The sequence below is a fragment of the Lampris incognitus genome, chromosome 1 (assembly GCF_029633865.1).
Source record: "Lampris incognitus isolate fLamInc1 chromosome 1, fLamInc1.hap2, whole genome shotgun sequence".
NCBI lineage: Eukaryota > Metazoa > Chordata > Actinopteri > Lampriformes > Lampridae > Lampris > Lampris incognitus.
The window spans coordinates 92374590-92446678 of NC_079211.1; the positions used below are offsets into that span (position 1 = coordinate 92374590).

At 47.4% G+C, this 72089-nt stretch overlaps 1 protein-coding gene across 1 annotated transcript; it reads left to right on the top strand.

Moving 5' to 3' along the window:
- Nucleotides 1–6835: 6835 nt before the first annotated feature.
- On the top strand, nt 6836–11538 carry ppiaa (peptidylprolyl isomerase Aa (cyclophilin A)). Its single transcript, XM_056296544.1, has 4 exons — nt 6836–6993; nt 8949–9068; nt 10005–10177; nt 11146–11538. The coding sequence occupies exons 1-4, from the start codon at nt 6922–6924 to the stop codon at nt 11276–11278; spliced, it is 498 nt and encodes a 165-aa protein (XP_056152519.1). The 5' UTR covers nt 6836–6921; the 3' UTR covers nt 11279–11538.
- The last annotated feature ends 60551 nt before the right edge of the window (nt 11539–72089 follow it).

Genomic DNA, 72089 nt, shown 5'->3' on the forward strand with positions numbered 1-72089 from the left:
GGGCGCGATGTGCACAACACTTGGACACTCAGCGGAGAACAAGCCAAGAAGCTAGAAACGTACTACGATAAGTACACTGAGTACATCACCCCCAAAGCAAACCCGATTTATGCCAGATATAAATTTCATGAAAAGATGCAGGGAGAGAGTGAATCCTTCGAACAATTTGTAACTGAGCTAAAGCTCCTAGTCAAAGACTGTGGCTACCCAAATGCCGACGAGATGGTCAGGGACCGCATCGTGTTTGCCACCAACTCACCCAGAGTGAGAGAAAAGCTACTTAGCCAGGGAGCTGAGCTAACGCTAGAAAAGGCCATAGATGTAGCCCGCTCACACGAGCTAGCAAAGCAACAGCTAACGTTTATGGGCCAGGGCAGCACACATGAAACGGTGCACGCAATAGGCAGAAAGACTTACAAACCGAACGCACCCAAAGCAGCTAACGCTAACTTCAGACAAAGGGACGTTAGCACCGCCGCTAGGGCGTGTAGCTATTGTGGAGGGCTACACGGCGCTAAAGCCACTTGCCCAGCTAAGGGTAAACAATGCATTAAATGCAAGAAGCTCAATCATTTTGCTAAAGTATGCAAGTCTAGCTCCCAGGGACAGACAAAGTACTACCGCGGCACAGTACATGCCGTCGGAGAGAACCCAGAAGAGTACACCACTGACAGAGAGCAGGAAGAACTGTACTTCGACAACATTACAGTGGAGAGCACCGCTGTGGGAGAACAGACAGAGCTGTACATAGACTGCATCTCAATAGAGAACAACGGAAAAAGCAACGAGCAGGCTTACGTAGAGGTTGGAATTGGCACACCTCCACAGAAGGTAAAGTTTAAACTAGACACTGGGGCACAGGCCAATACTATTCCCACCAACCTGTTCCAGGCGCTGTTCAAAAATGTGACACTGAAACCAGCAATACACAGACTCACTGAATATGGAGGAGGCGCGCTGAGCGTGAAAGGCACATGCAAACTCAAATGTAAGTACAGAGACAATGCAATGATGCTGGACTTTTACGTCATTGACACAAACGCCCCACCAGTCATGGCAATGAAAACATGCCGTGACCTAAACTTGGTAAAAATAGTGATGGCTGTGAGCGAGGAAAACAATGTCACATCACAGAGCATAATGGATGAGTATGCAGATGTTTTCCAAGGAATAGGAGAGTTCCCAGGCGAGTGCACCTTCCGCGTCACACCAGATGCAACGCCGGTCGTCTGCCCGCCACGCAGAATCCCCATCGCCCTACGCAGCAAACTGAGGGACGAGCTTGACAGCATGGAGAAAGGCGGCATAATCTGTAAGGTAACAGAACCCACAGAATGGGTGAACGCACTCGTCATTGTTGAGAAGCCAAAGACAGGCAAACTTAGAGTGTGTTTAGACCCCAGAGCTCTTAACAAAGTGATACAACGACCTCACTACCCCCTCCCCACGCTGGAGGACGCCACCACAAAGCTCGCTGGAGCTGAGTACTTTAGCGTGTTAGACGCGCGGTCAGGCTATTGGGCCATCAAACTGAGCACTGAATCCTCAATGTTGACGACATTTAACACAGTGTTTGGCAGGTATCGTTTCCTCAGACTGCCATTCGGAATCGTGTCCGCTCAAGACGAGTTCCAGAGACGCGTGGATGAAACATATGAAGGATTGGACGGTGTGACGGCCATAGTGGACGACATACTAGTGTTCGGCAAGACTAAAGAGGAACATGACCAGCGTCTCAGAGCGATGCTGAAGCGCACAAGGGAGCGAGGGGTGCGGCTCAACCCCGACAAGTGTCACATATGCGTGTCCGAGGTAAGCTACTTCGGCCACACGCTCTCACACGAAGGCATCAAACCAGACCCACACAAGGTGAAGGCGGTCAAGGACATGCAACCCCCACAGAACAAAGCAGAGCTGGAGACAGTCCTCGGCATGATCAACTACCTCGCCAGATTTGCTCCACACCTCTCACAGATAAACTCACCCCTCAGACAGCTTCTGAAACAGGACAGTGAGTTTGTGTGGGATGCAGTCCACGACAAGGCGTTCCAAGAGATGAAGAATCTCATTACACAGCACCCAGGTCCAGTACTCTCATATTTCGACCCGCAGAAAGAGCTGCGACTCCAAGTGGATGCATCCAAAAGTGGCCTTGGGGCTGTCATGCTCCAAGATGGCAAACCAATTGCCTATGCGTCCAAGTCACTCAACAGCACTGAAGAAAACTACGCACAGATAGAGAAGGAGCTCTACGCTGTTGTCTTCGGCTGCAAGAGGTTCCACGAGTACATGTACGGACGAAAAGTGATTGTGGAGTCAGACCACAAGCCTCTGGAGGCAATACTAAAAAAGCCACTGGCAGCAGCACCACCCCGGCTGCAACGGATGATCCTGGCGCTCCAAAAATACGACATCCAAATCATCCACCGCCCCGGTAAGGACATACCGGTGGCCGACACACTGTCACGCAAGTCAATAGAACACCACGACAGTGACCTACAGGAAGGGATGGAGGCCCAAGTGCACACAGTCCTCAGCAACATCCCTGTGAGCGACACAAGACTCACAGAAATCAAGCAGGAAACAGCGCAAGATCCACAGCTCACCGCACTCAGACGAGCCACACTCACTGGCTGGCCAGACACAAAGAAAAAGTGCCCGCCCAGCATCCAGGAATACTGGAACCACAGAACAGAAATCTCAGAAATGGACGGTATCCTGTTCAAAGGTGAGAGAATCATTGTCCCCCAAAAGCTTCGCAAGGACATGATACAGCGCATCCATGCCAGCCACCTTGGCGTGGAAAAAAGCAAATGCCGAGCAAGAGACTTACTGTTCTGGCCTGGCATGGGGAAACAGATCGAGGATGCGGTAGCAGACTGCAGCATATGCCAAGAACGGCGCAGCGCAAATGCAAAGGAACCAATGATGTCACACGCCATACCCGAGCGGCCGTGGCAAGTGATAGGCACAGACCTATTCACATGGAACTCACAGGACTTCATAGTCACTGTGGACTACTACTCCAGATTCTTCGAGCTAGAAAGACTTTACAGCTGCACCTCATCTGCCGTCATCATGAAGCTGAAAGCAGCAATGGCTCGACACGGAATCCCCGAGACTATCATCAGCGACAACGGTCCGTGCTACAGCTCTGGTGAGTTCCGCAACTTCTCACAGACATGGGGTTTCTCACACACCACCACAAGCCCCCACTACCCACAGAGCAACGGCCTCTCCGAGAAGACTGTCCAGACAGCCAAACGCATCCTGGACAAAGCCAAAGCTGAGAACAAAGACCCCTACATGAGCTTACTGGAGTATCGCAACACACCGGTGGACAACCTGAAATCACCGGCACAGCTACTGATGAGTCGGAGGCTGCGGTCCATTCTCCCATCAACAGCAAAACACCTGCAGCCACAGATCGCCAGTCAGGAGGATGTTCACAAAAGGAGAGAGGTATGTCAACAGCGCCAGCAGGCATACTACAACCGAACAGCCAAACCTCTGCCCCACCTGCCCGCAGGCACACCAATCCGCTTCCGGCAGGAGGATGGATCCTGGAGACCTGCAACTGTGGAAAGACCAGCGAACACAGAGAGGAGCTACCACATCCAAACCAAAGAAGGTCAGATCTACCAACGCAACCGTCAACACCTGCGACAAAGCAGAGTGAACACTCACACTACACACACACACACTTCACAGCAGACTGTTACCAGCGCTAACAACAACACACAAGCCCATCAGCAAGAGCATGCTGAACCTCCAGACACGAACAATCAGCGACAACCAGACACACAGCCTGGTTACACCACGAGGTCAGGTCGCACGATCAAACCAAGACAAATCCTTGACTTATGAATGTTAAAAAAAGAGAATTTTACACCAACCTGTACTATACCTGCTATGTTTTGAAAAGAAATATTTACAGCGTTCACTTACCTTGTGTACCTACCTGCTGTTTGCAGTTACCAGTAATGAAATGAAAAAAAAAAGAGGAAATGTTATTACGGTGTCACATTTAGACAGTGAAGGAAATGTTTTACACTACTTTGTTGCAGTCCAGTTATATAAGAGTTCCACTTTCATATTCTTTCTTATTAAGATTGTATTCGCTTATAAACGTGCTCAACGTGGTCTGTATCTCTGCAGAGAAAGCAGCACTTTTCAGAAAAAGGGAGATGTAATATTTGCTAGTAATATTTGATTTGCTAATGTCCCTTACGGCTTTCCGTAGCGCCACAACAAAGTCACGTGATGTACGTAACAACGTCAGTCGGAATCCGGTCGGTGAATAAACACCCAGCACGAGAGAAGTCGTCCTTGCTTTATTAATGTTATAAGTTAACATAGCCAGAGGGCACAGATCATTACAGTGGACCGCTCCAATCACTGCCCTAGAGAGGCAGTCAGCTACCTGGTTAGACTTACCAGCGACGTGCTGGATGTCGGTAGTGAATTCCGAAATATAGGAGAGTTGTCGCTGCTGGCGAGCGGACCATGGCTCGGCCGTCTTGGACATGGCAAACGTGAGGGGCTTGTGGTCCACGTACGCAGTAAACTCGCGGCCCTCTAGCAGGAAACGGAAATGCCGGACGGCGAGCCAGAGACCGAGGAGTTCCCTGTCAAAAGTACTATACTTGCGCTCTCGGGGTGTAAGCTGGCGACTGAAAAAGGCCAAGCCCCCCCCACCCACTGTTCGTGAACCGCACCAACAGCATAGTCCGATGCATCCGTGGTTATGGAAATAGGCGCTGTAGGTGAAGGATGCGCTAGCAGGGTAGCCTGGGAGAGCGCAGCTTTAGTCTCGGTGAACGCACGGTCCCGCTCTGCTGTCCAGTCGACCGCCTGGTTGGGGGACATGCCTTTCAGCGCCTCGTACAGTGGCCGGATGATAAAGGCGGCTCGGGGAATGAAGCGGTGGTAGAATGTCACCATCCCGATGAACTCCCTGAGCGCACGAGCTGTTTGGGGGCGCGGAAAGGCCGCCACCGCTTCCACCTTTGAGGGCAGGGGGACTGCCCCGTCCCCAGTGATGCGGTGCCCGAGGAAATCAATGGCTGTCAGCCCGAACCGGCACTTCGCCGGGTTGACGATCAGCCCATGCTGGCTGAGGCGTGTGAAGAGGGCATGAAGATGGGACAGGTGTTCTTCCTCGGAGGCGCTGGCGATGAGTATGTCGTCCAAATAGACGAAGATGAAAGGAAGGCCACGGAGCACTGAATCCATCAGCCGCTGAAAGGACTGGGCCGCGTTTTTGAGTCCAAATGGCATTCGTAGGAATTCAAATAGGCCGAATGGGGTAGTCACCGCTGTCTTGGGGATGTCTGAGGGGTGCACGGGAACTTGATGATAACCACGGACCAGGTCGACTTTTGAGAAGACGCATTTGCCAGACAGGTTTGCAGAAAAGTCCTGGATATGCGGGACAGGATAGCGGTCGGGCGTGGTGGCGTCATTTAGTCGGCGGTAGTCCCCGCATGGGCGCCAACCTCCATCAGGCTTAGCGACGATGTGGAGTGGGGACGCCCACGGGCTGTCAGAGCGGCGGATGATCCCCATGCGTTCCAGGTGCTCGAACTCAGACTTGGCAATGGCGAGTTTGGCGGGGTCGAGACGCCTGGCTCTGGCGTAGACCGGGGGCCCCTTCGTAGCAATGTGATGCTCCACCCCATGCTTAGCGGTGGGTGCAGAGAAGGTAGGCTGGGTGAGGTCAGGGAACTCAGCGAGGAGGCGGTTGAACTTGTCTGCCTCTGAGAGAGAGTTGGCTAGACCTGCATAGGCCGCTTCCCTCCGCGTACATGCGAAGGAGGAGAAGGTTAAGGCATCGACCAGACGGCTGTTCTGAATGTCCACTAGCAAACCGTAAGCGCACAAAAAATCAGCTCCGAGGAGGGGAAGCGTACGTGGTGTGATCTTAGAAACACCCTTTACTTTATATATTTATGTATTTACTTTTTATTCAAGCTTTAAAAAATTATTCATATTTTTTTTTCTTTTATATCCCTACTCAGTTGGTGCGGATGAGCTATGGGAGGGAGAACGGGGGAAATGTTTGCTGTGTTTTATATAATTGATGTTCATTGTATAAACTGGTGTGATTTACAAACTATAGAAAAGTTGTTGTGAACGATGTTATTTATGTCTATTGTATCGTGCTCAGCTTCACCATGGTGTGTAGTACGTCGTCAGATGTGCACAGTTTAGTTAGACGTTGTACATTTGTCAGGAATGGTGCACTGTGGCCGGGCCAACTGTTGGGGGCGGTTTAGGGAGAGGCAGCCCCTTCCGGGGTGTGTGGTGTGCAGAGATTGGAGTGACTACACCATGTGCGGACAAACCAACTGAGAGTTCAACACAATAATTGCGCGCTGTAAGGCGTGGCCGCGGCCGACAGCAGCCGATGAGGCAGGCAACGTTGTAACTTATGTCAGCGTGTTCACACGCGCGTGCGCGTGCGCTCGCTTGTCCGCGCGGACCGCGCCCTGACTGCGGACCGATGCGGTTACCACGCTGTTGGACGCCCGAGCTGTCAATAAAGCAAGGGGCGGGCCGATGGAGGCGGGTGGCGTTTGTTTTGGAACTCAAAACCCGCCGTAAAGACGGTTGCCGTATTTCTCGTATTCGTGACAACAGACCGAAAGCAATTAACCCCGCCAGTCAGTAGATAAAGCTTTACTTTCAGGCGCACCATCAGACGACTCTGTCCTTTCAGACGGGCGCGGGGAAGGAGGGCGCGCCATACCAACCGCTGTTTCGCTGACTCAGACGTCAGTCCAAGAACCGCGTTTTTATTCGACCTGCCGGGAGTTCAGCCCGCCTACTACACGCTATATAATCCAGCCCAGAGGGCGCCATCTTTTTCGGTTCCTTGTGCTTCGGTCGGGAAGTGAGCGTATCGCCCAGCCCGCTGTCATGGCCGCTAACCCGCAAGTTTTCTTCGACATCTCCGCCGGCGGCAAGCCGCTCGGCCGCGTGGTGATGGAGGTAAGACCGGCGGCGCCTGGCACCGGGCGGCTCGTACTGGCCGCCTTGTCGCTTTCCCTTCTTTTATCAACCAGTTTGGTTTTTTTTTTATTCGTTTTTTTTTTTTTTGTGGCGAAAACGTGAGCTCGTGCAGTTTAGACCCGAGCTGTCAGGAGCTGCCCGTGTAGCAGAACACGTGTGAAGCGCTTCCGGCCAGCGGGTTTCAAATGGTTTTTGGTTTTTTTGTGGTCGCTTCATTTTCAGTTGGGACTCCCCCTCAGCTGTCAACCAGCGGTTTAAACTGGGAAGTCTGGCCAGTTACTGGCGTCAACGCTGCCCCGTAATGGCTTGTGCGAACTGGGACCGCTCATACGAAGTCATTATGGGTCAGATACGCATTTTTTGTTGAGCGCCATATTTGCCAACAGTCAATAGTAGGTTTTGTCTTGTGGAGTCACCGGACATGTAACCGCTCCGCCACACATATGTAACCGGTTCGCCATACAGGTTAAGGCTTTTGTGTAACATGATGACCAGGCTTCGGCGCAGCACATCCCTGCCGTTCTCACGGTGGAACCGAAGCTGAGCCCGGAGGAAACCGCATCACCCGGCGTGGGGCGCTTATTGTCCGTCATCACGACTCGTCGGTGGCTAAATCGGTCATTTGGGGCAGTTGTTGGTTTGGTGTCTCGGGCGGGTTACCGACACCGGCGAGTTGGGTCAATTGAATAACGGCGGCGGGCGTTGCTGCGCAGTGCGCCGCTCTTTGTTACATCGTCTTGCCCAAGCCCGCGAAACGAGCACCGGAAGAACCGGGCCTGGTTCGGGTTCATGCGCGGGAACCGTCAGCCAACGACAGTCCGATGTTTAATCACAAATGTTGAACGATGGTCCATATATTGGGTTATGTAGCGTGTTATAGTCCATACATTGGGTTATGTAGTGTGTGATAATGCATACATTGGGTGTGTAGTACTATGTGATTTCGCGGACGCAGCGAGTGTGTCGGCCGGTTTGATGCGCGCTCTGTCGCGGGAACGGCCTCCCCCCCCCCTCCCTCCGCTAAATGGAGGAGGGAATGGATAATTCTGGAAAGTTCCATGCGGGGGCTGCGGATATTTGGGCGGGGGGGCGCTCTGGCCTGCGGGCCTTCAGCACTGCCAGGCGAACGGAGTTCATGGTCTATTTTTTGCCTTTAGCGAGTTCCATGTTTAGCCCGTCTGAATGCTAAAGGCGTTAGCATGTTAGCTGGTTCAGCCATTTTATGTTGAGAAGCCGTGAAGCGTTCCGGCTTTGTCATGTGACTCATGGAGCACGCGTTTCTTTGCCGCGCACTAATGCAGTCCGCTCCGCCAAATATGGAAGGTGGTTAAACCGGATGGGGCTAGTTTTTTTGGGGGGGGCGGGGGGGTCCAGTTCGGACCGCATGCGCGGCAGCTACGCCGTGCGCAGCATGCAGATGTGGCTGCAGTGCTGTACTGGGCAGGTTATATCCTCATGACGTTAACACACGGCCTCCTGCGGCTCTCTTAGGTTTTTGTGTCCATTTGGATTTCACAAATCTTCTGACTGCCCATTAAACACCAGGCTTCTTGGTTGCTATCAAGCCTCCTTCCGGTCTGAGTCAGCAGGCGTTGCTTTAAACTAATGTTCAGGAACGGCTCTCCAGTTTTTGACCTGTAGGTAACAACTATATCATTAGGAACTGATTTGCTTCCAAAAGCCCCCATCATGCTGCCTTGTCTGGCCTGGTTTCTATAAGCATACAATGCCCAGCCTTGCACCACAAAGCAAATAGCATGATATTATAATTGGTAACTGCTGGGTCTGGGTGGCCAGAAGCCATAATCTATTGGAGACCAAGTTGATGCAAGTATTTGCACCACTGCGTACAGATCCCTCGACTGAGTGACTAAAACAAAACATCCGCCTAAACAGCACTGAAGTGACTTGGGTATGTTTGATTTGTTCCACAGCTCTATGCCGACATCGTCCCCAAGACGGCTGAGAACTTCCGAGCACTGTGCACTGGTGAGAAGGGGTACGGCTACAAGAGCTCCACTTTCCACCGTGTCATCCCAGGATTCATGTGCCAGGTAAGACAGCTGGCCAGAACATGGCCAGTGTGATCAAGGTTTTTCACGTTTATCATTACAAGTAGCTGCCAACAATCAACTTAGATGAGGAAAAAGATGAAAAATAAAGGACAAACTACCACATAATTACATGTTAACTAGCATAGAACTCAAATCAAGTGGTGTTGTAGATGGTCTTTTCATTCTCTCATCACCATTGGATTGAAGAGTTCCATCTGGATCCTTGTGCTCTTGTAGCTCAGTCGTCAAACTGTTTTTTGGCCCCTGGCTGTTGAGAAATTAGTCTGCACTGCTCCTGCTAGAAAATAAACTTGGCGTTCTGTTGCACGCAGTCACCTGACTGTCACTTCTACACAGCTCCAGTCTTATATCGGGTTTTTACTGGATCTAACAGGAACTTGTCAGTATGAAATTTAAACCAATTTCTTTTGATACTAGTATCCAGTTTTGGGCCCTGAGAAGGATTGGTCTTGGCATTAGATCAAACATTTTAACACTTAATGGCTCTAGAGATGCAGCTGAGACTGACTGTTCCAAATAAAGACCAGACGTGAATGGATTTGACAGCCAAGAGATGGAGCGTGTCCTGCCTGAAGCCCCCTGGTTTGAATGTCTGATTTTTTTTTTTTGGCGAGCCAACAGCCCAGTTGGAAACCTTGGCTATAATAAATGTTATGGATGTTAACTGGATGTTGTGTGAATTCTGTAATTTCCTTGTGAATTGGTTTGATTTTTCTGTTTTGTATTTGGTTATATTGGATATGACGTGGTACAGAACATTGTGTAATTTGTACTGGCTTGGTCCAAAGGTTGCTGCAAGCTCTGTATAATCAAATTCCTGCTATTGGGAAAACTTGTGTGTGTGTGTGGTGTAGAGCTTTCAGGAGGATGGTAGAGGTGTGGTTCTGTTGTCTGACTGTTCTGCTCTCGGTTCAGGGTGGAGATTTCACCAACCACAATGGAACCGGTGGCAAGTCCATCTACGGAGAAAAGTTTGCTGATGAGAACTTCAAGCTGAAGCATGATGGTGCCGGTACCCTGTCCATGGCCAACGCCGGACCCAACACCAACGGATCCCAGTTCTTCATCTGCACAGCTAGTACAACCTGGTAAGGACACTACAACAGTTTTGCTGCTGGATGTTAATAGTGGGTCTGAAGGCCAGCAGTGTATAGGACAAGCTGGGTTCGACTCTAAGAGCCACTAGATGTGCTAACACTTGATCAGATAACTGCACAGAAATCAGAATGTGTGTGTGTGTGTGTGTATTTATATATATATAAAATGGTAGATAACTTGAGTCTTTGTGTTTTAACTGTTGGCCTTTATTTTGAGTGGGAGCGCACGTGTCTACATTCAGCACTGGGAAGGACTTCGGGATAAAAAAAAATCCCTTGAATCTGAGTCTTAAATGAGGGGACCTTAAACACTTCTACCAGCTGCTTTGAGTTTTACACATGGGAGGTGTTTAGATCTTAAAGGACTATTCCAGTGTTTTTGCATATTTTCCACAAATGGCGTATACCTTACATTAGCCTCGACCATTTTCAAAGCATGCTGTAGTGTCCAATGCATTCTTATCTTCCAGGCAGCAGCCACTGGTTTCTGTTCATTTTAGCACAGTATGAAAACTTGCAAAGACTTATCCAAGTATGCTTTAGAAAATGAGATTAACCTATGGGAACATTCAAAACCGTAACTCTAAACTCTCCAAGCTGTGGCTCAACTTGAATGTAAAGGGTAAAATGGTGTGAAAGTGGGACAGAGGGGTGACATCCAGTTCCTGCTTTTATCAAAACGTAGAAATTGTTCAGGTGTTTGATCAGGTTTTCGTGTTAACTGAATATGCTGGCTATTCATGAAGTTGCTGATGTGAGTTTTATAATCTGATCCACATAATACGTGGCTTGGTGGACTGTTAAACCAGAGCAAGCTCTTAAACACCTGATTTAAGTTTTTGGTCTTTTTGAGGTAGCAGGTTATCATGCAAAAGCCTCCCTTCTGAGATGACCGGTTTATTTTACTTGTCGTGGAGGCTCTGAGCCATTTTCTAACATCTTCCTCTTCCTCTGTACAGGCTGGATGGGAAGCATGTTGTCTTTGGTAAAGTGGTGAATGGTATGGACATCATCAGAGCGGTGGAGGGTCACGGTTCCAAGAACGGTAAAACCTCGACCACAATTGCCATCGCCGACTGTGGGCAGCTCTGAGCAGTCATCGTCGCCCCCCCCCCAACTCGCCCTGCAGCCCCCCATCCCCCTACCCACCATCATTCTACATTCCTGTTGATGGAGATGTGTTGTACCCAAACTAACCACCCTTTTCTCCTCTTCAGACCATGTTGCATTTGTGACTTTGCCTGAGAAATTTCTTTTGCGTCTTTTTATTTTCCAAAAGTCCCAACGGTTTTTTTTTTTTTGTTAAGTCAACAAATGAAAAAATAAAGGGGAACAATTGCCTTGAAGAGAAACCTGTGTTTTTATTTTTTTGTGAGGGGGTTGGATCCTTATGAATTTTGGCAAGTTGATAAAGCGTAGTGTCTTAGTCGCGGTTCTTTCAGACATATGTAGGTGCTTAATATCTGCTGGAGACGACGGTGTCATCCGGGCCAAAGTCCTTCCAGGATGGAAAAACCAAAGCTTCACATCTATTTTTCTGTGGGTTGCTTCATGTAGCCAGAGACTGGTTCTCAAATTAAATGACAGATGAGCGTGTGTGGCTTTTTGTTTTGTTCAATGTGACTCAGAAATGAGACTCATGGTTATATGAGCACAAGGTTGCTCGGTGTGTGTGAACGAGAATACTGTTGGACAAAAGCCGGGCCTTGGCCGTACAAACTAACTGGTGCAGACATTGCAGAACATCCATCACCATGATTAAAACGGCACTGCTGTGGGGTCGGGATGCTGTGGGGTCGGGACTGGATGACTTGTCAAACCTGCCGGCTCAAGTTTGGCAGGATTTAAGACGGCCTGGTGCAGAATAAATTGCAGCACATTTGCTGCATTTTATTCTGCATTCTAGTGTCTGACCTACAGGCAGCAGTCCCTCCTGTCTCCGGTGATCCGTTCGTTAAAACAAACGTCAAGGAGACACAACTCGGCTGCTGTTTTTGTGTCGATTTAGAAAGTGTAACCCGAAACCTCGTCTGTCTCAACTTGGACCGCCATCTTCTGAGCTTGCAGCCATACTAGAAAAGGGCGGTGTTCTGGCCCATTTCTTCCTCCCGTCCACGTGGTGGCGCTGTTGCGCCTTACCTGGTGAGTGGACTAAAACTCCGGTACAAAAGTAATCCCTGCAGAACAAGACCGCTTGCTCCCTCCAGTTCGAAGGTTAGTATTGCTAAAGCGGAGTTGTTTTGGATATTATAGATATGCCAGATTATCCTCCTCCACCTTAATGCCAAAATACAAAACACTATCAAACACATAGTGGCACAGGCACACATACAATACCAAGGTTAAAATAAAGGCAAGGGAAGTTTTTGCACAGCACATTTCAGCAACGAGGCAATTCAGAGTACTTTACATAAAACAAAAGGCATTAAGACAAAGTGGGAAAGCAACATTAGGCAATAAAGATAAAAGCACAGTGTAAAATGATAATCGGAAGCTTCAACCAGGAAGTGTCTTGATACATGCGCAATAATCCAGACAGAAAATCAAAGAAGGCTGAATCAGTTGATCTGGATAGTACACATGGCCTTTAAAACTCCCGCTAATGGCCACGCCCGTATGTGCATATGAGACGGGTCCTTGGTTTCCATGGTAACGCAACTGTATTCTTCACAAGGGTGAGGATAAGATAAGATCTGCATAGAGACGGGAGGTTGACCAGCTGGCCCTCTGGTGCGGCCACAACAACCTGGAGCTGAACACACTCAAAACAGTGACGATGGTGGTGGACTTCAGGAGGAGCCTCCCAACACTGCCCCCCCCCCCCAATCACCGTATTCAGCAGCACAGTGTCTGTGGTGAAAACAGGGCTCTCAAGTTGTGAACTGAGTTCAGAGTGAGATTTTGGCGGTGGTGGGGGTTTGGTTGGGGTGGGGACGGGGGTCTGATCTGATAAATGACATAAATTCATACAAATAAAAATATTTATTTAATTCATTTTTTAGTGCAGGTAGAACTGGTGACCTGAGCAAGAACAGGAGAATGTCACTTAATATGCGCAGTAAGGCCCTATACATGTTCATTATGAATACAAACCACAGGGTTGATATCAGGTTACAATGTGTCTCACAGTAAAACACCAAGCTCAGCAAGCTCACTGCTTTGAATATTCCAAATGATTCAAGTGGCTTCTCCACTGTCTCATCTACTATGGTGTCTTCATCATTTTCTTCCACTGACACCCTAGCTGTCTCCTCTGCTGTCTCCTCCACTGCCTCCTCCACAGTGTCCTCCACTACTGCCTCCTCCACAGTGTCCTCCTCTGACCTGGCCACCTTTTTAGGGAGCTGATCCTTCACAGCGAAGCATGAAAGAATGCTCGTTTGCCTCTCCCCTGACATCTTTGAAGACAAATGCAATAATTAATAATTATTAATTAAGGTCTGGATAAAATATAATGAAATAGCTGTCAAACAAAGCATAACTTTTATCTCATCCCAAGTTGGTAAAGTCCTCCTAGAAGTTGGTCTCAAATGCTCTGTGAATTACTCTTAAGAAAAAACTAAAAACTTTTAGTGCAATTTATAAGTACTCTTAGTGGTGGCCTAAGAGAAAAGCTTTATGAATAATGGGTCCTGAACTAAGACTAAAAAACAAGAGTCAGTATAGCTGCTGAAATTTGCAGGGATTCAACTGGCTAGTTTAGGGTGACCATATTTGGCGTTCCAAGAAAAGAGGACACTTTGCCTCCAGCCTCGAGATACTTCAATGACACTCGGAGTTTACTCAAAGATACCTTATAATTTGAATATATTTAAAGTAGGCCTCCTCTGTATGGATAGAAAATTATTATTTATAGTATTTAAGTACATGCTTAATGGTCCTGTTGGTGTAGGTTTGGTTTTAACTTAACTGCTCTCTGTCTCTCTTTTCTCTTCCAGGCACATAAAGAGTCTCACTTGCAACATGTTCACTAATGAATATGCATGTGCTGACCTGCATATTAAATTATTATCATGGCTTTTTCTCTGATTTTTACATTCTATTTTGATAGAATACTTAAATCTGAGACCACACTTAATATTTAGAAATAACATAACTTCTGTCACATGAAATGTTATAATAACATAAATGTATAGAAACCTGTAGGTGATGTGCTGCTCTTTAACAGCTGCTGTGAGCTTTTCTACCCTCACCTGAGATTCTGGCTTTCAGTTTGTGTATTTCATGACACAGACCCACAGTGATGCTCACACTATCTCAAAAACTTTGTATTATTTTTCTTTCATTCAACTCCTGAACTAAGATCTCAGATCTTTCACTATGATGTCAGAGCTCACCTGAGAGGCTGCAGCTCACCTGTCTGTGTGTCTCTGTGCTGCTCAGGCTGCTGCTGACAGGATTTTCAGAATAAAATGATGCCTGATAGTCAAACAAATCAGTTGGACAAGCCGTGACTAGTTTAGCTTATAAATAATACTCATGTCTTACTACAATACAAGTAGCAGCACATTAATGTCACATATACTGTAATAACTCTGCTCTTGAACCACTAATGGAAAAGGAAGGGTTGACATTAAATAGTAAATTATTCTCACACTAATTTCAAAGATTATTATTTGGATTAATTACAGAACATTCTCAGTTAATCATGTGTAAACAGTTACTGACACTTTGGTTCTTCTTTAAAAGGGATCAGATGTCTTCATTTGCTTTTGAGAGGAATTTTCACCAACGTTAAAGTTGTTTAATTATCAACATGTCTGAGCAACAATCGCAAATTAGCTAACATCACCTAACGCCAGAAATTAATATAATATCAATATTGTGGTGACCCACATCTATATAACGAGAGACATTCACCTAAGAGGACGGTGTACCTTTAAGGGAAGAGGCGAGGGGTCAGATAATGCACTTCCGCTTCCGGTTCACAGTTCAGTGTCGTTGTCGAATGTATGACATGCTCAGTTGGAGCTAGTAAACTACCTCGACTACGTCTACTCTCACGTCTCCTGTCTCGTTGTTTTCTAACTCCACGATATCTTAGTTTAGTTTCAGGGGAAGTCGTTTTAAATTCTGTGACGTTTGAAATGTTTAAACTTTAAATACTGACCGCTGCAGATTCTCCACCTCACAGACTCCTCTGCACCTGTTGCTAGGCAACGTGTAGCAGTGTCTTGCCATTAACATCGCTGATAAAGCAGCTGGCTTGCTTGAGATGGGTAAAAATATAATATATAACAGTTCAGCAACACGCAAACCTACCACAGAAAACCGGACATTTTCATGACTTTATAACCCGCACCCCCAGGACGTGTCCGGGGAAAAGAGGCCGTTTGGTCACCCTAAGCTAGCTAGGCTAGTTCACACACTCTGGTTAAACCAACTGCCTGGACACAATATTCATAGAGAGTAAAAAGAGACAAGTAATCTCAAATGACGAGATAATTTACTGTACACATAGGATATGGTCTTCTCCCACGTCGTTGTCGTCCTACTTCGGATTTGTGACTAAGTTAGTAGATAGCTGTCCTCTTCCGTCAAGTTGTTGTAGCGGGAATATCTAAATCTCACTCGGATACAGCAATGCTATTATTTGATTGGCTGTTCGGCAGCTATATTCTTTAATTTGATTGGCTGGTGCGTGGCAGGCCCTTCCCAACGCTATGGGGAATCCACTTGATTCCTACCTGTTCCACTGTTATAAAAAATAGCGGCGCAACTTGGTGGGCGTTACCCTGGTTCTCTGCGTGAGAAATACAAGGTGTGGCGTGTGAGCGTGTGAACGAGTTGAAATGCGTGAGTCTCACGCCCAATGCGTGAGACTTGAGAGCCCTGTGAAAATCTACAGATTTCCGGGTTCCACAATCTCCCAGGACCTAAGGTGGGCATCCAACACAGACACAACCATCAAAAAGGCCCAGCAGAGGATGTACTTTCTCCGCCAGATCAAGAAATTCAACTTGTCTCAGGAACTGCTGATTCAGTTCTACACTGCAACAATCCAGTCTGTCCTCTGCACATCCATCACTCTGGTTTGTTTCAGCCACCAAACAGGACAGGGACAGACTACGACGGACAGTTAAGTCTGCAGAGAAAATCATTGGTGCCAACCTGCCCTCCATTCAGGACTTATACACTTCCAGACTCAGGAAACGGGGCAGGCAACATCACTGCAGACCCATCACACCCTTGGCACCACTTGTTCCAACTCCTCCCCTCTGGCAGGCACTACAGAGCACTGTACCCCAAAACAACCAGATATAAAAACACTTTCTTTCAGCGGGCTGTCAGTCAAATGAACACTTAACACTGTCAAACAAATCCAGCCATTTTGTATATACTGTACTGTACATTTTGTATATACTGTACTGTACATTGTACGTATACTGGTATTCTGTCATGTCCATCTACCTCAGGCATGTCTGTAAGTAACCTGTTAAAATTTATTTCAGCATCTCTGATATATTCTCTGCACCACTGCACCATATCACCTCTTATTTCGCCTGTATAAGTCAATCCTTGTGTATATATCTGAAGATTGTATACACTGTACTGTACATGTTGTATATACTGTACTGTACATTGTACGTAAACTTGTACGCTCTGTCATGTCCACATGTATGTAAGTAACCTGCTAACATCTATTTCAGCATCTCTGATATATTCTCTGCACCATTGCTCTTATTTCACCTCTTATTTCACCTGTGTAAGTCAGTCCTTGTGTACATATGTTAAGATTGTTGTGTTGTAGCGTTGTTATTCTATGTTAAGTACACTGAGACAGCCACGAAACCGGAGTCACATTACATGTTTGTGCAAACCCACATGGCCAATAAACATGATTCTGATTTCTGATTCTGATTCTGAAGATAAATGCTTGGAAAACTTTTTCAAAATCGTGCTCAGACGTAAGTCCTGTAATTGTGGGTATTACAGATTCGTAAACCAAAAGCATTACGTCTGTATTGAATCTAGGGACAGCATCGTTGAATTTGGTTTAGCGTGTACAAAATCATCATCTTATTCACTACAACTTCCAGTATGAATACACTGAACAGACTGGTTCTCCAGTACCCCCCTGCACTAACTTGTTTATTCCCAGTGACCCGACTAGCAGCAGTAGCCAACAGGTACGGTGGCTGTAATGACGTTGTTTGAGGTTGTTGGGCCACCGTACTGGGGGCGTGACAGATTAAAGATGGCCGACTAAACAACCAGGTGTCCTGCCGATTATTCAACTATATTGATATTTTTATGGCATGATTCTGGTCTCTGAATGGAGGTGTGGGTTCGGATCCCACTTCTGACACCATGCTTTAAAAATGTCAATGTTGTTGAATGATGGGCAGAACACCTGGTTGCTTAATCAGCCGTCTTTAATCTGCCACACCCCCAGTACGGTGGCCCAACAGCCTCAAACTACGTCATTACAGTGGTCCGGATGTGAATTTTACGCTTCAATATGAATCACACGCTCGTCGTGTCTGTTGTCGTACAGCTCAGATTCAGACCAGTGATCTGGAGGTCGGTAGTGCAGCGCCTTGCTCAACAACACAAGGAGCGAAACCCCCGCAGTGCCGCCCCCCCAACGCAGTTTCCTGTGAGCGGGGTGATGTCGCTAAACTACAAAAAACTATTTGAAATTTAAATCCCATTTGCCATTAGTTCAAAGCTCATGCAATCAGACGACAGCTTTCTGTGACGTCAACCGCTCTGACTCAAACATGGAGGAAAAGGGAACCCGTTGAGCTTTCAAGGTTAAAACACTTTAATTTGAAATTGACCTGAACCCCCCCCCCCCCAAAACATTGCATGGCGAAATGTCAGCCATCAGACAGGACTACCAGATGTGGTTTACAACACTTTTGTTAACAGCAAAGCTAACTGCGACTAGCAATTCAGGCTACGACGCTTTTCGAGCTAACGTTTAGCTGTTGGCACTAGCTGCTCCGCATCTAGTCCAGCTGTGAACGCAACTTGACGATTCACTTTAATACAGACAAGATAACATGAGTCAAAATCACACGCACAGAGTCTCCGATGAGTGAGTAGTACTTCAATCTGAAATCCGGACTTTCGGCGTAGCGATCAGTGGAGTAGGTCGCGACTGTTGGGGCTCCTGCAAAACCGTTTAAAATTCCTATCCCAGGCACACGTTTTGCATTTTTTCGGTGTTTGTTTTTTCCCCAAAACTCAACATTTTTGCCTTCTGGTCTACAAAAATGTCTTCGAAAAATAAAACCGGGCGCGCTTCAGCGGCACAACAGCAGCGGCCTGCTCCGCAGCGCCTCGTCCTCGCCCCCTAGTGGCTGCTTTCCGCACCTCGTTCTCGCCCCCTAGTGGCTGCTCTCCGCACCTCGATCTCGCCCCGTAGTGGCTGCTCTCCGCACCTCGTCCTCGCCCCGTAGTGGCTGCTCTCCGCACCTCGTCCTCGCCCCCTAGTGGCTGCTCTCCGAGACGCTCGGACGGTGCTGCGCGGAAAAGCTGATATTGCAGCCCCCGATTTCTAGGCTGAGCTGCTCGACTCCCTCCACAAGGAGATGACGGTTATTTTTAAAACTGAGCCCCGAGAATTTAACATCCATTAAGACGGAGCTACAGGCAGTGAAATCAGAGTTATCTGGTAGCGTCACGAAGATTCAGTCTGAAGTGCAAGCTCTGAAAAATAACCGTAGGTGAAATGGAAACCTCCCTGTCCACCTGCACCGATGGCAGTCACGCTTCAGACCAAACTGGAGCAGCTGTCAGCCGAACTGGTAAAAGTGGACAATAAATGCGAAGATCTTGAGGCGAGATCACGGCGCAATAATGGAAGGATATTGGGAATTCCAGAGGACTCGCCCATCCCCTCCACTGCAGCGGCTATCTCCACTCTGCTAAAAGCAACCCAGTCGCACGGACTTTAATCTATCAGATCGTGACACCATCACGATTATGACCTGATTTACGTGATGTGGTCACGATCTGATAGAAACCTAACCCTAACCTCATTAGTCGGCGAGTCGTGACCACATCACGTAAATCAGGTCATAATCGTGATGGTATCACGATCTGATAGATTAACGAAAGTCCGTGCGACTGGGTAGCTAAAAGATGCTCTTAAACTCGAAAAGGAGCCCCTCTCAGTGCTCCTCGCACTCCAGTCGAAGCCGAAACCAGGTGAGCACCCTCGTCCCATAATCGCTCGACTACCACACGGACTGTGTGTGTCGATATCTTGCAAGCGAGCCAGAGCCCAACAACGGATCAGTTGGGGACATGTCTGTCTCTATCTTCCCGATCACACTGCGAAGACTGCCCGCGCCCGGGCGGTCTTCAGCGATATCCGACGCCAGCTCCGTGACATTCCGGGGATACGTTTTGGTCTGCTATACCCGGCGCGCCTCCGGGTTACATATAACGGTGCCGAGAAGGAGTTTAAGTCACCAGAAGACGCCAGCACATTCATTGAGACACTGAGCAGGTAAAGTGAACTGAGAAAAAAAAAAATAATGCTGATAATGTAACGTTACCATTCAGGCAGACAATTTCTAACTCTTTACTCCATATATAGTTCGTGGATTTTTATTTTTATCTTTCTATATGGGCTAGAGTCTGGGTATTACTTTTACAGTCTGGTTTTCATTCTTTTTTCCCTGTTATGTGGTATTTCTTTTACTTCTTCATATAGACTGTGCTCTCTTCTTGCTGTCAAATAGACAGGCTGTGGTCTTCGTTTTTACCCATTGATATTGTAGCGAATTCGGGGGGGGGGGCAGCCTGGAAGACCGTCGCCACAGCCGGGACGCGAACCCGTGTTTCCCGCGCCGCAAGCAACAACGTTAACCAGTCGACTAAAGGGTCCGACCCGTTAGTCAAGGACCAACGTGTCTACTTATCCATGCACGTTACAATATATAGGCTGCGATTTTTATTTTTGCCTGTTAATGTGCAAGCTGCGCTTCTTGTTTTGCCTCTTCATATAACAGACTGTGGCCTATGTTTTTGCTTCTAGACAGACCGGCTGAGGCCCTTGTTTTATACAGTGTGTTGTTTTTATTTTCCCTCTTTATATACAATCTGTGGTTTTCACTCTTACTATCTTATATACCGTTTGTTGTTTGTACCTTACCTTATATGGAATGAGGTTACTTTCACCTCATTATATACAGTCTGCGGTAATTGTCACCCCATTATACACAGTCACTGAGTATTTCTTTCACTTTTTTATATACTGTTTGTACTTGTTACTTTTGCGTGAATTTGTTACTGGGTGCCTTGCTATTTATCATTGCTAGGTTTTGCAGGAGCCCAAACCTTAGTCACTTAAAGGTCAATAGCCGCAAGCATATGTTAGGGATTTGACTCCTTGTGGATTAAGCACTGGGTTCTCCATCGTTTGGGGACGGGGGCCTTCTCAACTTCCAATCTCTTCTTTCCACTTTCTCCTCCTTCCTTTCGGCTGCTAAGGCTGCCTTCTATTGCCTTAAAATCCTATCCTCTGCCTCTAATCCTACGAAACTCTTTGAAACCTTCTCTACACTTCTTCAACCCCCACCTCCTCCTCATACTTCTTCCCTTCTCACTGATGACTTCGCTAACTTCTTTGGCAAGAAGGTAAACGACATCAGATCTTCCTTTTCTTACCACCTGGTTAGTGCTTCTTGCACTAGCCCACCCTCTGCACCATCCCTCACCTCTCCACATCCCACCCTATCCCACCTCACTCCCCTGTTCCCCGACGAGGTCCTCAACCTCATCACGTCCAGTCGCCCCAACACATGCTCCCTTGTCCCCTCCCCTCTTCTTCAGTCTATGGCACCTGAACTCCTTCCCTTTCTAACCCACCTCATCAACACCTCCCTCCAGGCAGGATGCTTTCCATTTGCCTTCAGGACTGCTAGTCACCCCCCTTCTCAAGAAACCATCACTTAACCCCTCTGATGTCAAAAACTACAGACCGATTTCTCTTCTACCCTTTCCATCCAAAACTTTCGAAAGTGCTGTCTTTAACCAACTTTCTTTGTACCTCCACCAGAACAACCTCCCGGACCCCAACCAGTCTGGGTTGAAGGTGGGTCACTCAACAGAGACGGCCCTCCTTGCAGTGATAGAATCGCTGCACTCTGCAAGAGCAAACTCTCTCTCCTCTGTCCTGATACTCCTGGACCTGTCAGCTGCGTTCGACACAGTGAACCACCAGATCTTCCTCTCTACCCTCGAGGGGCTGGGTGTCACAGGCTCTGCACTCTCAATGTCTGCAACCTACCTGAAGGGTCGCTTCTACCAGATAACATGAAGGGGATCTCTGTCGGAGCCTCGCAGACTGACTACAGGCATTCCACAAGATTCGGTTGTAGGTCCTCTCCTTTTCTCCCTGTACACAACATCCCTGTGTTCTCTTATTCGCTCGCATGACTTCTCTTACCATTGTTATGCCGATGACACCCAGCTGATCTTGTCCTTTCCTCCCTCTGACACACAAGTAGAGACACGCATTGCTGCATGCTTGACTGACATCTCAGAGTGGATGGCGACACACCACCTGAAGCTCAACCTGGACAAGACAGAGCTGATGTTCCTTCCGGGGAAAGGTTTCCCGCACTGAGACCTGACCATCACCATTGACAACACCGTGGTGACGCCACTCAGACTGCGAGGAATCTGGGTGTGATCCTGGACGACCAACTGTCGCTTGCTGTAAACGTTGCATCGGTTACTCACTCCTGCAAATTTCTCCTCTATAACATCAGGAGGATTCGCCCATTCCTCACCGACGAGACAGCACAGGTGCTCATCCAGGCTCTGGTCATCTCCCGGCTAGACCACGGCAACTCCCTCCTTGCTGGCGCCCCGGCGTCGGCCATCAGACCTCTGGAGCTTATTCAGGAAGCTGCAGCTCGTCTGATGTTCAACCGCCCTAAGTTCTCCCACACAACCCTACACCCCCGCCCGACCACTTCGCTCTGCTGCCTCGGGACGCCTGGTTGCCCCGTCGCTCAGAGGCCCCTGCTGTTGATGGACCCGGTCACGGCTCTTTTCTGTCCTGGCCCCACAGTGGTGGAATGAACTCTCCACTGATGTCAGGACAGCGGAGTCGCTGCCCATCTTTCGGCGCAGGTTGAAAACTCACCTCTTCAAGAACTACTGCCCTGTTATTTGCTCTTAGCACTTATTGTATTCACTCATTTTAAAAAAAAAAATCTCTTTCTTGCGCTTTTTCTTTAGCACTGGTTTTGCTCTTAGATGCTTGTTTAGAAAGAAGATGCAATTATGACCTCTGATGACTAGTAGTTCTCCTGATTTCCTACGTTAAATGCACTTATTGTAAGTCGCTTTGGATAAAAGCGTCGGCTAAATGACTGTAATGTAATGTAATGGGGAGAGGGGGTGGGGCAATTTGTTGTTTGAGCTGATCAGTCCGTTAGAGGTTAGTGCTCGTTTTTTTCAGTGTTTGTTTGTCTTGCTGTGTTTTTCCTTTTTTTTTTTAAAATCTTCTTTTCCCCTGTCAAGAGCGGTGCGGGTGGGGCCCCACGTTCCTTTTCCTCTTATATTTAAATACTCAATATATGGCCTCTAATATTGGTAATTCAGGAACCCTCATAGTGGCTCTTCTCTGACGTTTGTGAGCTGGAATATTAAAGGCACGGGGAGCCCAATTAAGAGATCGAGAATATCTCTTCATTTCAAACAACTTAAAACGGACCTAGTATTTCTGCAGGAAACCCATATGCGAACCAAGGACCACGTCAGATTAAAATGCCCCTGGGTCTCTGAGGTGTTTCACTCAAATATAGAATTAATCGTCTCAGGCACACTGTCTCATATTCCAACCGAGTCTCACACGTTTTCGTTAAATACGTATATAGTTACGAAATGTATTTGATTAAATTCGTATGTATTTAACGAAAATGTATGAGACTCGGTTGTTTATTCTGCCCCTGACGTGACCAACACGACTTGAGTTGAGTGTTTCCCTACTGTACCTGGTATTACAGTGACACCTGCTGTCACCAGAAGATAACAACATTTAAATGAATTGAAGTATAGAAAGAAGACTAATTTATAAAGTAGCTGGCGATTCACATGTTTTAGATTTACAAAAAAAAATAAGGAGGAGGTTGTCAGTTTTTATTTAACTTCTAATAGAGGCTATTTTCCCACCCTCTACACCTGGCTATGCATTTGTTATTTTCTTTGACATTAATTATTGTGAAAAATATACATTGTTGATTTGAATGAACCGCACCTAATGTAAAATATAAGATAGAAGCATATTATGCATATGCGACTCATGGCTGGGGGGGCCCCAGCAGGGGGGCCAGGGATAGTTAGGGGCGCCACTGCCGTCTGGCTTTAAGTATGTGGGGATAAATGTAACCAGGAAACGGACCTTATTTTGTTCGGCTAAGTTCTCTCCTTTGGTGTCTAGAATGAAATCTGACCTTCAAAGATGGGAGAGTTGGGAGTTCCGGTTTATCACGCGCCGAAGTAGGTCATGCAAACGTGAGCTCCGCCGGATTAGCGTCACAGTTGCTTTTATATTCCAATGATCAATATCAAACCTTGAGCCCAAGCTAGAAACCAATTAACTCTACTGGTTGTTTCATGCCACGGTACCATCTCAGAAGGAAAACGACTACTTCATCGAAAAATACTAAAACAACAAAACCGCAAGATCCTTCGAAAATGGCGACCGACAAAGAAAGGACCTCTTTCACTCGAAGCTGTGATGTCAGCGATATGTGAAAGGAAAGACCACTTTTCCAAGCAGATAAACGCTAAGACTGCTAGTATCCAGACCACTCTCACAAAAATGGAAACCTTGCTCTTAGCTTTATCTGACCAAGTCAAGGCAACGGAAGGACGGGTGTCGGCTAATGAGGACAACGTGAGAGACGCACTCAAACGCCTGGACAAGACGGAGTAGCAGTTACGGTATGTAACCCAGGTGTAAAACCCACTTTAACTAAGCTATAGGTTGAACAGAACTGAATAAATATTTCCATTTACACATTAAGGAAATGCACAGAGTGACATGTAAATGGAGATAAATAAGGGGCATTATGGACATGTACAGACCACTTGAATCTTAAAAGTTAATACATGTGTAACCGGTTATTTTCTTGCCCGATGCGGGATTCGACACGGAGTGTACGGCACCACAAGGCGACGTCACTAACCGCTCGGCTAAAGGGTCAGACTCGTAAGCTAGGGACTAACGTGTCTTATTAGTAGTTTACAGTCGTCACCCTCTCCCGGAAGCGCGCCCTCGCGCTTTGTTATTCCCGCGCTCCGAAGAGACTTCTGAGGATCTGCACACTTCCGGATCCCACCGCCGCCACCAATGTAACCGGTTATTTTCTTGCCCGGTGCGGGATTCGCTACGGGGTGTACTGCACCACAAGGCGACATCACTAACCGCTCGGCTAAAGGCTCAGACCCGTTAGCTAGGGACTAACGTGTTTTATTAGTAGTTTACACTTGTCTCATTAGTTTCTTTCTAATGACTGAATGTGTCCTATTTGGAAATCCGACTGCACTTGAAGGCAGCGTCTCAAGTTAATCGCTGCTACGCCAAACAAAGGACACGTAGCCATTCAGCAGCCAATTAGGTGTCGCGTCAGTCTATTGTTGGGAAGGAAGTCTGCGCGTGGTGGTTTCCACTTCCTTTTGTCGTGAGAAGGCACGCACGCACGCACGCACGCAGTGAGCAGAAGCATTAAGCTATTGATTTCATAAAGATCTTGAGAATCACTCAGTTAGCTAAACCAGCTATCGTCTCCAGTTTGGTGCTGTATTGAGTTCAACCCAAGAAGAGTCCTGTTGTCGATTTGGCGTTGGAACCAAACGTTAACCACATCGGTGAGATGAGCAATCCCTTCCACCGTTTACCTATGCTGCAAATCGCTGGCTGCTAATGCCCTGCTACTAAATGCTAACGGCTAGCGCTAATGCTTACACAGGCCGCAGACGAACCCTATTCTGTCCTACGTGTTTGTGTCCATGTATAAACAGGCCGACAGATAGCCAACACGAAGAATCCCAAAGAAATACAGAGTCCCAGTCCAAGTTGAGGAACTTTACTGAAGAACTTTGAGAATTCAAACCTTTTTGTAAAACTGTATAGGGGGGCAATACAGAGAAAGAATGTTTCAATAAACATTGCATAAATTAAGAAAAATGTTATCACATGTCTATGAAATAACTACATAACACTTGTAAATAACTGCACATGACTGCATGTAAATAATAATTGTAGGCTACATAACTGCATGTAAATACCTGTACATAACCTAGAAATTACGAAATCATACATGAATTATGAATGACTTATGAACTAATTGTAAATAATGTACATATAATATAGATCAATATGCTATAATATAGGCGGAATACGGGCAGACAGAATAGCGTCACATTTCTACCACGGAGCTGACACACCTAACTAGCAACCAAAAGCCTGGCTGGCTAACTAGCAAACAGAAAATGGGAGAAGCTAACATTACACATAGCTATTTTCATATTAGAATGAATACAACGAAGTTCTTATAACGGACATCATCAATCACTTAAATAATGTCGCAACTGAACTTAGTAGACGATGCTCTCCAAGGCACAAACGTAGATAGAAGCAATAAACACAGGAGCTGGGCAAACATATGAAACTCCGCATAGAAAGCTGGACTGTACTGCTACCATGACTACCAGGCAGCAAACTATTTCCTGAAGTAAGGTCGCGTGAGGAAGGCTAGAGGGAGCAAATAAACTTCAAAATAAAAGTACTCTTCTCACATTCTAATAAAGTAACGTCACACTCCCTGCCTGGTATAATTACTATACCACTATCTTAAACTAACATGAGGAGCATGTCCAGAGAACACAAACTAACTCAGTCCATATCCTCAGCAGGCATGAGTAGGACTGTCTCGGAAGCAGGCCTCAGGAAGGTATTTGTAGATCCAGATCTTGTGACCTTGAGCTCAATCTTCCTGACCTTTCCATCCCGGCTGGGGGATGTCTTTGTAACAAGAGCCAAGGGCCACTCGTTCCTCGTCACTTGATTGTCCTTCAGCAACACTGGGTCGCCCTCCTTGGCGTTAGGACACATGTCCTGCCACTTGCTGCGACTTTGGAGTGTGGGGAGGTACTCACGCCTCCATCGGTGCCAAAAGGTGTTGGCGAGATGTTGCACCTGCCTCCACTGCTGGCGGTGGAGATCCTTGCTGTCGAAGGTCCCCGGAGGGGGAGGGAGAGTACACACCTTTTGCATCAGTAGCGAAGCGGGGGTCAGGAGGAAAGGAGATTCTGGGTCCGAGGAGATTGGTGCGAGGGGCCTGGCGTTGATGATTGCCGTAACTTCTGCCATTAAGGTAGACAACACCTCATGAGTAAGGCGTGATTGGCTGGTTTCCTTGAGCATGGAGTCAAGAATACGTCTGGAGACTCCAATCATACGCTCCCAGGCTCCTCCCATATGGGAGGGATGAGGAGGGTTGAAGATCCATGAACACCCTTCCTCACCCAAGTACTTCCTGACGTTGGGCTCTTTGGGATCTGTGAGGAGCATATGCAACTCCTTGCAGGCGCCTGTAAAGTTCGTACCACAGTCAGAACGAATCTGCTTCGCAGGGCCTCTCAGTGCAAAGAATCTTCGTAAGGCATTGATGAAATTTGATGTATCCATCGATTCGATGAGTTCGATGTGCACGGCACGCGTGCTCATGCACGTGAAGAGGACTGCCCACCTCTTGCTGTTAGCTTGACCGCCACGGGTTCGTCTTGTGGGGACAGCCCAAGGACCGAACACGTCGAGTCCTACGTAGGTGAAGGGTGGCTCTGTGCTCAGACAGTCGGAGGGTAGGTCTGCCATTTTCTGTTCGGCCGTCCTCCCTTGAAGTTTGTTGCAAGCCACGCATTTGCAGAGGATGCTGTTGATGCACCGCTTGGCTCCGACGATCCAGAATCCTGCTGTGCGGATGGACCCTTCCGTGAAGATACGACCCTAATGTTTGACTCTCTCATGGTAATGCCTCACAAGGAGTGTCGCGATGTGTCTGTGAGCTGGGATGACGATTGGGAACTGTTCTCTTGTGTCGATTGCTGCATGCTTGAGCCTTCCCCCTATCCTCAGAAGACCATCTTCATCCACGTAGGGGTCCAGCTTCCTTAGAGGACTGTGTTTGGGAATACTTTTCCCAGCAGCCAAGCAGGTGAACTCTTCTCTGTAGGTCTCTCTTTGCACACAGCTGATGATGAGAGTCTCTGACATCGATAGCCGTTCCACTGTGCAAGGCTTTGTGGGACCGGCACAGGTTTTGAGGTTGTCTTCCACTGCAGCTTTTTTGAGCTCCAAGATGCGGGTTAGGGATGCGATAGCTCGCACAAGAGACTTCCATGAGGAGAACCGCTCAAAGCAATGAGATCCCAGGTTAGCTGGAGGGACGGAGAGAGTCGTGGCATGAGAACACACCTCACTGTCAGAATCCGGGTCGACGAGTTCGTGAGGCTCCTCTTCAGGAGTGTGAACTCCGTCAGGCAGGGACAGGAAAGGGGGTCCTGTGAGCCATGTAGTGTTGGTTAGCTCGGCGGCAGGTACCGATCGGGTAGCATGATCCGCTGGGGTTTGAGCTGTGTGGACGTAGCTCCACCTTTCTGGTTTGGTGAACTTCCTGATTCGCTGCACTCTGTTGCAGACGTACACATAGAACCGCCTGGTCTGGTTGTATATGTACCCTAAGACAACTTTGCTGTCTGTGTAGAACCGCATCGTGTCTACACTGATGTCCAACTCCCTCTCCACCAGCTCTGCCATTTCCACTGCCAGCACAGCGGCGCCGAGCTCCAGTCTTGGGATAGTATTAGCGGACGGAGGCGCCAGTTTCGCCTTTCCCAGGACAAAACCGACATGACACTCTCCATCACTGTCGATCACCTTGAGGTAAGCTACCGCGGCGATAGCCTTCACTGAAGCGTCAGAGAAGACGTGGAGCTCATTCCTTTGCGCGGTAGATAGGGTGGTGGGAGTGTAGGCTCTTGGTATCCTGATGTCTTTCAGGTCTTGTAATGAATCTTTCCACATCCTCCATTCTGCTTCCTTTTCATCTGGTAGAGGGGTGTCCCAGTCGAGAGCTTCATTGCAGGTGAGTTCTCGCAGCAGAAACGTTCCCTGAATGATGACTGGAGCGACGAGACCGAGGGGGGTCAAACAAGCTTTTCACCGTGGCTAGAGCACCTCTGCGGGTGAAGGGCTTCTCTGTGGCCGTTGCTCTGAAGGTGAAGATGTCGTGCTTGAGTTCCCAGCTGAGTCCCAGGCTGCGTTGGATGAGGGTGGAGTTGTCGTCGAAGTCCAAGTTTTGCAGTCCCTTTGCATGGTCTTCTGGAGGGAAGGCCTCCAGGACATCAGAACTGTTTGACGCTATCTTATGGAGTCTCAGGTTTGAGGCAGCAAGCATCTCCTGTGTCCTTTTCAACAGGTCGATGGCTTCTGTGGCTAACGTCGTCGACGTAGAAGTCGCGTTCCACGAAGTGCTTGGCATCCATTCCATGTTCCCTGGAGCCATGTTCTGCTGCTCGGTGAAGTCCATAGATGGCAACAGCTGGGGATGGTGAGTTGCCAAATACGTGGACTTTCATGCGATACTCGACAATCTCTTGGTTGGGGTCGTTGTTGTTGAACCACAGGAAACGCAGGAAATCTCTGTTGTCTTCTCGAACGACGAAGCTGTGAAACATCTGCTCGATGTCTGCTATGACAGCCACTGTTTCTCTTCGGAAGCGCAGCAAGACTCCCAGCAAGCTGTTGTTCAGATCCGGGCCGGTAAGTAGCACATCGTTCAGGGAGATGCCATGATGTTGAGCGCTGGAGTTGAAGACAACCCTGATCTTGTCTGGATTTTGAGGGTGGTAGACGCCGAAGATAGGTAAGTACCAGCACTCACTTCCCTCCGGTAGTGATGGGGCCAACTCAGCCTGGTCGTGATCAAAGATGTTTTGCATGAAGGTGACGAAGTCGGCTTTCATCTTAGGCTTTCTTTCCAGGGTGCGGCGGAGAGAGGTAAGTCTGCTGAGAGCTTGGTCTCGATTGTTCGGAAGCCGTCGACGAGGGGATCGGAATGGGAGAGGCGCCACCCAGCTGTTGGTGTCGTCCATCACCATCTCTCTGTCCATGAACTCCAGGAACAGACGATCTTCGATGGAGGAGATGGCCTTCCGTTTTCGAGCACGCTGGTGCGATAGGAAGTCACAGCTGCTGGCTTGTGGGCTGAACCCAGGCACACGTCCCCTATAACCACCCAACCCAGGTCTAGACATTGGGCATAGGGGACGCTGGGAGGACCATTGCGTTGCTCCCTGACTTTATGGACCTGAAGGATGTCGCGTCCCAGAAGTATCAGGATCCGGGCTTCAGGGTTCAGGCGAGGGATTCTACGAGCGATGGACTTCAGGTGGCTGTGGTGTTGTGCAGCTTCTGGGGTCGGGATTTCTGACCGATCGTCAGGCATATGGTTGCACTCGATGAGTGTTGGAAGCACCACACTTGTTTTTCCATCCAATGACTCTGCCAAGAACCCTGTGGCTCTTTTCCAGATGTCTCGGTGACTCCTGCACATGTACGCAGGGTGTACTGTGAGTCTGAACCTCTGATTTGGAGGAGGTCGAAGAATTCAGACCTTGCCAGAGATCTATTGCTCTGGTCGTCCAGGATGATGTAGACGTTAGTAGCTCTGTCTGGATGTGCTTTGGGGTATACCTTCACCAGGCAGATTTTGACACAGGATCTGAGGCTTTGGCCTCTGCTACAGACTTCTGTGCATTTAGAGGTGACTGCTGGTGGAGGCACCTCCTCTTCACTCTCCCCGCCATGCTCTGAGGTGGGGTCCTTTTCTTTTGTGTCCCATGGAGGAGCGCCGCTATGTGGTCATCGCTCTCGCATTCACTGCACTTCAAAGTTGCCTTACAGTTCTTCGCCAGGTGAGTTGTGGAGGAGCAACACCTGTAGCAGGCACCATTCTCTTTCAGAAAGGCTTTGTGCTCCTCAAGAGGCTTGCTTTGAAAACCCCGACATTTCTTTAGAGGATCGGGCTTCTGATGGATGGGACATTGTTTCCCAATGTCGTCAGGCTTGCTGCTCGAACTGCGTGACTGAGAAACTGAGCGGTTTGTTGAGACCTTTGTCTTGTGGGTGGAGACATGCCTTTTGGCGTGTCTTGATTCCTTTTCTGATCGCTCATGTTTTGAGGACCCTGTGGAGGACTTGTTGGACGTTTTCGAGGAAGCTGAATGGAGAGTAAAGCTGGGGTCGTTTCTTCTGCGTGCCTCGCTGCAGATGAAGTCTGCGAAGAAGGTGAATGGGGGGAAAGAGACATGGTGCTGCTCTTTGTACTGGGAATCCTTATTTATCCACCTCTCTTGTAGACTGTGTGGCAGCTTCTCAACGATCGGGTTGACACCCCTGGCGGTGTCCAGGTACGAGAGCCCCGGCAGGTAGCCCTCATACTTAGCAGAGTCTAACTCCATCAGCAGGTCTCCCAGTTCCCTCAACTTTACGGGGTCTTTCTGAGAGATTTTTGGAAAGTTCTCTATCCTCTCGAAGAGCGCTCTCTCGATCACTTCAGGGGAGCCATAGCACTCTTCTAGGCGTTCCCAGACAAGTTGTAGGCCCACTACAGGGTTGGCGACGTGCACAGAGCGAATCCTTGTAACATGCTCTGAGGACTCTTTTCCTAACCACTTTGTCAAGAGGTCGAGCTCCTCGCTGACAGTTAAGTTCAGTCCTTCAATGGCGTTGAAGAAAGAGGACTTACACGCCTTACATCATTTTCTGGGCGCTCGTTGAACTGGATGAGACCAGAATTCACAAGCTCTCGGCGCACCAAGTACCTCGCAATGTCATTCATACCAGTCGTGTCATCACGATGTGGCTGCGGTGAGGCTCTGAGAGGAGAGTGGTGCAGCTGAGCAGGAGGAGGCTGAGGAGGGGAGAGCTGAGCAGGATGTAGGTGATGTACTGCAGGTGTTGACCTCGCAGGTTGCTGTGCCGGAGCTGCAGGCGCTGATCTCGCAGGTTGCTGTGCCGGAGCTGCAGGCGCTGACCTCGCAGGTTGCTGTGCCGGAGCTGCTGGCGTTGAACTTGCAGGTTGATGTGCTGCAGCTGGCGTTGTGGTTGCAGGTTGCTGTACTGCATGAACATCGTTCGTGGCTGAGAGGTGAGGGGCTCTGAGCGGCGTATATTGTTCAAGTTCTGGGGGCTCCTTGTAACTAGTCTGTAGCTGAGAGTGGTGTTCGACGTAGTCACGTGTGCGTTGAAGGCTGTTGCTAACCGATTTGTATCGACTCTTCTCACTTCCCTCACGATCTTCAAGTTCAGCCGCTTCTTCGAGAGCTTGAGCTTCTGCTATAGCTGCCGCTACCTCCTTCTCATGCTCCAATGTTGATAACTCGGCGGCTATTTGAGCTTCTTTAACTTTAATGTCAGTTGCTAGACGAGCCTCTTCTAATTTCAGGTGAGCTGCTATACGGGCCTCCTCTACCTTTAATTCAGCTTCCCGTTGACAGTAGGACGCACGTGCGAGGGCAGCTTCGACTTTGGCGCGAGCCCTGATTGCAGCTTTGCCAGTTGAGGAGGTTTAAGATCCAGATGATGAGGCGAAATGTAGAGATGCAGGTGAGCGGTCCTGTTTCGTCTCATCACCTTCAGTGTTTCCATTGGTTACGCCGTTGTCCGTCATTGTTTATTGATCCTGTTGCTGTAGTGCCTGCCGTGAAGTCGTCTTTTTACTATTCTGTCCTACGTGTTTGTGTCCATGTATAAACAGGCCGACAGATAGCCAACATGAAGAATCCCAAAGAAATACAGAGTCCCGGTCCAAGTTGAGAAACTTTGCTGAAGAACTTTGAGAATTCAAACCTTTTTGTAAAACTGTATAGGGGGGCAATACAGAGAAAGAATGTTTCAATAAACATTGCATAAATTATAAAATGTTATCACATGTCTATGAAATAACTACATAACACATGTAAATAACTGCACACGACTGCATGTAAATAATAATTGTAGGCTACATAACTGCATTTAAATACCTGTACGTAACCTAGAAATTACAAAATCACACATGAATTATGAACTAATTGTAAATAATGTACATATAACATAGATCAGTCTGCTATAATATAGGCGGAATACGGGCAGACAGAATAGCGTGACATTTCTACAACTAGCAACCGAACTAGCTAACAGAAAATGGGAGAAGCTAACGTTACACATAGCTATTTTCATATTAACATGAATACAACGACGTTCTTATAACGGACATCATCAATCACTTAAATAATGTCGCAACTGAACTTACAGACGATGCTCTCCAAGGCACAAACGTAGATAGAAGCAATAAACACAGGAGCTTTGCAAACATATGAAACTCCGCATAGGAAGCTGGACTGTACTGCTACCATGACTACCAGGCAGCAAACTGTTTCCTGAAGTAAGGTCGCGTGAGGGAGGCTAGAGTGAGTAAATAAACTTCAAAATAAAAGTACTCTTCTCACATTCTAATAAAGTAACGTCACAATCCCTTTGACCCCGTTGAGAGTCCCAGCCTCGACATCGCTCGGTATTGGAGCATATGCGAATCGGTGAGATATCTTTTGGCTGTTGACATGCTAGTTGCTGCTGTTAACCACTACAGTGCTGTGGGGAAATAGTTATATTTAATCTCCATCACACTGAACTGCACTTGTATTTGGTTATCGTCACGCTATTAAATGTTTAGTGCAGGTATCTGCAGTTACCCCTTTTATCCTGCAGAGGGCACAACGCACATGCTATTTGCTTATTGGCTTCAGTGACAGCCATTCTGTGTCAATGATGGAGGATTAAAGAGAAATGTTTTGATGCTTGAAGAGCAAGTCTTATTGTAAAATGGTGAATTTTACTTGAAGAGAAAAAAATAATAATTTGCTCAGAATGTTACATATTTGTGTTTATTTCTTATTGAAATGTAGTTAAGCTGAAGCAGTTTAATTCCAATTTCATGTTTATTTGTACTGTATGAAAATATGCCAGTTATATATTTTGTTAGAACAAAATGATTCTACAGCAATTTAATTTGAGAATTTGGAAGTTGAAGTAGAGAGTAATTTTCATACTAGTAATTGCATTCAGCAATCTTCAATTAATATTATAATCTAGTATAACATTGTACAACAAAAGAGAAACATAAGAGAAATACAGAGAGGAGATAAGTTATGACATAAATCAGAACCAGAGACTATAAGCCTGTTTTAAATGCAGGTCAGGTCTTTTATTGAGGGAGAACATCTGTGAAGAAGATCCCAGTAGATGGCGAGCCACCCAGCTTGATTCCAGATCCAGCCTACACTGCTACTGAACAGCAGATGGACTATCTGCCTTATGGTAGGATCGTACCAGTCACCTGGATTGGTACCAACGTGAACACACGTTAAAAGCAGTGCACTTCAACGATACTTTTTGATCTCGTGGAAAATAGTTTGAACTGTGAGCAAATTCACGAAAGGACATTTTACTTTATTTTTATTTTATTAAAGGGCCCGTTTGTTATTTTCCATACACTGGTGAATGTATGTATATTTTATGCATTGCATACTTTTTCTAACTGCAAACTAAGGTTGCCAAGAGCAGTTAACTTTAAACCCTTGTGTTGCGTGGTTATTGCACTGTAGTCCTTGCTCCTTACGAACCTAGCAGACGTGTATTATCCAAGAGTGGGTTACAGGTACGTCAAAGACAAACTGGTCGACCTCGAGGATAGGAGCAGGAGAAATAATATACGAATCGTCAACATACCTGAAAAGACGGAGGACCGGGATGCAACTGCTTTCCTCGAACGGATTATCCCACAAATCCTCAAAGCTATCGTGTGTGATTCTCCCATCGTCGTTGAGAGATGTCATCGTCTCAGCAAAGCCCCAGACCAGACCAGGCCTCTGATAGCTAAATTCCTTAACTTGAAAGACAAAGAAAAGGTGCTTTGCCGGGCCGGGGAAATGAAGGAGATTCTCTTTGAAAACAAAAGAATCTACATCTATGCCGACTGCAGTGCCGAGATGCTGGGGAAGAAGGACGCATTCAAAATGGTGAAAAAGATGCTGGGGAAGAAGGGCATTGAGTATGGCTTGCACCACCCAGCCAAGCTCCGAATATCGTAGGAGGGAGCCGTCAAGTGGTTCACTACACCTGCCGACGTCGTTGAGTTTCTGAGCAAGCTGCAAGACTAAATTCCCTTTTACTTCTTAACAGCTTGCCTAATGGCTGTCATGGGACGGTAATGTTATCCAGCGAAAATGGGTGAGTTAATTAGCCATCCATCGACTTTACCCTGTATTATTGTTTGGGCCACTTGATGGCGGCGGAAAACAAAGAATGGCATCTAGCGTTGCAACCCAGCCTACATTTAACAAACAAGGATGGTTTTCCCATTAGGCTGCTTATTGTTGTTATTTCAGATTTGAAGTGGCTCCGTTGATTCCAGATTGTTTTAACATTTTGATTGTGCTTATTTCTTAATTATCCTAATTGGCTTCTTAACTTCCAAACATGACTATTGATGAGGTGGACCTGATTGTGGGTAGTCAAATTTTACCTACTAAGCACATGGTCCATTCTGAATAATGCCACTGACGTGATGCTCCTAGCCTCCAGGAGTGGCTGGATAGACTCACACATTGGGAACACCAGGTCATCCTTTCATCACGGAATGAGGTTGAGTAGTTTAAGATTTACAGCAACTGTAGAGGCTACCCTATAGTTAACAAGAGTAGCCCACCTAATGTTTCTGTCTTACACCATCTAAGGCAGCATCAATATTGCATCATGGCGTGAAAGAACTAGGGATATGTGACATTTGGCGTACTCTCAACCCTAACAAGAAAGATTTCTCCCTTTTCTCTAAGGTCCGTCATTCTTACTCTAGAAAAGATGTGTTTTTAGCCCCTCAAAATATCCTCACTAGGTTAAAGGATTGCTCCTGTCTGGCTGCTGCACTATCAGATCATAATCCATTGAAGATGACATGGGTAATGGAGCCTGTACAACCATCCCCTCAGAGATGGAGATTTAAAACATTTATGCTGAAAGACCCAGAATTCAGGGCAGCATGGTGGTAGCACAGTTGACTCACAGCAAGAAGGTCCTGGGTTCGAGCCCCAGGGTAGTCCAACTTTGGTGGGTCATCCCGGGTTGTCCTCTGTGTGGAGTTTGCATGTTCTCCCCGTGTCTGTGTGGGTTTCCTCCAGGGGCTCCGGTTTCCTCCCACAGTCCAAAGACATGTAGGCCAGGTGAACTGGCCGTACTAAATTGTCCCTAGGTATGAGTGTGTGTGTGTGTGTGTGTGTGTGGGGGGGCCTGTACAGGCCTGGTGGCCAGTCCAAGGTGTCTCCTCGCCTGCTGCCCAATGACTGCTCTATTAGGCTCCAGCATCCCCGCAACCCTGAGAGCAGGATAAGCGGTTCAGACAATGGATGGATGGACCCAGAATTCATTGTATTTACGAACTCCCAAATCGACTTGTTCCTTGAGGCCAGTCTGACACAAGCAGATGCAATTTAATATTTTCCACAGAACATGTCTCACCCCACACAGGCTACACAGGATTGATGGGAATATATCCGCCATGTGCCAGAGGTGTAAGATAACTGAAGGTGATCTGCTCCATGTACTCTGGAGTTGCCCTTACCTGGAAGAGTTTTGGAAGTTCATTATAACCACTGTTTCAGATATCATAGAGTACCAAATACCATATGATCCCAGGATTTGGTTATTGGGTGACGTTGACATGCTAACAGTAAATCACCATAATGTGGAGTTAGAAAACAACGAGACAGGAGACGTGAGAGTAGACGTAGTCCAGGTAGTTTACTAGCTCCAACTTTACATGTCATATATTCGACAACGACACTGAACTCTCTGGACCGGAAGCGGAAGTGCATTCTCTCTTAGGTGAATGTCTCTAGTTATATAGATGTGGGTCACCACACAGGCCCCCCCAGAATTCACCTACACAAAACAATGCAAAACAGCAAAAGCGCAACTCATGAACATAAAAATAGACTCTACAACAGAACAGTCAATGACATAGTGCAAAGTCACGGGGAAAACAAGTGACGAGTCGGGGGGTGGACCCTGCGGCCATAACGGCTGCGCTTCACAGGAGGGGAAACAGATGGGGCCGAAACCCGGGCCATAGGCGGGGCCGAAGCAGGAACAGAGGCAGGTGCCGGGGCCGACCTAGGAGGGCGTCCCCGCCGCGGGGGTAGGGCCAATTGCATTGGCTCCCCAATGTCCAAGTGAGCAGGCTTGAGACGGTCTATAGCGACCCGCTCCGGCCTGCCCCCCATGTCCACCACAAAGTTCTTATCCCCCGCCTCCAGGACGCGGAAGGGCCCGTCGTATGGGGGCTGCAGCGGGGACCGATGGCTGTCGTGCCTAATGAAGACGTACCTCGCCGATGGCAGATCCTTGGGGACGTAGGACCGGGGGAGGCAGTGTTGAGACATCGGAACGGGAGCGAAGGCACCGGCAGCGCTCCGGGACGCACTGAGGTGAGAGGCGGCCGACCAGGGAGTCGTAGCATCCGGAAGAAACTCCCCCGGAACTCGCAGGGGCTGGCCATACACCAGCTCAGCGGAGGAGGTCTGGAGGTCTTCCTTCGGGGCCGAACGCAGGCCGAGCATGACCCATGGGAGCCGGTCCATCCAGTCGCAGCCAGTGAGGCTTGCCCGCAGAGCGGCTTTCATGTCCCGATGGAACCGCTCACAAAGTCCGTTGCTCTGCGGGTTGTACGCCGTAGTGCGGTGGATCTTCATCCCCAGGTGCTCAGCGACCGCCGTCCAGAGCTCCGAGGTAAACTGGGAGCCCCGGTCGCTCGTGATGTCACCCGGTGTGCCGAAACGGGCCACCCAGCAGCCGATGAACGCCCGTGCTACCTCTGCTGCCGTCGTGGAGGACAAGGGAATAGCCTCTGGCCACCTGGTGGCCCTGTCCACAATAGTGAGGAGGAACGTATAACCACGGGAGGGGGGCAGGGGACCCACCAGGTCAACATTGACGTGGTCAAACCGCCTCTCTGGAACCACAAACGGCGCCAAAGGGGCCTTGGTATGGCGGTGCACCTTGGCGCGTTGGCACGCCACACAAGAGCCGGCCCAGGCTCTAACATCCTTACGGAGCCCAGGCCAAACAAACTTGACGCTCACCAATTTGGTCGAGGCCTTCACTCCCGGGTGGGAAAGGCCGTGGACGGTGTCGAAAACTCGGCGCCGCCAGGAAGTAGGCACCAGGGGGCGCGGTTGACCGGTGGAGATGTCACAGAGGAGGGTGGTGTTGGCCGCGTCGAACGTCACGTCCTCCAGCCGTAGCGCCGTAGGGGTCGACCGGTAGTCTTGAACGGTCGCGTCCTTGGCTTGGTCCGCTGCCATAGCGGCGTAGTCGAGTCCCAAGTGAACGGCGTTAACAACCGCCCGTGAAAGGCAGTCGGCGACGGAGTTATCCTTGCCCGACACGTGTTGTATGTCCGTGGTAAACTCGGAAACCGCCGCGAGATGACGCTGCTGACGCCCAGACCACGGTTCTGAGGTTTTGGCCATACAGAACGTCAGCGGTTTGTGGTCCACGAAAGCGGTGAACTGTCGGCCCTCCAATAGGAACCTAAAGTGTCTGGTTGCGAGGAAGAGACCCAGTAGTTCCCTATCAAAGGTGCTGTATTTGCGCTCGCTCTCACGGAGTTGTTTACTGAAGAACGCCAACGGCTGCCAGCCCCCCCCCACCCACTGCTCACACACGGCCCCCACGGCGTAGTCGGAGGCATCCGTTGTAAGGGCTATGGGGGCGGCAGGCGACGGGTGAGCTAGCAGCGCAGCGTTGGCCAGCGCGGTCTTGGCGGCCACAAAAGCCTCGTCCATCCCCGAAGACCAGTCCAGCTCGTCCTTAGACTTCTTACCCCGCAGGGCCTCATACAGGGGACGCATGATGTGGGCGGCACGGGGCAGGAAACGGTTATAAAAGTTCACCATGCCCAGGAATTCCTGCAGCGACTGTACAGTGCGGGGGCGGGGGAACATGGTGACAGCCTCAACCCTGGCAGGGAGGGGAACGGCCCCCTGTGGAGTGATGTGGGGCCCGAGGAAGGTGATGGACGACTCCCCGAACTGACACTTACCTGGGTTGATGATGAGGCCGTGTTCGCTGAGCCTGTCAAACAGCTGTCTGAGGTGCGTCATGTGTTCCTCCGCCGACGCGCTGGCCACGAGGATGTCGTCTAAGTACACAAACAAAAATGGCATGTCACGGAGCACAGAATCCATAAGGCGCTGAAACGTCTGCGCCGCCCCTTTAAGGCCGAAAGGCATACGTAAAAACTCAAAGAGCCCAAAGGGTGTGATGACAGCCGTTTTTGGGACATCCAGTGGGTGGACCGGCACTTGGTGATACCCCCGCACTAAGTCGATTTTGGAATAGATGGCAGCGCCCGCCAGGTGGGTAGAGAAATCTTGTATGTGCGGTATGGGGTACCGGTCGGGGGTCGTGGCATTGTTTAGGCGACGGTAGTCCCCGCACGGGCGCCAACCCCCGTTGGCCTTAGTAACCATGTGAAGAGGGGAAGCCCACGGGCTGTCAGAACGGCGGACAATGCCGAGGCGCTCCATAGTCGAAAACTCCTCCCTGGCTATTGCGAGCTTGGCCGAGTCGAGGCGTCGGGCCCGGGCGTAAACTGGGGGCCCCACTGTGGTGATATGATGTTCCACGCCGTGCTTGGCCACCGCCGAGGAGAAGGTGGGTGTGGTCAGCTCGGGGAAATTTGCGAGCAGGCGTTGGTATGGATCCCCGGTGGAGAGTGTGTTAGCGAGGCACAGCGCTCCAGCGCCCCCAAGCGTGCAGGGGTATGACGCAAAAGAGACGGCATCAATCACGCGACAGTTTTTAACATCCACCAGCAGGTTGAAAGCACAGAGGAAATCCGCACCTAGGAGCGGGGTGGATACAGCAGCCATCACAAAGTCCCAGCCGAAACGTCGGCCGCCAAAACACACGTCCACATGTCTGATACCGTACGTCCGAATGGACGTGCCGTTGGCGGCGTCCATCTGGGGGCCGTGACTGTCGGTCATCGTGTCCACAGCTTGTGCTGGTAGTATGCTGCGTTGAGCGCCAGTCAACCAGCAGCCGTCGGCCCGACAAGGAGTCTCTGATGAACAACAGCTTGCAGTCACGGCCGGCGCCCATAGCCGTTAACGAGCGCCGGCCTTGGCGTTTCCCTGAACCCTGTAACTGCAGGGTTTGCGACACCGTTTTGCTTTTGCCCCAAACCTGGCATGGTAATAACAGAGCCCGTCGTCAGGTTGGCGGCGGGCTGTCACCGCAGCCGCGGTGTCCATATAGTCGTACACAGGTGGTGGTGGGGCGGTCTGGTGGGGTAGCAGGACATGCACAAACTGTTGCCGGTTGGCCAGGAAAACCCTGTCTGCTTCAGCAGCCAGAGAACGGTAGTCCTTGGAGGCGGCGAGAGGAGAACTGGCCAGTGCTGTGCGTACAGGTGCGGGGAGCTGCCTCAGAAAAATGTGTGTGAAAAGAAAGGCCGGATCAGCCGATCCCAGCACAGACAGCATTTTTTCCATTAACTCAGACGGTTTGCCGTCGCCGAGGCCATTCGGGGACAGTAAACTGTCTGCCTTCTCCAGCTCCGACAGTTCAAGTAGTTTCAGGAGGAATGTCTTTATAGCATCGTACTTGCCAGCAGCTGGCGGAGCTTCCAACAGTGTCATTGCTCGCGCCGTTGTCGATGCGTCTAACGCCGCCACTACGTGGAAGTACTGCGTTGCATCCTGCGTTATCCCTCTCAGCTGGAACTGGGCTTCCACATGTTGAAACCACGGCCGTGGATTATGCTGCCAAAAGTCGGGTAGCTTCACAGTAGCGGTGTAAATGCTAGCGTTAGCAATAGCCATGTTGTTAGCACCGGCGTCGTCGTTGTCAAACATACTCGTATTAGTTGTTCGATCACGTCGGGGTCACCAATGTGGAGTTAGAAAACAACGAGACAGGAGACGTGAGAGTAGACGTAGTCCAGGTAGTTTACTAGCTCCAACTTTACATGTCATATATTCGACAACGACACTGAACTCTCTGGACCGGAAGCGGAAGTGCATTCTCTCTTAGGTGAATGTCTCTAGTTATATAGATGTGGGTCACCACAATAAGAAGTATTCCATATTGATTGCCAGCACTGCGGGTAAAAAAAAATCATCCTTATAAACTGGAAATAAGAAAACTCACCATCACAAAAGCACTGGCTGAATGAACTTTCATCATATTGCACTCCAGAGAAGAGCCTGTACAACGTCAGGAGAAAACCTGTAATATTTAATAAAATCTGGGGCTCCTTCTTGGACTCTCTCCCTTCAATAAATCCACTTAGTTGACTCACTTATTTGAACTGTTGTGTTTTTTTTATTTTCCTTACATGTCCTTAAAGGACTTGAAGTTGTGAATGATGTTGAGCATTGTACCGTTCTTGGGATGGGGTTTGTGTTTATTTTGTTTTTCCCTTTTCTCTGTATTTCCTTTTTCCTCTCTGTTTTCTGTTGTTTTATTTTGTACTTAAAACAAAAATGACAATGTATTTGTTTGGTGCGTTGTCAATAAATAAATAAATCTTTGAAAACAAAGTTGGGATCATTTATCACTGTCTTTGATTGGCAGAATTAAAACATTTAAAAGGAATATTTTGCCCAAATTTTTATTCCTGTCCCAATGTCTCCCCCTATTTCAGCCTAAAGGTTTTTTTGTTTTTTTAAACAATTGATCAAGCCATTTCTGGCTTTTTATGGTGTGGAAAGGCACCCAGAATCAGTAAATTGATTCTTCAGAGATCCAAGTTCAATGGTGGACTTTCTCTGCCAGTCCAAAGGAGTTGAATCAAGGGCAACTGGACTTGGTATATATATACCAAGTCCAGTTGCCCTTGATTCAACTCCTTTTGATAACCATGACCTGGATGAATGAGAACATTCAGACATTTCTCTGCCAAATTTCCAGATTTTGGGCGACACACATCCAAAAAAAATTCACTTTGGCTTAATTCAACAGATGTGCCATGGTGCAAGTTCGAGGCACAGTCCTGTGTTTCATCTTGCCTAACGGCTCTGCTTACCTCCCCTATTCCAACCCACCCCCCTGGCTTTGCAAATAACCAAGTGGTACGTTCCACCCTCAAAATTTGGTATCAGTTCAGGAGGCCTTTTAAATGTATTTCAGCATCCACTTCAGCTCCTGTACTGAGGAATCATTTATTTCGACCCGCGTCTACAGACTCCGCCTTTTCTGTATGGTACCACAAAGGCCTGAAATCCTTTAAAGATCTGTATGAGGACGGTATCCTCCGTAGTTTTGCAGATCTATCATGGGACTTTCACCTCCCACCTTCTCATCTCTCGTTATTTTCAAATTAGGCACTGCGTTAAATCTTTGTTTCCACTTTTCCCCTGCTTTCCTCCAAGTCAACCCTGGGATGAGTTTCTCAGCACCGTTCCCCATCAAAAGTCGCTCATTTCGAAGGTTTATAACAAACTTCTGTCATGTGACAGGTCACCAGCCACGAAAGTCAAGGCTGCCTGGGAGCTTGAACTGGGCTTGAACCTGGATGATGACCGTGGGACGTTGCTCTTAACTAAATCCACACAAGCTCAACTTGTGCTCGACTCACACTCACACAGTTCAAGGTACTATTTAGGGGTAATTTTTCCAAAGCGCGATTATCACAAATTTATCCCAATATCACTGACAGTTGCGATAAATGTCATGCTTCATCCTGCAGTCTCTTGTTTTTGGCAGAGCTACTGTGATACTATGTCAAAAATACTTTCAAAAACTATAAAAGTCTCTCCCCATATTGCCCTATTTGGGCTCCCAGAAGGCTACGACCAATTCACCTTTAAGCAGTTAGATGTTCTAGCATTCACTTCCTTACTGGCGAGACGCCACCTGCTTCTCCACTGGAAGTCTACCAAAGCTCCTGCAGCAGTCAGTGGCTCAGGGCCACCACGTCCTCTCTGAAGCTGGAGAAAACCAAATACACCGTGAGAGGTCACTCTGATAACTTCTTTGCCAGGTGGCAACCCTTTTTGGTTTGTAGTACTGCTACACCTGGTTTGTAGTCCTGCTACAAAATGTTTGTAGTCCTGTTACACCTGGTTTGTAGTCCCAGAACATCAGAGTCAACAGGTCTGTTTCTCTTTGTCTCATACATCCACTATATCACACCACTGTTCTACTGGTAGACTGAATGTCCAACACCACCACCACATCCCCTCCACCTCTCACATGGAGAAAATAATTAGTTGTTAATGTAGAAAAATCCTGGTTTGCAACTTTAAAATCATAACCATGCTCCATGGACAACAACTAAGGTTAAAGGTAGACATTTAGCTTGGATTAATGGTGATCTTATAGTAAGTATGTTTAAACAGAGATAAGACTGGGGTAAAATATCGCTCGACAAACGATTCCGCTGATTGGAAGTATATGTACAAGCAAAACAAGAAATGCTAAATCTAATCATTATAAAGACTCTTTAGCCAATGGTTTTATAACCCTAAACAGTTTTGGAATAGAATCAACAGTAAAGTCAATAAATCCACCTAGAGCTCTACTCACAGCAGAGTTCATAGGGAAGATGTTAATGAACTCTTTATGATGGCTGATGTCTTCAGCACTTCTCGTCTGTCTGTGGCTCAGTTCACAGATTTTCCCTTTTCTGGCATTTCATTGATAACTGCATGTGGTGGCGCCTCTGCAGGGTTCTGCCTGGTTGCTACTCGACGGGTGGCTCGTGATCGAAGCTCAGGTAGTGAGTACTGAAGCAGAAGTCTTGTAGTACATTGTTTGGCATGAGATCTGACCTTCTGCATTTAACCAATCGATTAATCTGTCAGATGGGACCTCATGAGAAGGTGGAGGAATTTAAATATTCGGGTCTCTGGCCTGATTCTCATCTTTCTTTTTGGCCTCATATTGACTCAGTCATAAAGAAAATAATTTGCAGCCTGAGGATGTTTTATAGTGTTTAGTTGTACAGGTCAGGAAAAGAGTTGTTTTACAGTTCATACTACCAACAATAGATTATGCAGCTATTGTCTATCAGAGCACGTCAGAAACAAATGTTCGCCCTCTCACCACGGTTTATAGCTACTATAATGTATAATAACATAATATAATGTAATCTCTCACTGTGGTTTATAGTTAATATAATGTATAATAATATAATATAATGTAATCTCTCACCATGGTTTATAGTTAATATAATATATAATATAATGTAATCTCTCACTGTGGTTTATAGTTAATATAATATATAATATAATATAATGTAATCTCTCACCATGGTTTACAGTTAATATAATATATAATATAATATAATCTCTCACTGTGGTTTATAGTTAATATAATGTATAATAATATAATATAATGTAATCTCTCACTGTGGTTTATAGTTAATATGATGTATAATAATATAATATAATGTAATCTCTCACTGTGGTTTATAGTTAATATAATGTATAATAATATAATATAATGTAATCTCTCACTGTGGTTTATAGTTAATATAATGTATAATAATATAATATAATGTAATCTCTCACCATGGTTTATAGTTAATATAATGTATAATAATATAATATAATATAATGTAATCTCTCACTGTGGTTTATAGTTAATATAATATATAATATAATGTAATCTCTCACTGTGGTCTATAGTTAATATGATGTATAATAATATAATATAATGTAATCTTCTTTCAGCTTGTTCCCTGTTTCTCAAGGGTCACCAGAGCAGATTTGATAGTTTCCATTTATACTCTGTGAGTGGCCGTTGTAAACCCGGGCCTTGACTGATCCGGTATGGTTTGTCAATCCTCATACTGAGTTGGCAAAATTTTACGTTGGACCCCCTTCCTGACACAACCACTAACTCTATGAACAGGGGCACAGGTGGGGCACGGGGACTGGATGCTGTCCCAGTATTCATGGACTTGCACCCATGCCTGTCACTAAGTTAATATAATGTAATATGATATCCATCCATCATCCGAACCGCTTATGCTGCTCTCAGGCATGCTGGAGCCTATCCCAGCAGTCATTGGGCGGCAGGTGGGGAGACACCCTGAACAGGCCGCCAGTTCATCTCTCTCTCTCTCACACACACACCTAGGGACCATTTAGTACGGCCGGTTCACCTGACCTACAGGTCTTTGGACTGGGAGGAAACCGGAGCCCCCGGCGGAAACCCACACAGACACGGGGAGAACATGCAAACACCACACAGAGGAATACCCGAGACGACCCCCAAGGTTGGACTACCCCGGGGCTCGAACCCAGGACCTTCTTGCTGTGAGGCGACCGCGCTAACCACTGCACCACGGTGCCGCCCATGGCGGCCTGCCGCCCAGTGACTGCCGGGATAGGCTCCAGCATGCCCGCGACCCTGAGTAGGATAAGCGGTTTGGATAAAGTCAGAGTGAAAGTATCTTTATTGTCCCTTGCAGGGAAATTAGTTTGCAGCCACACAGTAAAATTCTGAGTGTTAATTTCACTCCGAGAGTGTACAAATGGATCCTTTCGGGTCTATTTGTACGCTCTCAGAGTTACTGCGCAGTATAAAAACTCACACAAAGACAAAACATGCAAACACCAAATGGATAATGGATGGATGGATGGCTGGACATAATAATAGTGTAGCGAATTCGGTGGGCAATCACAGGAACTGCCGCGGCCGGGAAGCGAACCCGTGTCGCCTGCACCGCAGGAGACATCGCTAACCGCTCGACTAAAGAGTCAGACCCGCCAGCCAGCGGCCAACGTGTCTACTTATCCATGCACGTTACACTATAATATAATGTTAGAATAATGTAATAATGTGGTTAATAGTCTCTGTAGATTTGTTGTTTTTCTTTTATTTAAAAAAACCAAAAAAAAATATTTGGAAGGGACAATGTACATTAATACACATTTGAAATAAATGTAAATGTAGCCGAGTTAGCTAGGAGGCTCGTTTCCATCGGCAGTCCCTTTGCCTGATGTTGTTAGCCATCCTAGCATAATAAAATGGTACAAACAAACAAAAAGATTGCTGGTGGCAGTAGTTGATTCAAAACAGTATATACACACACATTCACGATGCTGAGCATCTTCAAGTCACGTACTTTACACATGATCATATTTCACTTGAGCATCAGTTTGTCTAAGAGTAGTTCCATAGGGATATGCAGCCCTGTGGCTTCAGTGCGGCTCACATCTTGACTGTACATGGCAGCTGGTTGTAGGTCTTGACTGTACATGGCAGCTGGTTGTAGGTGTTGACTGTACATGGCAGCTGGTTGTAGGTGTTGACTGTACATGGCAGCTGTTTGTAGATCTTGACTGTACATGGCAGCTGGTTGTAGGTCTTGACTGTACATGGCAGCTGGTTGTAGGTCTTGACTGTACATGGCAGCTGGTTGTAGGTCTTGACTGTACATGGCAGCTGTTTGTAGGTCTTGACTGTACATGGCAGCTGTTTGTAGATCTTGACTGTACATGGCAGCTGTTTGTAGGTCTTGACTGTACATGGCAGCTGGTTGTAGGTCTTGACTGTACATGGCAGCTGTTTGTAGATCTTGACTGTACATGGCAGCTGTTTGTAGGTCTTGACTGTACATGGCAGCTGTTTGTAGGTCTTGACTGTACATGGCAGCTGGTTGTAGGTCTTGACTGTACATGACAGCTGGTTGTAGGTCTTGACTGTACATGGCAGCTGGTTGTAGATCTTGACTGTACATGGCAGCTGTTTGTAGAGGATGACTTCCTGTGGAGTGATTGTCATCATGCAGTCTCTACTTCTTTAAGCTTGTGCTGGAACTCGGTCCAGAAGCTGGTGATGGATGTTTTTTATTTGGGTCTTGACATGAATATGGAGGCATGAGAAGGCGTACTACCACAGGCCAGTGGAGCTGGGATTCCACCACTGACTGGCTGGTATTGGTGACGTGGACTTCTCTGGCCAGCTTGCTCTGAATGTCTAGAGATGCTATTTCTCCAGAAGACAACCTGTGAGCTGACAGATTGTGAGCACAGAGGTTTGATTTACGGGCGAATGCTCTACAGCATTTTTGACAGCTGAAAGGTGCGAATTTACCATACTCCCCCCCCCTCCCCTTTTCTCCCCAGTTGGACTTGGCCAATTTACCCCGTCTTCTGAGCCGTCCCGGTTGCTGCTCCACCCCCCACCCCCCGCCGATCCGGGAGGGCTGCAGACTGTTTCATTCTGTTCCGTTCTTTACTTAACCCTGCAGAATGGACGGTTAAAGCTTTACTCGCTTACTCATCACTTGATTAACAGAATCCTTCGGTCATAAAGTTCAGTTACTTACTTTCATCTCTAGCCAGCGTCACTCGGGGTCTGTGTCACACTCTAACTGCTCCCCGGCACCACAAACTAGGAATAACTATCCTATTTGTTACACAGACTACCACATGTCTCCTCCCATACTACATGTGGAGTCGCCAGCCGCTTCTTTTCAACTGACAGTGAGGAGTTTCACCAGGGGGGGACGTAGCGCGTGAGAGGATCACGCTATTCCCCCCAGGCCCCCCTCGAACAGGCGCCCCGACCGACCAGAGGAGGCGCTAATGCAGCGACCAGGACACATACCCACATCCGGCTTCCCACCCGCAGACACGGCCAATTATGTCTGTAGGGACGCCCGACCAAGCCGGACGAAACACGGGGGTGCGAACCGACGATCCCCGTGTTGGTTGGCTACGGAATAGACCGCCACGCCACCCGGACACCTCATATCTTTTCTTTTTAAAGAATTTACCATGTTTAATGTGTTTCGAGGTGTCCTTGTAGAGCCCATCACTGTTTTATGTACGAGTCGCTAAATTGGTTACCACCTAAATCTAGAAGACATTTTCACTGGTTGCAATTTATTTTTAAATGTATTTCCTTTAACGGTTCTTCTTACTTAAAACAAAATTTTAACTACATATAGATCATCATATAGTCTGAGCATCCTGTTTTCTTTGTTCCTAGAATTTCTAAAGAAATTGGGTGGCGTGCCTTTAAACATAAAGCTCCATCTGATTGGAAAAACCTGCCCAGTTCAACTACATATGTCAGTTCAATTACATGTGTCAGTTCAATTAAATGTGTCAGTTCAACTAGATGTGTCAGTTCAATTAAATGTGTCAGTTCAATTAGATGTGTCAGTTCAATTACATGTGTCAGTTCAATTACACGTGTCAGTTCAACTAGATGTGTCAGTTCAATTAGATGTGTCAGTTCAATTACGTGTCAGTTCAATTAGATGTGTCAGTTAAATTACGTGTCAGTTCAATTAGATGTGTCAGTTCAACTAGATGTCAGTTCAACTAGATGTGTCAGTTCAATTACATGTGTCAGTTCAAGTAGATGTGTCAGTTGAGTTAGATGTGTCAGTTCAATTAGATGTCAGTTCAATTAGATGTGTCAGTTAAAGTAGATGTGTCAGTTCAACTAGATGTGTCAGTTCAATTAGATGTGTCAGTTCAACTAGATGTGTCAGTTCAATTAAATGTGTCAGTTCAAGTAGATGTGTCAGTTCAATTAGATGTCAGTTCAATTACGTGTCAGTTCAATTAGATGTGTCAGTTCAATTACATGTGTCAGTTCAACTAGATGTGTCAGTTCAATTACGTGTCAGTTCAATTAGATGTGTCAGTTCAACTAGATGTCAGTTCAATTAAATGTGTCAGTTCAACTAGATGTCAGTTCAATTAAATGCGTCAGTTCAACTAGATGTGTCAGTTCAATTAGATGTGTCAGTTCAATTAGATGTGTCAATTCAGTTAGCTGTGTTACCTGCCGTCATCACTTTAGCACATCTCTTTTAGCATCGTCAGACAACCTGCTCTTGCGTGTAATGCCATTTCCTGTGTGTATTCTGGTATTTTAGGGTGGCTTGTGATGCCATTTTCTGTGTGTATTCTGGTATTTTAGGGGGGCTTGTGATGCAATTTCCTGTGTGTATTCTGGTATTTTAGGGGGGCTTGTGATGCCATTTCCTGTGTGTATTCTGGTATTTTAGGGGGGCTTGTGATGCCATTTCCTGTGTGTATTCTGGTATTTTAGGGGAGCCAACGGGTGTCGAGGCCCGGCGGAGCGTTTGTCTGTGTATGTGTGTTGTTTGCTTTATGTATTTTCTGTATATCTGTGTTAAGGACCCCCTTGTAGACCAGAAGGTTCATGTCAAGGGGTTCATCCCTCTAACAAGACGTTATCAGTTACTGGACCGCCTCCAGAGCCACGTTTACATTCAACCTGTAAACATTTTATCAGCAACACTCATTTCTGTTTGTTTCAGTTCAGATAAATGACTCCACCCCCCTCCTCAGCACTTATCCTGAAGAAGAAGCTGATGAGAAAAGAGAGGAGGTTTCTGAATGTTGCTGGTGTGCCAGGGGCATCATGGGTAATGACGTCTGGCCAGACGTTCAAATTAACACAGCAGGTTCTTAAAGGAACCTAAGAGTTGTCTTACAAGTGTGTGATGATTTCCCGCTACGTGTGTGTTCTTGCTTTGCGCTACCTCCGCTTTTAAAGGACCATACCGGCGGATGTGCAAGTTTATTTTCATTTACGACAAATCCAACATACTTTCCTCCCATTTTCCAAAGCATGGTGTGGTTTTACATTTAATGCATTTTGCCTTCCTTCCAGGCAGCCATGGGTTTCCATTCATTCCAGTACGGCATATGAGAGTCCACATGAGACCTGTTTGAGGTGGACAGTCCATCGCAGTCCACATCTAGTCAACTTTACTTATTTGTCAGAGTTACATTAATGTTGTGGGACGATGCAGCCGAAAACCCGTAAAACTCAAACAACTTTCAGGTCTATCTAAAAGTTCTTCATCCTCGTGTCCTGGAAAATCTGGCGATTTATGGACTAGTTTTCCAGTCGCGGAAAACACCTGAAACATGATCGAATTGATCAGGTGTCCTGGAAATCCTATTGCGGTCATGGGAAGTTGTAAAGCTGGGTTGTAAAATAGTATTTTCACCAGACAGTTTTTCTATCTGTGTTTCTGTGTTGAGACATGACGTCGGTGTGTGAAATCACGCCTGGCACGGATTTCCAAGATAACGTCATGGAGGCCATGGAAAAGTCCTGGGAAATGATTCCCTACAAAGCGAGAACCCTGTTTGATTTTTACACCGTACCAAAATGAGTGGAACCCCCCTGGCAGCCTGGCGAGGAGGAGCGGCACGCTGTGCGGCTGTGGTGCCTTCTGGAGGTGCTAGGGGGCAGTGTCACCTGGAGCTTTGTGATTTGTGCTCTACATGGAATAAAACGTGCAGAAACATCCGGTGGCTCCTGGTATGGGTTTGCAGTCCTTCAGCAGCCTCCCTCTGCTGTCCGCCTCTTTTTCCCAGAATGCCGTGTTTTCCTCAGGCTCTGCCGCGGTGTGCACACCCCCTGGCCTCTGGGTAACTCCGGCCGGCCGGCGGCGCATCTGAGCCCCGCGGCGCAGTCACAGCGGCCCAGTCTGCGTTGCGCTTTGGAGCGTCCGCGGAGCAGACAGGCGTCGCCCTCCACCGGGATCCGCTGGCACCGCTTCACGTTCAGGTAGCGCACACAACACAGCCCCGGCTGACAGTCACTGGAACGCACACAACCAGCCATCTCTGGGACTGGGGGGGGAGGGAAAAACCAGTATGATCATCTCCGCCATGTTTCCTGTCTGCGGTGTCTAGCAGTTCCACACAGCACAGACTGGAGTTTCCTCTCATCAGCCAAACCTCATAATGTGTTAAAAAAACAACAAGTCAACCCAGTCTCACATACGAAACCTTCGTACTCCACTTATTGATTGGTGTGATGAGTGTCTCCCCGCCTGCCGCCCGGTGGCTGCTGGGAAAGCCCGCAGCATCCCCGCCACCCTGACAGCAGGATAAGCAGTTTGGATAATGGATGGATGGATGGAATCCCCCCCCCCGCCCCCCCTTTTTCTCTCCAATTGTACTTGGCCAGTTACCCCACTGTTCCGAGCCGTCCCGGTCACTGCTCCACCCCCTCTGCCGACCCGGGGAGGGCTGCAGACTATCACATGCCTCCTCCCATACATGTGGAGTCTCCAGCTGCTTCTTTTCACCTGACAGTGAGGAGTTTCACCAGGGGGACGTAGCACGTGGGAGGATCACGCTATTCCCCCCAGTTCCCCCTCCCCCCCGAACAGGCGCCCCGACCAACCGACCAGAGGAGGCGCTAGTGCAACAACCAGGACACATACCCACATCCGGCTTCTCACCCCCAGACATGGCCAATTGTGTCTGTAGGGACGCCCGACCAAGCCGGAGGTCACACGGGGGTTTGAACCGACGATCCCTGTGTTGGTAGGTAACGGAATAGACCGCTACGCTACCTGGACAACCTATCTGGTCTACTTTTAACCCTGCTTTACACCAAACACAGACTATACCAACTGACAAGCGACCTGCCAGAGCCGGACCACAGCAGACCACCATCTGCAGCCCCACAGCAGAAACATCTCCTGTCACACGACGTTTCTCTGGAACAGCAAAGACACATACGAATGTTTTGTCTGTGAGACTGGAGATGAGAACTACAAGTGTGAGCTTAAAACCTCCGTCCATCCATCCGTCCGTCCATCCGTCCATTATCCAAGACGCTTATGCTGCTCTCAGGGTCGCGGGGGTGCTGGAGCCTATCCCAGCAGCAAGGCGGGATTACGGACGGGGCATGCCAAGTGAGTGCCCCGGGGCCCCGGACCACGTAGGCCCCCAAAAGATCCAGGGCGATGCTGTGAGCTGCCATTCTCATCTCTGCTTGTTTTGTGATTCAAAATGGTGTTGTACTTTGTAGTCGCCATCCGAATCCCATGCAGACTAGCGTAGCGTCCACTACCATGTTGGGTATTTGCATTACTTTTACATTTAACAATGTTGTTGTTTGCGTAGCCTATCTGACGGGGCGGGGGGGGGGGGGGCGAGCCCCGGGGCCCCCTGGTGGGTTAATCCGGCCATGCCCAACAGTCATTGGGTGGCAGGCAGGGAGATACCCTGGTCAGACCATCACAGGGCGCCCACACACACAGACACACAAACACGGGGACACACACACACACGGGGACAATTTAGTACAGCCGACTCAGCTGACCTACATGTCTTTGTTTTACCTGACCTACATGTCTTTGTTTTACCTGACCTACATGTCTTGAGTCACCTGACCTACATGTCTTGAGTCACCTGGCCTACATGTCTTTGAGTCACCTGACCTACAGGTCTTGAGTCACCTGACCTACAGGTCTTGAGTCACCTGACCTACATGTCTTTGGACTGTGGGAGGAAACTGGAGCCCCTGGAGGAAACCCACGCAGAGACGGGGACAACATGCAAACTCCACACGGAGGACGACCCGGGACAACCCCCAAGGTTGGACTACCCCGGGGTTCGAACCCAGGACCTTCTTGCTGTGAGGCGACTGCGCTAACCACTGCGCCACGGTGCCGCCAGCTTAAAACACATGAGATGTAAAAGTAAGATATAACGAAAACAAGAAGTTTTAGAGATGAAAATACGAAAATGTTCAGCGTCTTAAAATGTGTTGCTTCCCCAGCAGTCCAGCAGCAGTGCTGACTGGCTCGTTAATGATTGATTGACTGATGGAGGGAGGGAAGGAGGGAGGGCCTGATTGGCTGGTTGATTGTGGAAGGGTGAGTGTGTCAGCACTGCTGCTATTCATCGTGCAGATGTTTCTAGCAGTAATGTTCATGAGACCCCGCGTCACGTGCTGACTGACGTGTGGTACGGCATGAGGACATGTGCAGGAGGAGGACATCTGCAGCCTGCACTTCGCGCTGCTGTTTGAAGGGGACGGAGAACGTTCTGGAAGTCTTCGCCTCCACAGATGCTGTGTTGCTGTGAAACACTGAGGAAGACTCACCTTTGGTTTTGCTGCCTTCGTCTCCCTCTCCGTTTGCCTGTCTGTCCAGCTGTGTGCCCTGAGGGACAGGGTCTCTTCCCCGGGCTCGGTTACTGCACCTGTCCGTCTGCAGGGAGGGATGGATAGACCGACAGAATGAGCGTGTGAAACGGGGTTCATCTGTTCTTTTCTTCAGGACAACTTTCCTCTGTACAACGGGACAAACTCTAACACACACACACACACACACACGCACACACACACGCAGCCGGAGGTGATGTGCTGGTGCTCAGGACCAGAGCTTGGTGGATCTCCTGCCTGGCACAGCCTGCAGGTCTACGGATGGTCTCCAAGCAACATGTAAAACCGTCCAGTCACACGTTGCAACGAAACAGAATAATCTGTGATGGCATCACCTGCTGTGTCATCACTGAAACTCCTTCGTCATCATCATCATCAGGCTCCTTCTACCTGCACGGTACGTTTTAATAATAATAAATCAAACTTATATAGCACTTTTCTAACACTCAAAGTGGCTTTACAATCAACGGGGTGAAACAAGGCAACAGATAAACACAACACAACTTACAGGGGTGGATGGGAAGGGGGGCTATGAGAGGGACAATACATACAGGGGTGGATGAGAAGGAGGGCTACGAGAGGGAGAAGACATACAGGGGTGGATGGGAAGGGGGGCTACGAGAGGGAGAAGACATACAGGGGTGGATGGGAAGGGGGGCTACGAGAGGGAGAAGACATACAGGGGTGGATGGGAAGGGGGGCTACGAGAGGGAGAAGACATACAGGGGTGGATGGGAAGGGGGGCTACGAGAGGGAGAAGACATACAGGGGTGGATGGGAAGGGGGGCTACGAGAGGGAGAAGACATACAGGGGTGGATGGGAAGGGGGGCTACGAGAGGGACAATACATACAGGGGTGGATGGGAAGGGGGGCTACGAGAGGGAGAAGACATTCAGGGGTGGGTGGGAAGGGGGGCTACGAGAGGGAGAAGACATACAGGGGTGGATGGGAAGGGGGGCTACGAGAGGGAGAAGACATTCAGGGGTGGATGGGAAGGAGGGCTACGAGAGGGACAAGACATACAGGGGTGGATGGGAAGGGGGGCTACGAGAGGGAGAAGACATTCAGGGGTGGATGGGAAGGGGAGCTATGAGAGGGACAATACATACAGGGGTGGATGAGAAGGAGGGCTACGAGAGGGAGAAGACATACAGGGGTGGGTGGGAAGGGGGGCTACGAGAGGGAGAAGACATACAGGGGTGGATGGGAAGGGGGGCTACGAGAGGGACAAGACATACAGGGGTGGATGGGAAGGGGGGCTACGAGAGGGACAATACATACAGGGGTGGATGAGAAGGAGGGCTACGAGAGGGAGAAGACATACAGGGGTGGGTGGGAAGGGGGGCTACGAGAGGGACAAGACATACAGGGGTGGATGGGAAGGAGGGCTACGAGAGGGAGAAGACATACAGGGGTGGATGGGAAGGGGGGCTACGAGAGGGACAAGACATACAGGGGTGGATGGGAAGGGGGGCTACGAGAGGGACCAGACATTCAGGGGTGGATGGGAAGGGGGGCTACGAGAGGGACCAGGCATTCAGGGGTGGATGGGAAGGGGGGCTACGAGAGGGACAAGACATACAGGGGTGGATGGGAAGGGGGGCTACGAGAGGGACCAGACATTCAGGGGTGGATGGGAAGGGGGGCTACGAGAGGGACCAGACATACAGGGGTGGATGGGAAGGGGGCTACGAGAGGGACAAGACATACAGGGGTGGATGGGAAGGGGGGCTACGAGAGGGACCAGACATACAGGGGTGGATGGGAAGGGGGGCTACGAGAGGGACCAGACATTCAGGGGTGGATGGGAAGGGGGGCTACGAGAGGGACCAGACATACAGGGGTGGATGGGAAGGGGGGCTACGAGAGAGAGAAGACATACGGGTGGATGGGAAGGGGGGCTAGGAGATGGACAAGACATACGGGTGGATGGGAAGGGGGGCTACGAGAGGGACAAGACATACAAGGGTGGATGGGAAGGGGGGCTACGAGAGGGACAAGACATACAGGGGTGGATGGGAAGGGGGCTACGAGAGGGAGAAGCGGCAGCCACATGACGCCAGCAGTACTCTCCCACTTAAACACAGAAAAGGGCAAGAAAAACAAAAACCAGCAGCACTGTTTTATGTTCTTATATTCTGATCTGTGTCAACATAACTGCTTTGTGCTGGGATTCTCCCATTCACCAACTATACATGATATATACACATATATATCATGTATCATATATCACCTCCTGTAGATGATATACACACACATATATATCATGTATCATATATCACCTCCTGTAGATGATATATATCATATATCACCTCCTGTAGATGATATATACACACATCATATATCACCTCCTGTAGATGATATATACACATATATATATCATATATCACCTCCTGTAAATGATATATACACATATATATCATATATCACCTCCTGTAAATGATATATACACATATATATCATATATCACCTCCTATAGATATATACACACATATCATATATCACCTCCTGTAGATGATATATACACACATATATATCATATATCACCTGTAGATGACATATACATCATATATCATATATCACCTCCTGTAGATGATACATACACATATATAACCTCCTGTAGATGACATATACACATATCATGTATCATATATCACCTCCTGTAGATGATATATACACATATGTCATATATCATATATCACCTCCTGTAGATGATATGTATACACACATGTATCATATATCACCTCCTGTAGATGATATGTATACACATATATACCATACATCACCTCCTGTAGATGATATATACATATACTATATATATCACGTATCACTTCCTGTAGATTTTATATATATATATATATATATATATATATATACACACAAATCATATATCACCTCCTGTAGATGATATGTATACACATAATATATCATATATCACCTCCTATGCACAACATGACATACGCAGCGACACTGTGATATGACTGCTGTGTTGCAAATGACCTGTCTGAGTTTGACATGCTTCTGCTGTTACTGCAGCATGGCTACATTACAATTCATCTGTTACCTGCTGAGTCCCTTCCAGCTCTTTCTGGACAAAGGTGTCTGCCGAATGACTACAGGACCAGAGCTGAACTTTCAGAACCCCCCCCCCCCCACACACACACACACACACAGACCATCGGTGTGGTGCAGTCAGCTGAGCCACACTCCTTTTGCCGTCGGTTCGAACTGAATGATGTTTCCGTTCTGTGACGTGCAGCTCCGTCTATCGTGTCACCACCAGAGTCCTGTTAGACAGACAGGTCGATAGATAGATAGATAGATAGGATAGATATCTCATCTTTTCCCCAAAACTGTCCCCTTTGTATAAAATCGGGGTTTTGTTCTGGATAATCTTGTTATTTCAGGATCAGCGAGAACGACCCGCATGACCCGGCGATGATAACACAGGTGAAGTCCAGTGAGCCAGGTGTGGAGGGAATCTCCCAGTCCGGTTTCATGGAGAGATCTGATTGAGGACCATTAACAGTTTATTAATCGATCCACCAGTCTCCTCCGTAGCTCACGGTGTGGACTAAACGCAACGTGCGGAAGTGAAAGTGCAAAATGAGAAGACGTAATGATAACAGAAAAGAGCAACTAAAATAGAAATAACGATACAACATCTTATAAAAGGAATAAACCTTAATTTGGTACCTGTTGTCTCTGCAGGATCAGGTTGGAGTCCAGGCCATCCAGACGCAGGGAGGCCGCCAGCAGAACCAGGACCACCGCGCTCCACATGACTCCGGTAACCTCTTCACCTTCTCTCGGGTTCCTCCAACCACAAAACTCCACTGCTGTGTTCGGAGGACTTTCCAAATGTGTCAGCGGCCAAAACGTGAATACTCCACTCAACGTCCCGGTTCTCACAGCTGTAGAATAAAGAACAGCGCAGGTTGAACGTGTTCATTTATTAAACATCTGTATCTTAAATCTGCTGTCCAACTTTTATCATCTGCCTTCAATTCAACTTTACATTTAACTTCAGACAGTCGGACCCGTTCACCCCGTAATCTGAAACCTCTACAACAAGCTGCCTGGCATGCAGAAACGCTGTCTCTGCTGTCCTTCTGCCCCTCTTCTTATATATGCCCTCTTCTTCCGCCCACCCGCATTCTACTAAACCTTCAAACCATCCTCATCCTCACTTGATCTGCTTTGCTTTGAAACTTGCTTTCTGATCAATAGAGAAAATAAAGAGTCTTTGATGTGAAACCGCATCAGAGCAGGAAGCACGCTTCCTTCCTGGACTCCTCCGAAGAATTTCAGGTAAGTCTTTACAACTCCTGCTGCGTTTGATCACAAACCACAGACAGTTGACAGCCAGCCAGAAACAGACAGACAGAAACACAGCCAGAGAGAAGCAGACAGGCAGGCAGGAACAGACAGAAACACAGCCAGAGAGAAACAGACAAAAACAGTGAGCTAGAAACAGACAGCAACAGACAGCCACAAAAAAACATATGCACGAGTACACTGAGAGAGAGCCACGAAACACATTCCATGTGTGTACAAACCTGTATGACAATAAACCTCATTCTGATTCTGACAACCATACAGAAACAGAAAGACTGACAGAAAGAGACAAGACAGTCAGAGACAGCCGGACAGGAATAAACAGACAGTCAGAAAGAGACAGCCAAAAATAAACATCACCAGAAAGAAACATAGCCAACAAGAAACAGCCAGTCAGCCAGCCAGAAAGAAACAGCCAGAAAGAAATAAACATAGCCAGAAAGAAACATAGCCAACGAGAAGCAGGCAGCCAGACAAAAAGAAACAGCCAGATAGAAAGACAACTAGAAATAAACATAGCCAGACAGAAACAGACAAGACAGTAATAAACAGACAGTTAGAAATAGACAGCCAGAAAGAAACATAGCAAGAAAAAAACATAGCCAACGAGAAGCAGGCAGCCAGCCAGAAAGAAACATAGCCGGACAGAAACAGACTGACAGTCAGAGACAGCCAGAAAGAAACATAGCCAGACAGAAACAGTCAGAAAGAGGCAGCCAAAAATAAACATCACCAGAAAGAAACATAGCCAACAAGAAACAGCCAGACAGTCAGAGACAGCCAGAAAGAAATAAACATAGCCAGAAAGAAACATAGCCAACGAGAAGCAGGCAGCCAGACAAAAAGACAACTAGAAATAAACATAGCCAGACAGAAACAGACAAGACAGTAATAAACAGACAGTTAGAAATAGACAGCCAGAAAGAAACATAGTGAGAGAAAAAACATAGCCAATGAGAAGCAGGCAGCCAGCCAGAAAGAAACATAGCCAGACAGAAACACAGTCAGAAAGGGACAGCCAGAAATAAACAGAGCCAGCGAGAAACAGGCAGCCAGCCAGAAAGAAACAGCCAGCGAGAAACAGGCAGACAGCCAGAAATAAAAAGACAGACGAAAAAAGACAGCCAGACATAAAAACAGCCAGACGGAAATAAAAAGAAACAGACAGAAAGCCAGACCAAAATACATAACCATACAGAAACAGAAAGCCAGACAGAAACAGACAGCCAGGGGCGCCAGGTGGCTCACCTGGTAGAGTGGTACCACATAAAGCTGAGTCCTTACTGCAGCGGCCTGGGTTCAAATCCGGCCCTGGCCCTTTGCTGCATGTCATGCCCTCTCTCTCTCTCCCCTGCCTTTCCTGCCTCTCCCTACTATCGCTGTCTAATAAAGATGAAAAATGCCAAAAAAAAAATCTTTAAAAAAAAAAGGAACAAAGACAGCCAGACTGAAACAGAAAAACAGCAAGAAACATAACCACACAGAAACACCGCCAGTAAGAAACAGACAGACAGAGATGGACAGTCAGATATAAAAATTGCCAGACAGACAGCAAGACAGAAACAGACTGCCAGATGGAAACAGACAGACAGAAACAGACAGACACAAACATAGCAGGCCAGAAACAGAGAGACAGAAACAGCCAGCTAAAGTGAAAAAGACAGCAGCCAGAAACAGCCAGCAAGAAGCATAGCCAGACATAAACAGCCAGACATAGACAGCAAGACAGCCAGAAACAAAAAGACAGACAGAAACAGCCAGTCAGAAAAACAGCCAGACACAAACATAGCAGGTGAGAAACAGACAGATAGATAGAAACAGCCAGCCAGAAACAGCCAGCCAGACAGAAACACAGCCAGATGGAAACAGAAAGCCAGATATAAAAATAGCCAGACAGAAATGGACAGACATACAGAAACGCTTGCTTGCTGGTGGTCCATTGAGTCTGATGATGACGTCCCTCCTCATTAACGTTGTGTTCTTTGATGACTTGAGTCCAATTCTCGATCCACAAGCTTTGTTGCATGTTGGGCATATGAAGTCTGAGTTAGTGGGGGCAGGCATGGTTGTGTGTCTCCTTAGTCTTTTCTATTGTTTTTTCACACTCCTCTCCATTTCCCTATACCTCTGTGGCAGATCTCCTGGCAGTTGGAATGGTTGATGGCAGCTTGCTTCAGTCTCAAGGGGTTGATACAGCACTTCTTCAGTGATGTTTTTAGTTGGTCATTTTGTATCGCTTCTTCTGACCACCTGTGGACTAACGGCCGAGATGAAGCTGTCCACACAGGTCTTGAGGTGGCAGGTGTTCTTGAGGCATCCTGGTGACATGCCCAACCCAGTGCAGTTGGTGTTCAGTGGCCGTGGCTTCTATGCTCTTGCAGTTTGTCCTAGCAAGAATCTCAGCATGAGGAACACGGTCACACCACGTGAGCCCCATGATTTGTTGCAGACACCTTATGTGGAACCGCTCCAGCAACCTTAGGTGGCGGCTGTATGCGACTCAGGCTTCACAGCTGTATAGGAGAGTTTTGATGCAGACGGCTTTGTAAATGGCAATGTTTGTGTGCAGTTGGAGGTGTTTGTTTCGGAAGACCTTACACTGGAGTTTGCTGAAGGCTACAGAGGCTTCTTCGATTCCATTATGAGTTTCATGATCAGTGTTACAGCCCCCAGAAAGGATGCTGCCCATGTATTTGAAAGATGGAACAACTGAGAGTGGTTGGTGTTCTATAGTGAAGACAGGCATAGTGGGCAGGGGGCTGGACCTCCATTGGCATAACACCTCGGTCTTGGTGGTGTTGACTGATAGACCCAACCTGCTATAGGCTTTCACAACTGCAGCAAGGGTGGTTTGCAGGTCTTCTGGTTTGTGAGCTACAAGAGCGCAGTCATCAGCATACTGCAGCTCAAGGACCTGCACTGCTAACAACTTGGTAGTTGCCTGGAACCTTTGAATGTTGAAGAGGTTTCCATCTAGTCCTAAAGTCTATTGTGATTCCACTACTGCCTTCAAGATCTTTATGAAAAAGCTTTGTGACACATGGGAGGAAAATGTTGAAGAGTACCGGTGCCAGCATACACCCCTGCCTCACTCCAGTGCATATATTAAAGCGCACTGTTTCCTGTCCTCCTATGGCCACCATCCCATCATGGAACTGTGACAGGATGTTCACAGATTTGCTAGAACAGCCAAACTTTCAGGATTTTCCAAAGTAGTTCCTGATTCACAATGTCTAAAGCTTTGGAGAGGTCGACAAAAGCCATGAAAAGGTCCCGATGTTGTTCGCGGCACTTTTCTTGTAGCTGTCTTACTGTGAAAAATTATATCCACAGTACTCCCGTTCTTCCTGAAACCACACTGTGACTCTGGCAGCAGATGTTCTGTCAAGTGCTTCACGATCCTGGATAGCATGACCTTTGCTAGGACCTTGCCTGCTACAGCTAACAGAGATATGCCGTGACTGTTGCTGCAGATGGACTTTGTTATGTTGAAATAACAGACAAAACCGGAGCTGTCTTTGGAGCTGAACCTACTCCATTTAGTCAACATACCGAACTGACCATCAAGCAAACAGGTGACGTAAACAAACACTGAAATTAACATCAAGCAATGCACTATCGTAACAGCGCCAGATGTAACACCCCCCCTTCCCATAACTTAGGAGTGATATTCAGTCTCAAAGTCACGCAGGTGTCCGGGTCTGCTGCGCGCCCTGACCAGGCGGGGCTCGGGTGCAGCCACTACTGGTGGTGGCCTGACACGATCACTGGCCAGAGGATCAGCAGCCAACAGGTGACATTTCCCTATCGGCCTGCAATCAGCCAGTATGAGTGGCACCTGCGTACTGGATGGCCTGTGATTAGGTGCACCTATTTGACTGGGGGCTTTGCAGACATTCTGGGTCGAGTCTTGGAAAAGCTTCACGTTGGTCTTCTGAACCCTTGTCTGCCTCCTCTGTGCGAGAGAGTGTTTTGCGTCATTTAGTTTTGTATGTTTATTCTAGTTAGTGTTATTGCCTGCCCTGTGGCAGTGGCCTTTTGTTATTTTGTGTTGTTTTTGAAGTCCAGTAAAAGACTTGTTACGTTACAAACTGCCTCTGCCTCTTCTCTGCAATTGGGTTCAAATACTCAGCGTTAAAGCAAGTCTCGACCCGGACATGGACCCAGCAGAGTTAGAGCAGTTGCGCATCGCCGTTAGTGCCCAAGATGCAGCTCTGGGCGAAGAGCACACCAAGCTGCAGTCGCTGGAGGCAAGTGTCCGCTCCATCTCCAGGTCTATTGGAGCGATCTGCCCCATGCTTCCGCAGCTGACAGCGAATCGCTCCCAGCTGCAGCAGGTCCAGGCTCAACAACAGCAGATGATGGCCGACATCACCAGCCTCACCACCGCTCTCCAGCATCTACAGCCTACCAGACAGCGCCACCTGTGTCAACAATGCCCACCCCGACCAGTATGGACCCAGCAGAGGGGTTGGCGTACTGGAGACAATGTAGGCCGAGCCCAGTGTCTGGGGTGAATGGCCTCCAGCGAGGGGTTGTTCGGTTGAATAACCAGCAGCCTGACTCCCGATCTTCTGACCCTGAACTCGCTAACTGCCATCCTCCCTACCACCTAGTAAATCGCCGATCGAGGGGTGGTGCCGAGCTGGCTCCAGCCCAGGACTCATTCTGGGAACCCGCCTGGCCAGGGGAGGTCCTTGGAGTCTCCACCAGTCCCATGTTCCTCGGCAGTCGGTCGACGTCCTGTCCGACTACCAGTCACTAGTTTGACTGGATAAGAGACAGTAACAGCATGACATTCAAAAGAGGGCGGAGAAAATTGTGTAATGGAAACAAGAGAGTATTTCTATTTCGGGGAGATTAGCAGGCCAGTACCACCACCTCGCCTCCCAGCTCTGGGAGTGTGAGAAAAAGAGTACACATCAGACACAGCTGCGGGTGTGGTAGTGTTTTCTGGCATGATCCGGGTCTCAGTTAGAGCAAGAAAGTTGAGGGAGAGCAAGGATGTATAGCCTGAGATAAACTCAGCTTTTGGCACCGCAGACTGCCAGAGCCCTCCTGTCACCACTTGCTCAACGTGAGTGGAGAGAGTGAGATAGATGAGATTGGTAGGGTCACAGCGCCTAGGAGTGACCCAACGTCTACGCCAGCCCCGGGAAGAGGAAATGACAGGAATGCGAAGGAAACACATAGTCTATACTAGGTACACAAAATACAGATGACTGACCGGATCTAAGAAGAGCAGTCCTTGCTTGACGAAGTCTTGGCTTGAAAAAGTCGCGCTTGCCTTTGTTCACTCTAGCCTTCGTTCAACCTAGACCTGTTTGCCCTCGGCTTGTTTGCCTGATGCTTCGAAGCTAACGCTTCCAAGTAGAAGCAGTGATTTAAAGAACACTGATTGTTAATTGTCTGCCATGAGTGCAGGCCACACCCTGGCCACTTAACACCCAATTGGCCAAAGAGGTACACTGAAAATAGGCTTATTGCCCAGAAACTGGACACTTATGTAAAACTCTATCAAACCTCACACAATACAATTAAAACTGCAAACAGCAAGTTACCAAGGAATATATTTATAAGCTAAAAGGATAACTAAGTCAAAACAGCTAGGCAACAAGAAATATTTAAGGTCACACTAGGTGAAAAAAAGAGCTACAGCTAGAATAAGACAGCTGCGGCAAGAATAAGATCCCACCAGTCCCCACTAGGAACCAGCGGCAGATGTATAGAGAAAAGGACTGACACTCAAGGAGCTGGAATAAGACTAGTAGCAACTTGTCAAGCAAGAAAGATGATACTTACTCTATTCTAGATGAACCAGCAATTCAAAATCACCCCAGAAGTTAAAATGCACACTGGATTGAAACTGAACCAGGCCAGACTTATATATCCCTGTGATGTTCTGGCCACACCCTGGCCACTTAACACCCAATTGGCCAAAGAGGTACACTGAAAATAGGCCTATTGCCCAGAAATTGGTCACTTATGTAAACTCTATCGAACCTCACACAATACAATTAAAACTGCAAACAACAAATTACCAAGGAATATATTTATAAGCTAAAAGGATAACTAAGTCAAAACAGCTAGGCAACAAGAAATATTTAAGGAGACACAAAGTGAAAAACAGCTACAGCTAGAATAAGACAGCTGCGGCAAGAATAAGATCCCACTAGTTCCCACTAGGAACCAGCAGAAGATGTATAGAGAAAAAGACTAATACTCAAGCAGCTGGAATAAGACTAGTAGCAACTTGTTAAGTGAGAAAGATGATACTTACTCTGTTCTAGATGAACCAGCAATTTAGAATCACTCCAGAAGTTAAAATGATCAATGGATCTCCGCTTTTACAGCGCCCCGCTATGGACACGCCCTCTATGCTAATGATAATTCGTGACGCGGCAAGTTACCACATTTTCGCCAACTGGAAATCAGTTTCTTGGCCGCCGATATGTGATTTTAGGGCTGCCATTTGTCTCATCGATCACATCCACACTCCTTACATCGATTAACAACAGGAAAAGTCGGATTTTGATGCAAGTATCTCTTACTGTGTGATACAGCAGACCCTAGGGCCATATTTAGTCTTTATGGAGTTGGAGAAGTTGTGCATATAATTTCTGTCAGCATATATGATTAAATCTCGTAAGCTTTGTTCTTCCTCCATGTATTTTGCAAAGTGCGCACGTTTGTTTGTATCTCCTCACATGCCGTTTGCCACTGCTGCCGAAAGATGGTGGATGCAGGGTGGTTAAAACACCCCTACGTTCCCTACGCATGGTTTCCAGTAGGGATGTGATGGTGTCAGAGTTCTCGTCGAACCAGGGCTGATTTTTTTTCTGGCTCTGTAGCCTATAGAGTTGACAGCAGCTTGATGTAGCAATGAGGTTAGGAAGGTCCATTTCTGATCCATGGAAATGTCAAAACTCAGAATGGCCTCAAACTCTACTGCCATCATGCCTACAGAGCGAAAGAACTCATTCCGTGCCAGGGCTGACTTCAATTTAGCGCAGTTCAGTTGCTTCTTTACAGGTTTCTTGAGATGCTGTGGGGGTACACTTTGATATAGAGTTTGGTCATGATCAGGCGGTGATCCGTCCAGCATTCTCTGCACCTCTCATGGCCCGGGTCAGCAAGACATCACTTGTGTCAATACGTCTTGTTATGATATAATCAATCAGGTGGCAGTGTTTAGATCGTGGTTGTGTCCAGGATGTTTTGTATTTAGTCTTCTGCTGAAACAGTGTGTTTGTAATGGTGAGGTCATGCTCTGCACAGAGTGTTAGCAGCCTCAGACCATTTGCTAACATGACTAACCCTAACCTGACCAATCCCATGTCTACCCATTACTCCATTCCATATACCATTGTTCTTTCATACTCTAGCATTAAAGACTCCCAGAAGAAGCATCTTGACCTTTTTTGGGGGGGATACGATGAAGGGCCTCATCTAGTTGCTAGTAGAAGCCGTCCTTCGTCAGATGGTAGTGTTGGCGCATGTGCACTTAACAAAGTGGCATAGTGTGCCTTTGCTAGGGGGATATGGAGGGTCATTAGCCTCTCACTTAATCCAGTGGGTGTTTATGTGAGGCTGGGTAGAATGCTGTTCTTGATTGCCTGTCCAACACCATGCTAATGTTGTCCGCCAGGGGTTAGCCTCTCCAGAAAAAGGTGTACCCTCCCCCTTCCTCTCTCAGGGAGCCTTCACCCAGGAGCCTGGTTTCACTGAGAGCAGCGATTTCCACGTTGTAGCGTCTTAGTTCCTCAGTAATCAGTGTGGTCCTTCGATGTGGTCTGTTGCCATCATTATCAAGGAGAGTCCTAACATTCCATGTTGCCAATTTGAATGGGATCATTTTCTTGTTTTTACCGTAGGATGGAATTCCCGGTAAGCGCAGTAAACTAGCCAAGAGGTTGGTTGAGTGGACAATATTTAGGCCACCTTTTCTAGGCCCCCCCCTAATTGGGGTGAGTAGTGTGATCCCCACTGCTGCTCACGGGCTGCTTAGTCACACGCGGGTCTGCCGAAAGCAGTTGCCATTCAATCCCAGCTGCTAGCGACCATATACTCCATGTCGCTGATATGCAGGGCTCTGGCTAGGAGCTCCCAGGCCATTCTACCCTATTTCCGTCGCCAGACACCCTAACGCCACCAGACATCAACCGGATGTAAGGCCAGATATTATACACCATGGTCAGAGATTGAGACCTATGCAACGAGGTTTTTAGAGTGCCACAGGGGGTAAGCAGTCCCCAGTAGCACTGTCTTTGCTATGACAGGTTGGTCCTGGTGGCAAGGATCATGTATCATGACTGCAGGAGGCTGTCGGAAACTCCAGACTGTCAAAGAACTGCCTAATGTGTGCCGCCAAATACGTTTCTTTTCTCTCAGGGTGTGCTCCCCTAGCCTTTGTCTCAACAGACTTCCCACAAGGCAGCAGGGCAATGGTTGGCCATGAACAGCCTCTGGGGACCACTGAGATCCCCTACCAAGTTTGCCTGAGGCCGCGAGGTGTCAAGTCATCGTGTGTGGCCATGAGGAGGCCTGGCAGAGATCTTGGTGAAGGAGAGGCTATATACTGGCGGGGGAAGGCTTACGCACTGGGCTGCTTCCTTGTTCACCACAAGGGCTAGCCAGCGGCAGCAAGCTGTAAGCAAGAGGTTAGAAAAGCAGGTAGTAAGCAAGCATACCTCTTCCCTCTAACTACTGCTCTAGACGCATCATACACATCACCCTGTGCGAAACACGCACACACACAAACATGCCAGACATAAACATAGCCAGGCAGAAACAGACAGCTAGAAACAGACAGACAGCACAGCCAGGCAGAAACATAGTTTGCCAGAAACAGACATACAGCCAGAAAGAGACAGCCAAACAGAAACACGGACAGACAGAAACAGACGGACATAGCCCAGCCCACACCGTACACTTGACCCCTGCCGTAGAGCATGCGTAGACGTAAAACGGACTCCGCGCTCTCTACGATCCTTGACTCGACAGAGCCAGTCACCAGCCACGTCACAGATAATCAATAACTGTCATAAACCAATGACATGGCCTGCGCGAAAAAGTACAAAGTCGACCAGGATAAACGTCAGTTCAAATCTGACAGGACTGATCAGTTTCGTTTTATTTTACCGGACCACGCCAACGCAAAACCGACATGCTTGGTATGCGTGCAGACAGCTCTCAAGCGGCACTTCAACACTATGCATATTGCCAGTTTTCATGCCAACTACCCTACAAAATCAGATCACCGCAAAAATAAAGAAGCACATGTGATAACATCATATACAAGCACTCCGTCTCTGCTATCTGTAAATCAACATCGGCACAAGAGAGTGCAACAGCTGCTTCACTGCATGTTTCATGGAACCTTGCTAAAGCTAAGAAGCCATTCGCTGATGCTGAGTTGATTAAAACGTGTGCAACTGATATGACTGGTATAGGTTTAAGTCATTCATTCGTTCATTCATTCAGTTTTAAGTCAATATGGAAAAATCTTAAGGAAATTACAGATTACAAAAAACGCCCTGCCCCCCCCCCCCAGATAATGACCATAACCTCCCAGATAAATAAAATAAGTTGATAACACTTTCTATGATGCTTGCATCTATAACGCCCTATAAGCATCTATAACGCCCTATAAGCATCTGTTGCATCTATAACGCCCATACTTTCATATAATGTGCATTACAATGACTAACGGCTATGGCTGAAGACTGGGAAATAGCACTGAAGTCTCATTATGCATCTCTACAAAACTTCAGCAAAACAAGATGGCTATGATGCATTATGACATCTGACAGATAATCAGGCGAATGATGACATATTTATAATGCATAAATCCTTTTTAAATTGGCATAATGTATCATAAAGGTGGTTATGAGGTGTTGTGAGGGCCTATACGTGGTTATAATGAATCTTATAATGACTTATAGCTACACTTATAGGACGCTATAGATGCTTATAGGGCATTATATGCAAGGTTTGAAAAACCTATTCCACCAGCCATCCCCTCTACTCCCACTCCAATGCCACCCTTCTGCCTCCAGGAGGATGAGGTGAGGGCTACATTCAAGAAGCTGAACATTAGGAAAGCAGCAGGGTCAGACCGTATCAGTCCTGCTTTGTTGAGCCACTGGGCAGCACAATTGGCCCCAATATTTTGCACTATATTTAACACCTCTCTAAGCCAATGTAAAGTCCCCACAGTGCTTCAAATTCTCTACCATAATTCCTGTGCCAGCATCCTCAAAGATCGCCTGCCTCAATGACTTCAGACCAGTTACCCTAACATAAGTGGCCATGAAAGCATTTGAGCGCATCATTCTGTCACATTTGAAATCTCGCACCTCCCCGATGATGGACCCATATTAATTTGCCTATCAAGCCTGTTGAGGATGCAGTTAGCATAGCCCTGCACCATGCCCTGCAACACCTGGACTCCCCAAACACCTACGCACGCATCCTGTTCAGAGACTTTAGTTCCGCCTTCAACTCCATCAACCCATTCAAACTCTTTACCATACTCTGGGATATGAACATTGACCCAGCCATATGCCACTGGATTCAGAGCTTCCTGTGGAACAGGCCACAGAGGGTGGAAGGTTAATAACCTAACCTCACATCCTCTTACCCTCAGTACAGGTGCTCCTCAGGGCTGTGTTCTCTCCCCCTGGCTCTTCTCACTTTACACCACCCACCTTACATCCACGGATAGCGCTGCGAAAACAATAAAATACACAGACGACACAACCATTGTAGGCCTCATCTCCAACAATGATGAAACCCAGTACTGCACTGCTGTAGACCAAGCTGTCACTTAGTGTGCAAACAACAACCTTCTGCTTAATACAGCCAAAACCCACGAACTCATTATTGACTTCCGGTGCATGCTGAATCCTAAAACACCCATACAAATGAACGGAGGCCCCATCACCACCACCGACTCTTTTAACTTCCTTGGAGCATACATCAGCAACAACCTGAAGTGGGAAATAAACACAGAACACATCATTGCAAAAGCTCAACAACGACTTTACTTTCTTAGGCAGCTTAAAAAAATCTGGATCAACTGCTTGTTCTGATTTACTCAGCCATTATGGAGTCCATCATAACATCTTCTATTACAGTATTGCAGTATTACAGTATGGCACGGTGGCACAGACGGTCAAACACGGAAAAAACTGCAGTGGATTGTCAACAAGGCATCCAGAATCATAGGCAACCCACTCCCCTCAGTTGAATCTCTACGTACTCATCTGTAAAGCGAGCAAATAAGATCACCTCTGACCCCTCACACCCTGCTCATCACCTCTTCCAGCTCCTTCCCTCAGGGGGGCGCTACAGATCCACTAAGACACAGAGTTTTTCCCCCCGAGCCATCAGGACTCTGTATTCCTCCCTACAATCCCTCCTCACACACCATTGGCATAAATACCACCATTCACCTGATCTTTATGTGTGATGTGTTTATTTCTGTTATTGTGTAACTGCATTGTTCATGATGATATGTGGGATGTCTGCTGTTGTCCAGGTATGTATTGTGCTGCAGAGTTTAATGTGTACCAAAAGCAAATTCCACCGGCCTTGGTCGTGTGGCTAATAAAACAATCTAATCTAATCTAATCTAATCTAATCTAATCTAATCTAACGATGAGAAAAACAAGAAAACGGTTGTGGCGCTATTAAAGCAGGTGCCACGGTCGTCTAACACGGCACCAAGAAGAGTAGAACTTTCGGTGGAGGAGTGTTTTACCAGTCTACTCACTGGTTTGAAGAAAGCAGAAGCCGTATCACTAGCCATGGACTCGTCCTGTGGTCAAACCGATATGGATCAGCTAGGATCTGTGTTCACAAGATGTTTTGATGGGAAGACATTTTGGGAAGAGCTGCTTTGTTTGCTTCCTCTGCCTGGGCGCACAACAGGGGAAATCCTCTGTAATGAATTAACACACTTCTTGGAGAAGAATGGCTTGGATGTGAGCAAAACCATGTCCGTTGTGACCGACGGGGCTCCGCCAGTGGTGGGACAACACGGGCTTGGTAAGCAGGCTTGCTGCTGTTAACCCAGAGCTCTTGGTATGGTATTGCATTATTCTCAAGTCAGTGTTGTGCACTAAACTGTGTGGGGCAATGAAAGAGGCGATGGATACTGGACGACATGGGTAAATTTCCCTCGCGAGAGTTCTAGTCTGCAGCGTCGCCTTCTCTCAGCATCGCTGGAGGAAATGTCAGCACAACACACGCATCTTTTGCTGCTTAACGGTGTTCACTGACTCAGCAAAGGCCCTGTGCACCTACTTCGGATGTTATCAGTCATTTAAATGGCCGTTATCAGCTGCCATCAGACCATAGATATGAGATAGTATGGGACTCCTCGACCTCCTCATTGGCTCAGCCTGCCGCTATCATCGATTCGTGCGTTTCATCACGGCTCGTCTCGTGTCTGCGTCCACGTCACGTGACTGCACGTTTCTTTGCAGCAAAAACAAACGAACGTTAAATGGCTGACAAATGTTTAGGGTTACGGTTAGTTGTTAAGTATCGTAATGTAACCGGTTATTTTCTTGCCCGGTGCGGGATTCAATACGGGGTGTACTGCACCACCAGGTGACATCACTAACCGCTCGGCTAAGGGGTAGTAGTTTACAGTAATAATTAACAAACTAAACATCACATACATTCACTCAACAAAGATTATGAAAATAAAACTCACATTTTAATGCAGAAACCATCTAAAAATATTGCATTTTCAACTGAGAATAAAAGATATGTCAGCCATTTAATGTTGGTTTGTTTTCGCTGCAAAGAAACAGTGACGTGGTCAGAGCCTTGGCCGCGATCAAACGAACGAATCGATGATAACGGCCTACTGAGCCAATGAGGAGGTAGAGTAGTCACGTCACGTCAAGTCAAGTCAATTTTATTTGTATAGCCCAATATACCACAAATCACAAATTTGCCTCAGTGGGCTTAACAGCAACACAAGATCCTGTCCTGAGACCCTCACATCGGATAAGGAACAACTCCCTAAAACCCTTTAACAGGGAGAAAAAACAGGAAGAAACCTCAGGGAGAGCACCAGAGGAGGAGGATCTCTCTCCCAAGACGGACAGCGTGCAATGATGTTGTGTTTACACAATTTACACAATACAACATTGAAAGAGCATGAACAGAATTATAATGGACTCATAAAAGTTATGAGGAATACGATGCACAGGATGCCAAGCAGTGCCCAGACGCCACCGGAAGAGCCCAGGACCCAAGCCACGCGACCAGCATCATCATGTAAAAAAAATAAGAAAATATGTATTTATAAGATATATAAAGAGGAAAATACCAGGCAGCATCCAAGTGACGACCACCATCACCACGGAGACCTGGGAGGAGAACCGACTGCACGTGCACACAAGAGAGACTCACATGACACCATTCACACACAGAAGAAGAGAAAGGAGAACACATCATTCAGAGAGAAAGAAGACATGTGAGAGAAGAGAACAGTTTGCAATAGTCATTAGTCATAATCAATAAGTCAGCAATTAGTCATAATCTATACGCTATAATGTCGTCGGCAAATCAGTGGTTGGTAAATTAATTGAGACAGAAACTGACCCACCATGCAGTCCAGGTTGTGAAGCACTCAACTTAAAGGCAACTAATTGTAAGGTAAAGATAAAAGATGAGTTTTAAGTTTGGATTTAAAGGACTCAACAGACTCTGGTGGTCTGATGGCAGCAGGCAGGTTATTCCACAACAATGGAGCCCGATAGGAAAAGGCCCTGCTGCCACCAGCTGACTTCTTTTCAGCTTTGGGTACACACAGGAGCCCTGTATTTTGAAAGCGAAGAGCTCGAGATGGAATGAATGGTTTAAGGAGATCAGACAGGTAAGATGGAGAAAGCATATGTATTCGGATCTAACATGTGAAGGGAGGCAAGAATTGGTGTAATATGGTCAAATATCCTAGTTTTAGTTAGGATTCTAGCAGCAGCATTCTGAACCATCTGAAGACTTTTAGTACTAGAATGTGGCAGATCTGAGAACAGAACATTACAGTAATCAAGTCTGGATGAAACAAATGCATGTATTAGAGTCTCTGCGTCAGCCATGGAGAGAAAAGACCGAATTTTAGCTTTGTTGCGTAAGTGAAAAAAGGCAGTCTTGGTGATTTCTTTAATGTGCTTATCAAAGGAAAGGCTCAAACGTAACACCAATATTTTTGGCTGTAACATTTTGTGAAACCACAGAGTTGTCGATTGTTATCGTTACTTGATCAAATTGGTGTCTGTGTCTAACAGGGCCAATGACTAGCATCTCGGTTTTATTCAAATTTAAAAGCAGGAAGTTAAGTGACATCCAATTTTTCACAGTAGCCAAGCAGGCCTCTAAGTTAGTCATTTGAGTTTGATCATCAGCCCTTATATGCACATACAGCTGAGTATCATCAGCATAGCAATGGCAATTTATTCCATAACTGCGTATAATTTGGCCAAGAGGTGAAATATAAAGAGAGAAAAGTAGAGGGCCAAGAACTGAGCCCTGAGGCACACCATATTTAACATAAGATAATTTTGATATAATATCGCTATAGCAGACACAATGTGTTCTTCCAGATAAGTAGGACTTAAGCCAAGAGAGCGCTAAGCCAGAGACACCAAAATTACAATTTAATCTGTCTAATAGTATAAAGTGATCAGTGGTGTCATAGGCTGCACTGAGGTGCAGTAGTAGAAGCACAGAAGTGGAATCAGAGTCCATAGCTAATAAAAGATCGTTCACCACTATGGTCAGAGCAGTTTCAGTGGGGTAACAGGGCCTGAAAGCCGATTGAAAGGGTTCATATAGATGGTTTTCTTCTATATGGGTCAAAAGTTGTTGATACACAACTCTCTCTAGTACTTTAGAGAAGAATGGAAGATTAGAGACTGGTCGATAGTTATTACGAGACCCTGGATCGAGGTGTGGTTTTTTAAGTAGAGGTTTAACCACAGCTGTCTTAAAACTGCTGGGAACAATGCCAGTAGTAAGTGATAAATTAACAATGTCCAGCATTGTATGTCCCAGAAAAGTCCAGAGGTCTTTGAAAAGTTTTGTTGGTAAGGGGTCAAGTAGGCAAGCAGTTGGTTTAGAAGCTGACACGACTTTAGTCAAAGTATCAAGAGAGATAGTCTCAAAAGCTGTAATAACTGGAACTGTCGGTGACTCATTGTATAGATATGAATTTAGTAAGACAGGATCTGCAGGAGTAGATGGAGTTGAAGAACTAATTTTGTTTAAGATCTCATCAACCTTATTGCAGAAAAAATCTAGAAATTCATGGGCCGTGAATGGTGAGCAGCTAATAGACGGCTGCTTTTTAGTAAGTTTAGATACAGCATCAAAGAGAAGTCTGGGGTTGTGTTTATTATATTAAGTGAGAGAGATACGCTGCTTTTGCAGCAGATAAAGCACGTTTGTATTTCAATAAAAACTCGTGCCACGAAAGGTAAAAAAAA

Excerpts from the sequence above, each read along its gene's own strand:
- ppiaa (XM_056296544.1), top strand. The coding sequence starts at position 6,922 with ATGGCCGCTAACCCGCAAGTTTTCTTCGACATCTCCGCCGGCGGCAAG. Across the intron at positions 9,069-10,004 it reads TCCCAGGATTCATGTGCCAG|GGTGGAGATTTCACCAACCA; the intron begins GTAAGACAGCTG and ends CTCTCGGTTCAG. Across the intron at positions 10,178-11,145 it reads TGCACAGCTAGTACAACCTG|GCTGGATGGGAAGCATGTTG; the intron begins GTAAGGACACTA and ends TCCTCTGTACAG.